Below are 72089 nucleotides of genomic sequence, written 5' to 3' on the forward strand. Positions count from 1 at the left end.
AGTTAATTTCCCCACCTCAACACAAAAGATTTTCTAATTACAAGTGAGAGCTCAAATAGCTTGCTGCATAGAAGTATTACCGTTCCAGCAAAGAGATTTAGTCCCCTTTACTCTTTTCTAATTCACTTAAAGGCAAACTAAAATAATCTCTCTTAATGGTCCATCCAAAAATGTAACATAGTAAGGAAATAAATTATAAGGTCTATGGATACTTTATCACTTTCCATGTGTCATTCATACATGTTAAGTGTTGTTGACTCAAAATTCAACTTAATCCATCCTTGTTTACTTACTTCCACGTGGAAGAAAGTGTCCCACTCAGCACTTGCTCTTTAATTTTATTTAATTCTTTATCTCCGCTACAATCCAACATTAATCCAATTATACACATAATTAATCTCATGATCTCAATTCACTTAAATAATACTCATCTTTAACATACCTCATATACTTCTTATCATGCTCATTTGATATAACACTAATCCATAGCCTCTTTTGGCACGCACAAAATATTATTCTCAATCACCGTCGTCACACCTGTTAAATCCTAAATTATTTCGGGACTTCATTCCTTGTATACACCGAGTTCTTGATTTTCACGCTTGAATATGACCAAATCCTTCGGGCTCGGGTAAATTTGCTCATGTTGGATGGTTCAATTTCCTAGTCCTATGGGATATTATAGCTTGGACCGTATTTCATTCAAATAAATTTTGAACCTCGACGAAACTTATTTTCTCAGATTTGTTTAACTTCTAATCCTTACGATACATCTGTACCATCACTCTAACAACCCATACGCTTGGGAGATAACCTCTTTTTCGTTACTAATGTCATATAACTCACACGCTTTCTAATGCATGAAAACACAGGATGTTACACTAATCTTAACTCTCTAAATGATGTGAATGAACATATTGTTGAAGGGAGTATAAATGATAGCTTTTCCCTAAATGAGCTTAATGAATCTTCTCCTTATGATATGCCTAGTGCTATAATGACAATTGACAATGTAGTTGTTATAGGTGATCCAACACTAGTTGATCCTATTGATGACTATCTTGACTCTTCCTTTGAGTGCAAGTTGTGTCCACCTAGTGTTGATCCTCTTGATATGCGTGTTAGTACATTGTCATGTGAGATGGTAGGACACCCACTAGTTGATCCTAGCGATGACCGAATTGATTTTTCTAGCAAGATCGATTTGCGCCCAACTAGTGTGGTTACTTGTGTTGATCAATTTGTTTGCTATGAAAGTCCACTATTTAAGGAACCTTGTGATGTGCTTAATGACCCTCAATTTAGTGATGATGTTGATATAATTGATCATTTACCTAGTCGTGTACATGAAAGTATTGTGGGAAGTGACCTTTGTCTTTATGAGAGTGGAATTGCATGCTCTGAATCTTTGTTGTTCATAGATGCTCTCTTAAAAGATAATGTCCTATTCGATGATAACATGACTAGTGAGGGTGATATGCATAGTGGTTGGTATTGCAATGTTAAGCATATAGCCACCTTTGGAGGCTATAATGTGTATTGTAATCCACTATGGGATAATGACACTCTTCCCTACGATGGAGATCTTCCTTTAAGGAATTGTGATCAACTTATGGGGAGAGAAAGTGTTAAAAAGGAAGGTGATCTTGTCTAGAAATTGCAAATTCTTCCTTTCATGTTCAACTTCATAATATCCTATTGGATGATTTTATTCTTGAACCTAATAGTAAGGCTACATTGGAGGATGACATAGATGAGGAAGTTATCTTAAGTGATACCTTTCTTTATCACTTGTTTGCATATGATGACGCTCTTATTTATGTTAGGGGTGCGTTGGGGAAGTTACTTGTGGGGTAGTTGGTTGTGTTATTGACCCTAGTAGGTGGCTATACTTCCCATTTGACCCGGATGTTACCTTGTTTGATTTAGGGACACCTTGTTTGGAAAATGAGTTTCCATAGTGCTTCATGTCAAATAGAACCAATGTAGTATTACATACTTCGTATTTTACATCCATTGGTTTTATTACTTCATCCTTATGTCATGAACCTTGGAGGGATCAACTTCTTGATACCTCATGTGTTCCAATGTTATTCATGATTGTTATTGATGTGTGGTTGTACCACAAATTTGTCCATCCTTGTTATGTATGTATGGTTATTACTTTGTGTGCTAACCCTCAATCCTTGAGGAGTATGTTTTCGTATGTCTTCCCTTGGATTTTGCTAGGTTCGGATTCGAGGACAAATCCTTTTGAATAAGGGGAGGATGATACGATCCTACTTAGCACACTTCATTTCAAGACGTACATTCAAGGACGAGATATGAGACATCATGCTCTACAAGCTACATGGAAGATGAGGAAGTCGTTTGAGGCCTTTGGAGGCTCCTACAAGCCACACAAGATGACTTACAATGTATGGAAGGTAGCTTGGTCAAGAAAGAAGTCCAACACTCAAAAGTGGCTAGATGTGCAAAGGGATAGAAACGCAAAAGTGGTCAAACATGCAAAGAAGGGGCATAAATGCAAATGGTCGCAATTGCAAGCTTTGAGGATTGGATGATGGCTATTTGTGCAAGGGAGAGACATTTTGAATTCCAAGCCAACATCCCAACTAGCCAAACAAGGCCCTTACCTCATTAAGGGCAAATATGTAATAGCTAGTTTTCTTCTAATTTCTAGGAGTATAAGTATTAGACTTAGCCTTCATTTTTAGGGGGAGACTTTTGATGTATGATGAATTATGATACTCTAAGTTGAGTGATAGATTGTTAGGTTGATTCTAGGGCTATTTTAGTCAATATGATGGTGGAATCCATTGTTGGTCACCTTTTATGTTCATTGATATTCATGAAGAGATTGCTATTTGTGGATTCAAATTGAATCTCTTGCCTTGAGTGTCAAATAGTAGTGGTTCTTTTAGGATCAGATTCAATTGGAAGGGTCTAAGTTTAATATACTTAGTTTTGTCCATAAATTCGCCCTAATTGGGTCTTACTTTTATCCTCTATTCCTCATCCCCTTTTCTTCGTATCTTTAAATTCTGCGTTTTGGATTGAATTGGTTCTTCCTCAATTCGATTCTTATCATTCCTTCAATTTAGTCATATGATTGTCCACTAACTAGATCATAGGGATCTGAAAAAATCAGAGATTTTAGACTATACTAACAACTTTTTTGTGTTAAGACCAACATAAAAAGATGTTAAATATGATAACATGTCCAACTACATTGTTTAAATTAGGATTAAAATGATTAATTGACTACTTATCCACATTTATGTAGCTACCTCCTTCACTCGACGAACTTGTTGTCACGCAGTAGGTAGTGTATCATGCGCTAGTGTAGTTACAGTACTTTTAACCAAGTCACAAATCTTTTGTCACTACCCAACCCGCTATGACTGGCACCCACACTAACTCCTAGTGGGCGAACCAATACGTTTAACCCTCTACTCATTCAAAGTCCATTTTCACTTAGTCAATTCATTCAATTCGCAATAATTAAATGCAAGATTAAGTCAAAAGTGGTCATACCATAAAACAATAATGTAAATGTGGAAGTCCTAACTATTATAACCCCAAAATTCGAAAGTCACCGTACAAGGACTCTAATCCAAACATGTCTAAGGAATCCATACTGTCTGAAATAAATAAACATCAAATGTCTGGAATGGAAATAGACATTAAATGAAGGAACATCTTCGGGCGGCCTGGCACGGATTAAAGCTCACCCTCAATCTGTCAGCAAACGGCCTTAAGCTAGATATGAGGTTGAGTAGCAGTCTCTGGATCACAATCTGCACTCAAAAAGAATGCAGCAAGGTAGTATCAGTACAAACACTATGTACCGGTAGATATCATAGGCCGACTAAGATTAGTATCTTGCATAAATCATAAAATCAATAAAATAGGCAGACCAGTCAACAACACATAATCAGATAGCCAACACCAAGTCAACTAATGATATTAAAAATCAAGTCCACCAATGATATTAACAATCAAGTCCACCAATGATATTAACAATCAAGTCAACGGAAGCAAGCAATGGAATAAACCGTACAACAACATTCTCACTTACTCAGTCACTGATCACTCGTGCACATACATGCTAATTGGTGTCTTTGCCCAATAGTTATGACCTGCAGGGGACCCATGGTGCACATGTACCCTCGCTCCAGAATCTTACCTCGGATCACGAACCTTTAACTTAGGCCACATTCTCACCCCCTGTCAAATGTGCCCAAAATCTAGGTCACATCCTCACCCCCTTTCAAATGCGCCTTTTCATAGACATATATAAAAATATTGTCATATCACTTTTGATGAGCAATTATCAAGTAGTATATCATTTTCATCAAGAAGATCATATTAATTTCTCACCATAATTGTCATCAAATTACAGATCACCACACATCGAATAATGGCATTTAGCCCACATTATCACTCAATCAATAGCATATAGGAATTCCAGTCACACATTATGCCTGAAGACTAGACATGCTTTCTCCTATCAATCTCATAACGCATACAATCAACTAATCAAAGTCTAACTCAAGTAAATCGTAACCTACCTCGACTGCAGAGCTGGAAAATTGCGAATCACTCCGCTATAGCCTTTCTCTTCCGTAATGCCTCGGAACACTCAAAGTCTAGCAATTAAGATGCTAAATAAGTCACAACACTCTAGTTAACAATATCAATTCAATGAACACCCTTCCACTTTACCCCTTTCTAATGGGTAAATGCTTACTAAGTGTAAATCATCCTAACATTGGCCTTAGCAACCATAAACTATCAATTCATAAGGTTATTCATTCAAGTTAACTCTAACAAGCAGTTCCTATGGTCAAGCTACCATCTTTATGAAACCCTAAGTCTCAATTCACTTGGTTCATGTCTCTAACGGTTCAATTCTTGATTAGAAAGTGATAACCCAAGCCTTTAGATAATAATCACACAATATATTCATAACCCACCAACTATTAAAGGCCTATTAGGTTCTAGGGTTACTAATCCTCAATTCACCATTGTATACCCATTAGAATGATGATAATCTTAGAGATGAATGCGTAATGAAGAAAGGAAGGGTTGAGACTTACCTCTCACGAATATTCTTGCCCTAGCCTTAGAATTTCGCCTTAGGCTCTTGTTGGGAAGTGTTTTGGAGTTTTATGAATAAAGAATTCGAAACTAAGTGTTTAAAACATGGCTTACTGCCCCCATCGACCGCTACGGCGGTAGTTGTGTCCGCTGCGGCGATCTCGCTATAGCGGGCAAGGGCCCGCTGTAGCGGACATCCACTTAAAGCTCACTTCCGTTGTGGCGAGCACGGACCCGCCATAGCGCAAGCGGTACATAGGTCCAGTGTGATACAATCGAATTGGGGAAGAACCAATTCAATCCAAAAATGCAGAATTTAAAGACACGAAAAAAAGGGGATGAGAAAAGAGGATAAAAGCAATACCCAATTAGGGTGAATTTATGGGCAACCTTGGATATATTAAATCCAACACCTCCCAATCTAATTCAATCCTAAAAGAACCTATACTATTTGAAATCAAGGCAAGAGTGATTCAAATGAATCCTCAAATGAACAACTCTTCATGAAATCAATGGAATTAAAGGTTCAAAGACCAACAATGGAATCCACCATTAAATCTACTAAACTAAGCAAAACCCTAGCTAAACAAACTATGATAATCATATCATCACTCAAATATTCATCATCAAAATCTATGTAATGAAATGAAAGACAAGCTATATATGCAAGCTAAGTAAAGAAGACTAATAGGCAATTACAATGCTACCCTTAATGAAGTAAGGGCCTTGTTTGGCTAGTCTTCTTAAGCAGCTCTTCAATTCAAGAATTGGCCTTCAATGGCTAAACACGCCCCTCCTTGCATAGATAGCCCTCTAATCAACCTTGCATGCATGGACTTCTTGCAATCATAACCCTCCTTGCGCAAAGTAGCCACTTGCACAAATAGCCCTTTGCGCAAATAGCCATCTTCCGGCATTGAATCACCCAAGCTTGCAATTATAGCCACTTTAAGAGGCAAGCCTTGGGCCTTGGACTCTTGACCTCTTCTCCCATGCTATCTCCCATAGCTTGAAGGCCCTCCAATTACTCTATTTAAATGCTCCCAAAGCTTCATCCTCCATGATTCCGCTTCCAACACAAATCCTAGGAGAACTTTGAGTAGTTGAGTCATTTGTGCCATTTAGGATCATATCACAGTGTCTGCCATAGCAGACACCCCCCTTTCTCTTCCCCTCACGGCAGCGACCGATCCTTCGCTGGGACTCGCTGCAGCGGAACTTTTTCCACCGCAGCGACAACCCAAACCAGTGAGCTCGATTTTCTCACCAATTTTTCTCTCTACCGCACAACACTTCATCCGAGGCCTTACAAACACAAACAAAACATGCACATTAATGTAAAACACCATATGGACTCACCCGTGGCCTCGAAATCCCCAACGGAGGTCTAATTTCCTACGTCACCCCTCAATGGACTCAACACAACCAAACAATAATCACAAACAAGCCAAGTTTTCAATTCTTAGACTTCTACATTGTGTTTCTATCAGCTCGTTCTACCTTTGGAGAGGCTCTATTGGAAGGGTGATCCTAGATTTTCCATAACGACCGGGAAGTCATTACATCAGATACCAATTAAAACACCGTTCGTCCCCGAACGGACAAGGATAAGGAATCTAGGAAAAACGGTACCTGTCCCGGCGAAAAGTTGAGCATACTTGCTATGCATATCCGATTCTGTTTCCCAAGTAGCTTCCTCAATTGGGCGATTCTTCCACTGAAATTTCATGGAGGCTATTTCCTTCGACCTCAACTTGTGAACCTCTCTATCTAAGATAGCAATAGGCTCTTTCTCATATGTCATGTTCTTATTTAGTAAAATCGAATCCCAAAGGATTATGTACCAACCATCGCCATGATACTTCTTCAACATCCAAACGTGAAATACTAGATGAACACCTGATAAGCCCAGAGGTAAAGCTAACTCATAAGCTACCTCCCCCACACGCTTGAGAATCTAAAATGGCCTAATAAATCTTGGGCTAAGCTTGCCCCTCTTCCCAAACCTCATCACACCCTTCATGGGTGAATTTTTCAAATGAACTTGTTCTCCCTCCATAAACTCATGATCTGGGACCTTTTGATATGCATTCTCCTTTTGCCTACTCTGTGCTGCTAAAATCTTAGCTTGAATCACCTTCACCTTCTCTAATGACTCTCTCAGAAGGTCCGTACCCCAAGGTCTCACCTTAAACGCATCGAACCAACCAATAGGAGACCTACATCTCCTCCCATACAAAGCCTCAAATGGAGCCATGTCGATGCTCGAGTGGTAGCTATGTTATACGCTAACTCTGCAATGGTAAGAACTGATCCCAGTGACCACCAAAATCTATCACACAAGCCCGAAGCATATCCTCAAGAACCTGAATAGTCCGCTCGGACTACCCGTCAGTCTGAGGGTGAAACGTTGTGCTAAGGTCCAACCTAGTGCCCAACTCGTCCTGTAGAGTCCTCCAGAAGTTCGATGTAAAAGTAGTGCCCCTGTCAGAGATGATGGAAACCAGAACCCCATGCAATCGAACCACCTCCCTGATGTACAACTTGGCTAACTTCTCTGCATTATACGTTACCTGGATAGGAAAAAAAATGAGCAGACTTAGGCCTCATTTGTTTTCATTAAGATTAAGACGTCTGAATCTGAATGCACATCTGAATAATTAAGATGTTGTCTCTAGATCTGAACACTAAATCATTAAGACTGTTTGTTTTTGAACATCTAAATGTGCATAGTGCATTTATTTAAACATAATAAATATACAATTCAAATAAAAAGTAACTAAATATTAGAAAATAAATACAAATTTAATAAAATAAAAAATTTATTTGATAAAAAAATGAATCATTTATGTTTGCTAGTAATAATATTTGTAGTGGTGGTGGGTGGGGGTTTTTAGGGATAGGGTTTTGGGGGGGGGGGGAGGGTTGATAGGTGGGGGTGGATGGTGGTGGTGCGGTGGGTCTGAGGGTAGGTTGGGGGTGCTTGGGGGTTAAGGGAGGTGCGTGGGAGGGGTTAAGGGTGGGTGGTGGGAGGGGGTGGAGCTGGTGGTAAAAATTATCCGTACAAAATACCTCTTAATGATATTAAGACTTTGTTCTAGATCATAATGATTAATACCTATTCAGACCAAATAAGTGCTTAGATCTTAATGTCAACAAATGCACTTAATGACCTAAGGTCTGAACCATTCAGATTCAGACCTCCATTAAGTGCAAACAAATGAGGCCTTAGTCAACCTGTCGACAATAACCCATATAGAATCAAACTTCCCCAACGTCTTTGGAAGACCAACCACGAAATCCATTATTATTCTTTCCCACTTCCACTCAAGAATGGGCATCCTTTGAAGTGTACCCCCAAGTTTCTGATGTTCATACTTCACCTGTTGGCAGTTCAAACACTGAGCAATAAACTCCACTATGTCACGCTTCATCCTAGCCCACCAGTAATGTTGTCTCAGATCTCGATACATCTTAGTAGCGCTAGGATGAATGGAATACCTCAAATTGTAAGCCTCTGCTAGAATAGTCTTGATCAAATCACCGACACGTGGCATGCAAACTCGTCCCTTAATTCGCAACACCTCCTCTTTATCGATCAAGGCCTCTTTGGCCTCACCACACAACACCTTGTTACGAATTTTACACAACTTAGCATCCTCAAACTGTTTAGCCTTAATCTGCTCCAGAAACGCTCAACACAAGCTAACACTCTGCCCATGCTAGACATATCCAGTCTCATAAAACTGTTAGCTAGAGTCTGAACCTCTCTAGCTAATGGATGCTCCGAAGAGATCAAACGAGCCAGACTTCCCATACTATTTGACTTCCTACGCAACGCGTCGACCACCACATTCGCCTTACCAGGATGATATAGAATGGTAATGTCATAATCCTTCAGCAACTCCATCCATCTCCACTGCCTAGAGTTCAGATCCCTCTGAGTGAACACATGCTGTAAGCTGCGATGATCAGTGTACACCTCACAACGGACACCATACAAGTAGTGCCTCCAGATTTTCAGCGCAAACACCACTGCTGCTAATTCCAAGTCATGAGTAGGATAGTTCTTCTCATGCACTTTCAACTGTCTAGAAGCATAAGCAATCACCTTCTTTTCCTGCATCAAAATAGCACCCAAACCAGAGCGTGAAGCATCACAATAAACAACAAAATTCTTGCCCTCCACGGGCAATGCTAGAATAGGAGCTGTTGTCAACAGGGTCTTGAGCTTTTGAAAGCACTCCTCACACTCGTCAGACCACTAAAATAGTACCTCTTTCTAAGTCAGGCGGGTCAACTGAGAAGCAATAGAGGCAAACCCCTTCATAAACCGATGATAGTAACTAGCCAGACCCATAAAACTACGGATTTCGATCATTGAGGTGGGCCTAGACCAATCCCTGACTGCCTGAACCTTCTTCGGATCCACCATAATACCCTTCTTCGAAATTATATACCCCAAGAAGGACACAGAAGTCAACCAAAATTCACACTTGTAGAACTTAGCATACAATTTCTTTTCCCGCAATACTCCAAGAGCAATCCTCAAATGTTTCTCATGATCCTCCTCACTTCGACCATACACCAGGATATCATCAATGAACACTATCACAAAAGAATCTAAATATGGCTTAAAAACACTGTTCACCAAATCCATGAACACAGCTGGGGCATTAGTAAGCCCGAAAGACATAACCAAGAACTCATAGTGTCCATACCTGTTCCTGAAGGATATCTTAGGAACATCTTCTGCCCGAATCTTTAACTGGTGATACCCTGACCTTAAGTCAATTTTGGAGAACACAGAAACTCCCGGAAGCTGATCAATGTTTCAGATAATAACCTTATTCAGTTGATGATAATCAATACACATGCGCATAGACCCGTCCTTCTTTTTAACAAACAACACGGGAGCACCCCAAGGAGAGGCACTCGGGCAAATAAATCCCTTACCCAAGAGATCTTGCAACTGTTTTTTCAATTCCCTTAACTCTGCTGGCGCCATCCTATAGGGTGTAATAGAGATAGGACTAGTCCCTGGGTCTAAATCAATCCAGAAGTCAATGTCACGATGAGGTGGCATACCTGGTAATTCCACAGGAAACACATCCGCAAACTTGCGTACCACTGGAATTGAATCAATAGGTGGAGTATCTACACTGGTATCACGGATATGTGCCAAATAAGCTAAACAACCCCTCTCTACTAGCTTTTTAGCACGAATGAAGAATATAACTTTCTTAGGGAGGGGACTAAGCTTACCTTTCCACTCAAGTCTAGGTACCCCAGGCATAGCTAAGGTAACTATTTTAGAGTGACAATCTAGAATCGCATAATGCGGGGACAACCAACTCATGACCAAGATGACATCAACGTCTACCATATCTAGGATCATTAAATCCGTCCAAGTACTATACCCCATAAATATAAAAGCGCAAGAACGGTAAACTCTATCTACTACCACCGAATCCCCGACCAGAGTAGATACATGGATAGGCGCATCAAGTGTATTACAAATCACATCCAAACCCACAGCAAAATATGAAGACACGTATGAAAAGTTAGAACCCGGATCAAATAAAATAGAAGCCATCCGGTCATAGACTGAGATAGTACCTGTGATGACTGCATCGGAGGCCTCAGCCTCGGGTCTAGCTGGGTAGGCCTAAAAGTGACCGCGCCCTCCTTTAGCATATGAACCATTGCGATTACCCTATCCAGTCTGAGCCCCGCCCCTACTGGGCTGCTGTCCACCTCTGCCTGCCTGAGATTCACCTCAGTTAGGCTCAAAGCTACCCCTACCCGCGGGGTGGCCGCCCTGCCCTGCCTGTACACGGTCCTTGCCTCCTCTATCTGGTGCGAACGGAGCTCTGGGAGCCTGATACTGAGTCCCCTAACCACCCTGTCTGAGTCTGGGGCAAAACCTCTTAAAATGCCCTCGCTCACCACACTCGTAACAAGAACAGTCTAGCGTAGGCCGCTGAACAAAAGCTGATAAAGTGGTATAACCCCCATGCCCTGGGTAGCTAGGTTGTACACCCCCATGATGACCCGAAGAATAATGACTGGCCCCTGATGGGCTCCCAACAGACACCTGCATAGCGGACTGAACCGGACGCCCTGAATACACCTGAGAACTCTGCCCCCTAGAGAAGGAGCTGCTGAAATTTCCACCCCTTCGGGCCTTCTTCTCTGCCTGCTTTGAATGACTCTCCTGTCTAATCCCCTCATCAACACGGACATGTTCCACTACCTCCTGGAATGAAGCCCCAGCGGCTACAAGCTGAAGAGCTGATAGTTGAAGTGCAGTGTTCAATACTTTCACAAAACGTCTGATCCTTTCCTCCTCAGTAGGCAACAACTGAAGAGCATATCGGGACAAGAAATGAAAACGGGACTCATAAACAGCAACAGATGACTTCCCTTGATCAATATTACCAAACTTGTCCTTCTTCCTGTCCCTTAAAGTATGTGGAACATGCTTCTCCAGAAACACTGAATAGAAGCAACCCAAGTCAACGGAGGTGACCCAGCTGGCCTGCACTCCACATATGCCCTCCACCACAACTTGGCATTACCCAAAAACTGAAAAGTCACAAACTCAACACTATACTTATCAAAAGCCCCCATATTATGGAGCCTATCATGACAATCTATAATGAACTCGTACGCAAACTCTGACTCAGTACCATAGAAAACCAGAGGCTTCATCTTAGTGAACTTTCAAAATAAATCATGCTCCTCACCGGTCATTACCGGCCCTGTAACTGGTCTCGAAAATGCCTCGAAACTTGACACTTCATCCAAACGAGGAGCCACGACTATGGTGTCACGCCCCAACCTAGGGGTATGGCCTACACGCAACACCCGAAGGGCCGAGCAAACCAACTGTGATATCTGAACTCTGTAACATGAATCATAGGCCGACAAGGCCGCTGAATAACAATTGTAAGAAGTATATTACATCAACGTGCAAGGGGAAAAGGCCCAACAACACATATATGCATAACTAGGGCGGACAAGGCCGCAACCAAGAAAGACAACTAGTCATAAGGCTGGCAAGGCCAAACACAACACCTGTACACTGACAGATAGTCTGTAAGCCTCTAAGAGCACTAATATGCATTAACTGAATGGGACAGGGCCCCGACATACCCATAGGCATACTCATAATATATATACATGCATGCATTCCTACTCAAGACTCTGACCAACAACTCTAGAGAAATGGAGTGCAACAACCAACCACTGAACATCTGGTACCCCACCGGGAAATGTACACCAATCCATCTACCTATACCTATGGGTATGATCACGGGGCTGAAAGAGAAGAAAATCCTTCTATGAACCTTCTATAATAACCAGCCAAACCCAAGAAACTACGTATTTTTGTTGGTTTCGTGGGCTTTGGCCAATTCTTTACAGCTTCAATCTTTTGAGCATCCACTCTAATGCCTTCATCTGAAATAATATGACTAAAAAAAGCCACAGAGTTCAACCAGAACTCACACTTGGAGAACTTGGCATAAAACTCTCTGTCTCGAAGAACGCTAAGCACTGCTCGTAGATGTTCTGCATGTTCAGCCTCCGATGATGAATAAACCAAAATCTCATCTATAAACACAATCATGAATAGATCTAGGAAGGGCCTGAATACGCGCATCAAGTCCATGAACACAGCTGGAGTATTAGTTAAACCGAACGACATAACATGAAACTCATAGTGCCCATATCTAGTTCTAAATGCCATTTTCGGGATGTCTTCCTCCTTCACCCTAACCTAATCATACCCCGATCTCAAGTCTATCTTCGAGAAGTATTTCAGGATCTCAATCCTCGAAAGTGGATATGTATTCTTTATAGTCACCTTATTAAATTACCTATAATCAATACACATTCACATGGAGCCATCTTTATTTCTTACAAACAACACCGAAGCTCCCCACGACGATGTACTAGGTCTAATAAAGCCTTTCTCAAGTAGATCCTTCAATTGTTCCTTCAAATCCTTCAAATCTGCAGGTGCCATTCTATAAGGGGGAATAGACATGATACGATCCGGAATGGCTCAAGTGCTCAATTTTATCCAACAGCTTGTGCTAGAAGCGGAGACAAGGACTCTCAAGCTTTAGAAGCCATGTTTATGGAGAATGAAGCTATGGAAGCACTTAAAGGGAGTCATTGGAGGGCCTTCAAGCTATAGGAGATAGCATGGAGGAAGAATTCAAGAGACCAAGAGTCCAAGGCCCAAGGCTTACCTCTTAAAGTGGCTACAATTGCAAGCTTGGGTGATTCAAGGCTGGAAGATGGCCATTTGCGCAAAGGGCTATTTGTGCAAGAGGCTACTTTGTGCAAGAAGGGTTATGCTTGCAAGAATGCCATGAATGCAAGGTTTATTAGAGGGCCATCTATGTAAGGAGGGACGTGTTTGGCCATTGAAGGTCAATTTGACTAAGCTGACTCAGAAATCAGTAAAGTTTCAGTGGACGGATGCTTGTGAGCGGGGCTTTCAGATATTGAAGGACAAGTTGACCTCAGCACCCGTTTTGACTCTTCCAGAGGGGACAGATGGCTACGTGATTTATTGTGATGCTTCAAGTATTGGGTTGGGCTGTGTTTTGATGCAGCACGGTAAGGTTGTTGCTTATGCTTCTAGACAGCTGAGGAAGCACGAGAAGAATTATCCAACCTATGATCTTGAGTTAGCTGCAGTGATCCATGCTTTGAAAATGTGGAGACATTATTTATATGGTGTCTGATACAAGCCGAGTTGCCTCAAAGATGTTTTCATGGGCCGTCCCGGGAAGTCCAAGAGTGGATGATAGCATAGGAGGACGGATTGGAGATGGATGCACATTGAAGGGGCCAAATGAGTAAGGAAGGCTGTGTTTGCAAGAGGCCACATTCGCAAATTTAAGATTTCCATCTCCACAAGACTAGCCAAACAAGGCCCTTGCCTCATTAATAGCATTTATGTAATAATAGGGTCTTCTATTATTTAGTTAGTATAAATAGCTAGTCTTTTATTTCATTAGGGAGCTTTTGATGAATAGATGAATATTTTGAGTGTTTTAGGGTTATCTCTAGAGAGAGAAACTTATGAGAGGCCTTTGGTAGGCTCTTGTTGATTTGAGATTTAGTGAGAGATTGGTTGCAAGGGAATCTAATTCCCTTGAGGGATTCCTAAGAGTTTGGTGCTTGTTAATGTTAATTAATTGAGGTCTTTAGGTTTAATATACCTTTAGGTTGCTTTTAATTCCATTTTCTTGTGTCAATCTATCTATCCTTTACTTTCCTTGTTATTTTATTGCTTCCGCGTATCCGTTATTATATCAATTGATTGATATAATAATAAAAAGGAAAGACAAGAAATAGACAAGAAATTAAGGATAGAATAGATTGACACAATTGAATAAGGCTAAAAGACAACCCTAACCATAAAAGATTAAGACCTTCAATTAGATTACTCAAAAATACCAAACTCTTGAGGAGACCAAAAGGGATTGATTTCCCAATCAACCACCTTCTCAACAATTCAAACAACCAAAAGCTTCAACAAGCTCTCAAACACTCAATTCTAGAGTTTTACAAGTTTTCAATATCTCATCAAAATAATCTAAGTCTTCCATGAAGAAGAAGAGAACTATTTATACTATGCTAGAAATAAAAGTTAGCAAAAGGGCATAAACACCCTTAATGAGAAAAGGGCCTTGTTTGGCTATTCTTCTTTCTTCAAATTCTTGAAATCTCCTTTGCAAGAATAGCCAACTCTTTCTCTTTTAGCCATTGTGGTGACTTCCCATTTCCTCTTCTTCTATACAAGCAATCTTCATCAACAAATGGACTTGGGATCCAAGGTGCTCATCAAAAGTATACTCAAGAGCCTCTCGCTTCATGAATAGGCTTTGCAAGTGTTGTAGTTCCAGGACATGGCTCCTTGTGAATGGCCTTGAGGCAAGTGGGCTTGCATCATTCTCCCCATCTTGAAGAGAATTTGTCCTCAAATTTGATGGCTCATCACTTTCAATCACCATGGGAGATAAGTCACAAATGTTAAAGGTGTTGTGAACTTGATATTTCGGAGGGAGATCAATTTTGTAGGCATTATCATTAAGCCTTTCAAGAACTTCAAAGGGACCATCTCCACGTGGCATTAACTTTGTCTTCCTCTTGTTTGGGAACCTTTCTTTTCGGAAGTGCACCCATACCCAATCTCCCGGTTCAAGTACCACCCTTTTTCTTCCTTTGTTTGCCCTCTTCGCCACCTCTTGATTCTTCTTTTCAAGTCGGAGCCTTGCTTTTTCATGGAGCTTCTTCATAGCTTCGGCTCTCTTGTTACCATCTATACTCAATACCACATCTTGAGACAAACGCGTTAGATCCAAGAGGGTTAGGGGGTTAAAACCATACAATACCTCAAAGGGTGACATGCCAATAGTGCTATGAATAACCCTATTATATGCAAATTCTACTAAATGCAATTGGTCTTCCCAAGAGGCTAACTTCCCTTTTACCAAGGCCCGAAGCATAGAACCTAAAGTCCTATTGACAATTTCGATTTGGCCATCGGTTTGTGGGTGGCAAGAGGTGGAAAGCAACAACTTCGTTCCAAGCCTACCCTACAATTCTTTCCAAAAGTGGCTAAGGAATTTGGGATCCCTATCGCTCACAATTGTCTTGGGAATGCCATGAAATTTAACCACATTTTCAACAAACAAGGAAGCAATATGAGGAGCATCATCAATCTTATGGCAAGCAATGAAATTGGCCATTTTCGAAAAATGATCAACAACAACAAAGATGCTATCTTCCCCCCTTTTTGTCCTAGGAAATCCCATCACAAAGTCCATGGAAATGTCAAACCAAGGTTGTTGAGGGATGGGGCGGGGAGTGTACAAGCCATGGGGTTGGAGCTTAGATTTAGCCTTTCGGCATTCAAGGCATTGGCCACAAATTCGAGCTACATCCCACCGCATGTGAGGCCAATAGAATTGCTCCTCAAGAATTCCCATTGTCTTGTCCATCCCAAAGTGTCCCGTCAATCCCAAAGTGTCCCATCAATCCCCCATTGTGTGCCTCTCTCACAAATAACTCCCTCCAAGAGCTAATGGGCACACATAGTCGCTTGTTCTTGAACAAGAAACCATCAAACTTAGAATAGGTAGTACAAGATCTATCCCTAAGCCACCTTTCCCTTTCCCATTCTTCGCATTCTAGAAAGATTTTTGTAAAGACGGGGTCCTCGGGATACAATGTCTTCACCTTTAATTTTGAGAATTTGAAGACATTGTATCCCGAGGACCCCGTCTTTGCAAAAATCTTTCTAGAATGTAAAGAATGGGAAAGGGAAAGGTGGCTTAGGGATAGATCTTCTACTCCTATTCTAAGTTTGATGGTTTATTCAAGAACAAGCAATATGTGTGCCCATGAGAATCTTAGGGAGTTAATTGTGAGGGAAGCACACAATGGGGGATTGATGGGACACTTTGGGATTGATAAGACAATGGGGATTCTTGAGAAGCAATTCTATTGGCCTCACATGCGGCGAGATGTGGCTCGAATTTGTGGCCAATGCCTTGAATGCCGAAAGGCTAAATCTAGGCTTCAACCCTATGGCTTGTACACTCCCCTTATCCCTCAACAACCTTGGTTTGACATTTCCCTGGACTTTGTGATGGGATTGCCTAGGACAAAAAGGGGGAAAGATAACATCTTTGTTGTTATTGATTGTTTTTCGAAAATGGCCCATTTCATTGCTTGTCATAAGATTGATGATGCTCCTCATATTGTTTCCTTGTTTGTTGAAAATGTGATTAAATTGCATGGCATTCCCAAGACAATTGTGAGCGATAGGGATCCCAAATTCCTTAGCCACTTTTGGAAAGAATTGTGAGGTAGGCTTGGAACGAAGTTGTTATTTTCCACCTCTTGCCACCCACAAACCGATGGCCAAACCGAAGTTGTCAATAGGACTTTAGGTTCTATGCTTCGGGCCATAGTAAAAGGGAAGTTAGCCTCTTGGGAAGACCAATTGCCTTTAGTAGAATTTGCATATAATAGGGTTATTCATAGCACTATTGGCATGTCACCCTTTGAGGTGTTGTACGGTTTTAACCCCCTAACCCCCTTGGATCTAACACCTTTGTCTCAAGATGTGGTATTGAGTATAGATGGTAACAAGAGAGCTGAAGCTATGAAGAAGCTCCATGAAAAAGCAAGGCTCCGACTTGAAAAGAAGAATCAAGAGGTGGCGAAGAGGGCAAACAAAGGAAGAAAAAGGGTGGTACTTGAATTGGGAGATTGGGTATGGGTGCACTTCCGAAAAGAAAGGTTCCCAAATAAGAGGAAGACAAAGTTAATGCCACATGGAGATGGTCCCTTTGAAGTTCTTGAAAGGGTTAATGATAATGCCTACAAAATTGATCTCCTTCCGGAATATTAAGTTCACAACACCTTCAACATTTGTGACTTACGAAGCCAAGTCAATTCAAAGGCGGAAAAATTAAAGGATACGAAGAAAAGGGGATGAGAAAAGAGGATAAATACTTAACCCGAATGGGGGAAATCCTATAGACAAATCTAGGTATATGAAACCTAAACCCTTCTAATTTGAATTCAACAACCCAAAAGAACGAAAACAATATGAATTCAAGGCAAGATATTCGGATGAAATCCACAAATGAACAATCTTCATGAAATCATTGGAAATAAACGGTTCAAAGACCAACAATCGAATCCACCATTAAATCTGCTAAACTAAGCTAAACCTAGCTAAACAAACTATGATAATCTTATCATCACTCTCCCGATATTCATCATCAAAATCTAAGTAATGAAATGAAAGACAAGCTATATATACAAGATAAGTAAAGAAGACTAATAGGCAATTACAATGCTACCCTTGATGAAGTAAGGGTCTTGTTTGGCTAGTCTTCTTAGTGGTCTTCAATTCAAGAATTGGCCTTCAATGGCCAAACACGCCCCTCCTTGCGTAGATGGCCCTCTAATTAACCTTGCATGCATGGCCTTCTTGCAAGCATAACCTTCCTTGCACAAATAGCCAACTCCCGATCTTGTCCAAGTTAGCAAGTGTAGCCAATTTGCAGAAATGTCCCTATTTGCACGTTTGGCCATTTTGCGCATTTGGTCCCCTTTCTAGTAGCTTCTTCTTCAATTAACTCCCAAGACACCTCCCACACATCATAGGCCTCATTGTGGGTCTTGTATGGGCCTCCAAAGGCCTTCAACTCCATCCTTATCATCCATGCCGCTTGCAGAACTTGAAGTTCCATATCTAGGCCTTGGATGTAAGTCTTGAAATGAGGTGTGCCAAGTAGGATCATATCATCCTCCCCTTCTTCAAAAGGATTCATCCTTGAATCCGAACCTAGAAAAATCCAAGAGAAGACATACGAAAACATACTCCTCAAAGATTGAGGGTTAGCACACAAAACCATAATCACATATTCATGCCAAGGATGAAAAAAAATTTGGTATAACCACACATCAATGACAATCATGGATAACAATCGCACACATGAGGTATCAAGATGTTGATCCCTCCAAGGTTCATGACATGAAGATAGAGTAATAAAATCAATGAACGCAAAATACGAAGCATGTAATACTACATAGGTTCTATTTGACAAGAAGCACCATAGGAACTCATTTTCCAAACAAGGTGTTCCTAAATCCAACAAGGTAACACCCGGGTCAAATGGGAAGTATAGCCACCTATTAAGGTCAATAAAACAACCAACTACCCCACAAGTACGTTCCCCAACATAAGATGCACCCCCAACACAAATAAGAGCTTTATCATCTTCAAACCTTCAAGGTGAAGAAGAAGACTGAAAAGGTACTTTGATCTAAAAATTGACACAAGAAAATGGTATTAAAAGCAACCCAAAGGTATATTAAACCTAAAGACCTCAATTAATTAACCTTAACAAGTACCAAACTCTTAGGAAGACCTCAAGGGAATTAGATTCCCTTGCAACCAACCTCTCAACAAATCTCAAATCAACAAGAGCCTACCAAAGGCCTCTCACAAGTTTCTCTCTCTAGAGATAACCCTAAAACACTCAAAATATTCATCTATTCATCAAAAGCTCCCTAACGAAATAAAATACTAGCTATTTATACTAACTAAATAATAGAAGACCCTATTATTACATAAATGTCATTAATAAGGCAAGGGCCTTGTTTGGCTAGTCTTGTGGAGATGGAAATCTTGAATTTGCGAAAGTGGCCTCTTGCAAACATAGCCTTCCTTGCTCGTTTGGCCCCTTCAATGTGCATCCATCTCCAATCCATCCTCCCATGCTATTATCCACACTTGGAATTCTCGGGATGGCCCGTGATAACATCTTTGAGGCTACTCGGCTTGTATCATTCTCCCCTTCTTGAAAGGATTCGTCCTCGAATCTAAACTTTGAAAAATCATAAAAGAGACAAACAACAACCAAGACCTCCAAGGATGAGGGTTAGTGTTAGGGTGGGTAAGTCTACCACCATGCCAAGTAAGCACAAATTTGTGATATAGCCAAGTATCAACAATGTTCAAGAAGAATAAGCTCTCAAGTAGAGCACTAAGGACTTGGCTATCCCAAAGATCAAGAAATGAGGATATGTTAAAGGGACCAATGGTGTCAAGAAACCAAGTTGGTACAAGACACAAATGATCCTCAATGGCAACATGATACCATTCACATAAAGGCAAGGTTTCACCGGGGTCAAAAGGGAAAGATACCCACATATTAGGCTCAAGGGAACAACTAAGTACCCCAAGAGGACCCCGCCCAACATCAAATGAACTCCCAACAATTACATGAATGTCATCATATGCAAAAAAATAGTAAAGAAAAGTGTCACACAGAACAACTTCATCTAGGGTGTCCTCAAATATAGTTTAACTATTAAACTCAAGAGTATGGTCAATCATACTACTACTATTCGGAACACCCAAGGAAGGATTATCAATTTGCAGACAACTTGGTAGTGATAACCATTTTTTAAGGAGACTAGTGTAGAGAGCTGGGCTCTAGGTTGGAATGACCTTACTTTACATCTTACACTTAGTCAAATTGAGGATAGAACTTGCTTGGGGAATGAGGAATTAATATGCTTTATCTCTTTGAGGACCAATGTGGTATCTTTTGTTCCCTATTCTAATAGCATTAGTTCCTTCATATTACCCTTACTTCTTGAATTTTGGGGAAATCACCCGGTTGAAATCCCATGTATGCACTTGCTATACATGATCACTATTGATGTGTGGTTGTACCACAAATTTATTTATCCTTGGCATGATTATGTGGTTATTATTGTGTGTGCTAACCCTCAATCCTTGAGGAGTATGTCTTCCATCTTCCTTTGGCTTTTGCAAGGTTCAGATTCGAGGATGAATCCTTTTCAAGAAGGGGAGGATGATATGACCCTACTAGGCACACGTCACTTGAAGGCTCACATTAATGACCAAGGAATGGGACTCCAATCCATTCAAGCTAAAAGGATGATCAAAGGAGCATTGGAGACACATGGAGAGGCATACAAGCCCCATAAGAAGGCTTATGAAGTATGGAAAGTATCTTGGAGAGGAATGGAAGAATAAGCTACAAGAAAGAAGGCCAACACTCAAAGTGGCTAGAGGTGCAAAGGGCTATATAGTAATGCAAATGTGGCTAGACATGCAAAAGAAGGGGAATAGATGCAAATGGTCATAATTGCAAGCTTTGAGGATTGGATGATGGCTATATGTATAAGAAGGAGCCATTTCGAATTTCAAGCCAACATCCAACTAGCCAAACAAGGCCCTTGCCTCATTAAGGGAAATAATGTAATAGCTAGGTGTATTCTTATTTCCTAATAGTATAAGTAGGAGGTTTGACCTCATTTACAATTAGACTTTGTTGAATGATGAAACTCTTATGAGAGATTGTTTAGTGATAGCTTTAGTTTAATATAGATTGTTTGGTTGGATAACCAAGTGTTGCTTCCTAGTTGTGAAGTGAATTGCTTTCCATCGAATTCAATGTTGCTCATTTGTGGATTCATTTGAGTCGTTTGTTGATTCGAATTACTTAGGTTCTAGGGTTTGATAATCCGATTGGAAGGGTTAGGGTTTAACATACCCTTTCTTGTCCATAGATTTTTACATCCTGGGACAAGTATCTATCCATCTACCCTTCTCCCATCTCTATTCCTCATCCATCCTTTATTTTGTTTTTGATTTTTCTTGTTCTTCAAGTTTTCTAGAGTTTCTTAGGTTGAATCTTATCATTCTATGAACCTCTATTTAGTGATGAAGTTATTCGAGTTGATCGTGATAGAGAATGTGAATATGACACACCACCATTGTTTGATACCTATGGAGATGAGCCTCATGAACTTATTTTGTTGACATTTGATGAGACTCAAGATGTTGAAGGTGTCGTGTGTTATGACGATAGTCATGAAAGTGAAAATGCTTTGAAAGATGACATTTATCTTTGTGAGAATGTAATTGCATGTTTTGATTCCTCATTGTTCATGGATTACTCTTTCATTAAAGATAATGTCTTATTTGATGATAACATGACTAATGGAAGTGAATGCCTAGTGGAATGTATTGTAATGTTGAAAGTGTAGCCACTTTTGGGGGCTACATGGTATTTGAAAATCCACTATGGAATGATAACTCTCTTCCCTATGATGGAGATCTTCCCTTAGGGAATGATGATACATTTAGGGGGAAGGAGCATTTGGAAAAGGAAGGTGATACTTGTTTAGAAATTGCTACTTCTTCTTTGTGTGTTCAAAATTATAGTACCATGCTAGATCTAGTTCTTAAACCTACTAGTAAGGCTACATTTGAGGACACCATAGATGAGGTTGTTTTGCGTGACACCTTTCTTTATTATCTTTTTGCATATGATGACATTCATGATCTTTTTGGGAGTGCATCTTATATGAGGCGGGGTCCTATTGGGGTACTTAGTTGTTGCCTTGACCGTGACATGTGGGTATCTTTCCCTTTTGACCCGGTGAGGTTTTTAATTTGGGTGATTGGTTTGGTTTGGAATTAGAGGATCATTTGTACTTCATGTTTCCTAGAACCAATGTGACCTTGTCAACTTGGTATCTTGAAACCATTGGCTCTTTTAGAATATCCTCATTTCTTGACCTTTGGGATAGCCAATTGGTTAGTGCTCTATGTGAGAGCTTGTTCTTCATAAACGTGGTCGATACTTGGCTATATCACAAATTTGTGCTTACTTGGAATGGTGGTAGGTTGGTCCACCCTAACACTAACCCTCATCCTTTGAGGACTTGGTTTTTGTTTGTCTTCTTTATGGCTTTGCAAGATATAGATTCGAGGATGAATCCTTTTTAAGAATGGGAGAATAATGCAAGCCGAGTTGCCTCAAGGACATTTCGAGGATCGTCCCGTGGAGTCAAAGTGTGGATGATAGCATGGGAGGACGGATTTGTTACACCTCGCACTTTCAGAGCATGAGCATGCCACATACTTTATTGAATTAATGGAGTATCGGAGACGCCCCATGAAGTTTTGGAAGGTACAAGCCATGGGAAGTGCGTAACAATGAGGTAAATGATGAATTACGATCTCGTACGTCGTAACCGGGAAGGACAACCTTGGAACCAAAGGACATGACCATTACCAAGTATGATTAATGATAAATATTGGCAGAATTTTGGACGGAATATTGTGGCAACTTTGGAGGGGTATATCTCCGGGTATATTAGGAGTTTTAAGGTGTTTCAAAATTCAAAAATGAAGTTCGTCGAGTCTAGTTTCCAACGCAACAAACCGTTCATCCATATGACATCGGGGTAGAGAGATATTCACGTTTTCGAGAGACTACGCAGTCAGCCTCGCTGGGACCCACTATGGCGGTGGGCGACGTTCTTGCATATTAAACACGATTTAAAAGTCCATTTTAAGTCATTTTCACTTGAAACGTTTTTCATAAGAATCTAAGACCCTCCCAAGTCAGATCATAAAGACCCCAAGCCAAAAAAATAGGGTTTCACCCAAGTTCTGTCTCAAAAGTTCCAAGAGAGCAAGAAGAAGCACTCTTAAGGTGTTGGATGCAAGTTGAAGCTTGAGTTCTTGTTGTTGTTGCCGGGTTTAGAGGATTCTTAGAGGTTAATCAAGCTCAGCAAAGGTAAGAATATTTCTCTCCTCCATGTATTTGAGCCTATAGAATTCGTGACTAACTTGTACGGTTGAAAACTTGTGAAATAAAGCTCGAAAATCATAGTTGTGATGTTGTTAGTTGCTGAACTGTTTTGAAGTTGTTCTTGTGGTATTTTATGGCTGGAAATTGACGGAATAACTTGGATATTCTATTGTTGATGTTGTTCTTATTGTTTTGGTGTTGGTTTGAATTGGAAAGAGGTAAAACATATAGGGGAAGTGTTGCCGGATTTTCTGAAAATCATAGGTATGTTGTTCTTATGTTGTTGGACTGTTTTGAAGTATTACGTACATGTTATTGTGGCTGGAAATCAGAGTAGATAATATGAATATGGTGAACTTGATGTTGTGGTACATGTCCATGTGTTTATATGAGAAATTGATGGAAAAATTGGAAGTAAACTCGAAATAGAATTTATAGAATAAGATGTTGTGCACATGGGCTGCTTTGGAAGAATCTATCAGATGGCTTTTGATTTAACTTAGTATGGCAACGTGAATATGCATTATGATTGATGTGGTGTTGTTGTATTGGATTGAGTTGAGTTGAGTGGAAGTGAATTCCGGTAGATTTTAAGAGGATTTAATTTAAAGACTTAAGATAGGCATACGACAATAAGTCTAACAGTAGTATGATTTCTCTTGAATGTAGAATTACGAGCTCGGGAGAATAAGCTTTAAGTAGTAGGGGATCAATCAGGTATGTTAAGGCGAGTCCCTTTCTTTCAAAAGGCATGATTCCTATGTTATGATTCCATATATGTTTCCATAACCTTCTTACTTCCAAAAGTTAGAAGTTCATGATGCTTAAAAGTGTCACACCCCGACTTTACCAGGGTGTGATGGGCACCCGACCCCATATTCGGAGCCGAGCGAACCCGCTGACTCTTATTACATATGTAAACTCGTGAATCAATTAAGAATACGATACGTGGTATACTCTCCTTTTTTTTTTTTTCATAAGTAAAGACTATCATCATATGGGGCCGTGACCAAAACATAATAACATATTATTTGGCAAAGCCATCTACAAAGCTGACACTCTATACCCACGACTCTGTCTGCAAAGTCTCTAACTCGAACATGACATCATAGCATAGGACTCTTGACCCGGCAACCCTCAGAGCAAATGGAGATGCCAACTCCGCTGGAACATCGTCTATAATAGCGTCTGATCATCTGGGTGTACCTGCGCGGCATGAAACGCAGCCCCCGAAGAAGAGGGGGTCAGTACGAGCAATGTACTGAGTATGTAAGGTGTGAATAGTAACATAGTAAGAAATGAACATATGAATATCAACTGTATGGAAATATAGGGCATATCATAAGATCAAAAGGTAACCTGTACATGTGAATGCCTCTGGAGGCGGATACCATACATGCTTGTTTGTTTCTTTTTTCTTTTTAGAAAAAGAGAACATTTCTTTTCATAGACATAGAAAATAGAATTGTGTCATATCATGTTACAGCATATCATAGTGTATCATAGTATCATAGCGTGTCATAGTATATCATAGTATCATAGCATGTCGTAGTGTATCATAGTATCATAGCATGTCATAGTGTATCATAGCACCGAACAGCGTCGGCTCGCCCACATTGCGCCGAAATACTCCGGCTCGCCCATAAATCCCGCGTCCGGGCATCCCGCGTCCGGGATGATAAGCCAGCTGACCAGGTGGCAATGAAACATAGTTCCCTTCCCATTTTCCATGTATCCCTACCCCCCCCCCCATGTACGTATACATTTTTCATATCCATAGGTTATATAAGCATGCGGGGAGAGCCCAAGAAAATCATGTATCCACCGGGTGACGTAAGGTCGGGAACCTCCGATTTTATTATAGAATAATTAAGGGCGCTTGTCTCACCTTGAAGGGATGATTAATATAAGGCGAGACTATTAGTGGAGAGTAATATCATGAGAAAATATAAAACAGGACCATAAGGCATCGTTTCATATACTTAGAATCTCTAAAGAAAACATTATTCATGAGTAGAGTTGAGAATTCAAGAAATAGCTTAACGTTCTCATCTCGTCACTGGAATCATAGACTTGGAACCTTTAATCATAGAATCATCATGGTCATAGTTATCATGTAAACATTTTCTCTAGACATCCTCCACGTTATTGCATGACATATTCATAGTTATATTCATGGTAGGTACATATTCTTAACATATGCGTCATAGCCATTTCCTCATATCTAGCATCCTCATAGTCATCATAAAGATGTCTTCGTTAGCATGGTTATAGTACTTGTCATTTGATGACGGAATGAGGATTAAAAGTTTCCATCGGGTTACGCGAAGATAAGTCAAATGGTACAATAAGGAAAATCCGGGAACAATGGGCCCACCTCGGGTCAAATGAGGCGGCGTATCAAATTTACGTATACTACGATTTATGGCGTCACTTGTGAGGATCTCAGGGTAATCGGGGCTTATTTGTGTAAGTTCTGGATGTTTAGGAAGTTTTTCCGACATTTCACGCAAGTTCTAATTCAATTCTACTGAATGAATAGTAGTTAATTTCAATCTCGGATTTACGGGAAAGGAATTGTCCCCAAGGCCCGTGTCCAAACCTATTACATCTAAGACATGCCAAGAAAGAAAAGTGAAGCCTTACATACCTCTTTCCGCTCCTTCGCTACCCCAAATCCAAGTTGCAAATCCGCCGAATCTACAATTTGGTCATGTTCACCAAACATTGATTAGAGCTTTTAGGGATCCAATCTTGAATGCACATTTATCTACAAAAATTTCGGCGAGCACTTCCCCTGTAAATGCGCCATCCCGAGAATATGGCTCGGCCCCGATTCATCCATTAACAACAATCCGAGAATTCAACTCGGCCAAACCAACAACAATAACATCAACAATTGAATTAAAACGCATTCTAGCATGAATAGTATTTCTTTCTTCATAATACAATAACTTCCATTCTAACTTCACACTTTCAATCCAATATCGACGTTTTCATATTTGTCTACTAATTCACGGCCATTCATATACGATTCGGACACATTTCTCATTATTCTACAAAATATACAAAATTTCCATCAAACCATAATTCATCCAAAACTTCCAATTTTCAATATAAGCCTTCTTAACACATTTTTGTCTTCCATTTTCATTAACAACAACCATACTTCGCATCGTAATGACTTCATTCTTATATTTACATAAACTACTACAAAGTTGCATATTTTCCTACAACAACCTTACAACGTATTTTCCATGACAACAAGGACCATTAACCTTCCATTCACTTCATAATACCATAACAACACAATTAGCATACCAAACAAATTCAATAACATCTTCCCCACATAGGGCACTACACGGCCATAGCACACACACACACACACACCACACGGCCATGCATGCACACACCATAATTTCATGATTTCCCTTCAATTTTATTCACTCTAGCATCCACAAATCTTCTATAACATGAAAGAAAACATGAAATCCTTACCTTTTCCAACAAGTTCTCCTTGCCACCAAAGTCCCTTTCTTGACAAAATAATTATACCACTTCGTAGAGAATCTTGAACTTAGTAGGAATACGAGAGAATTATAATTTTTGAATCAAGGTTGAAGGCTTGGAAAAAAAAAATTCTTTTTTTCTTTTTCTTTCTCTCTTGGCCGAATGGCCATGTAGTTTCTCCTCTTTCTTTTTTTTTGTTTTCTTGTGTCTTGAATGAGAAGATGAACATATATATATATATATATAACATAGGCACATGGTGGTCACATGCCACTTAGTCTTCCACCAATTTTCTCTATTTCTCTAGATTATTCCTTTCTTTTCTTGAATTAGTCAAAGAAGACTAATCTTCTTCTTAGGCAACCTTTAGTCCCTATGTTTTCTTTTAATTTACACTTAACCCCCACTCATTCCTTGCTAGAATTTTTCTTTCTTTTTCTAGAATTTTTCATCCTTTGTAAAGATGACTATTTTAGTCATCCTTTTCATTCTTTTCCATCACATGGCCAATATGGCCCCTTTTTAGAACTCTCTTGAATCCTCATGAAACGACCATTTTACCCCTCGTCTTCCGTATTATTTCCACGGCCCATTTTGTGAATTTCTCGTTTCGTCCTTAGCCTCTCACAATAATTCCATACTAATAATAGTCGTAAATAATATCCATAACGACTCGTACATTAAAATAATTTTTGGGAATGGTCTTGCCCTTAACTTTCCACGTCGACTTTGAGATTTCCAAACGTACAAAATACGGGCTATAACAAAAAGATTCTTATGATGTTAAAGATGAGATGTTTTCTATGATGAACATGATGATGATGATTCCATTTCTAGAAATGCCAAAGCTTATGATTTTAATGCTATTATGAGATTATTGAGCTTATTTCATGATTTTCTCGATTTTATTCATTGTTGTTGATCTCACCTTATGATAATTGTTCCTTCAAGGTGAGATAATGATGATGATTGTTCCATAATATAATCGAAGGTTACCGACCTTACGTCACTCCGATAGAGTTGTAACTTTTAATTGGGTTCTCATGCATGCTTATTTTTATGTATGATTACACCGGGCCTAGTTGGCCGGGCAGACACCACTACGGTGGGTGTAGTGGGCAGCTTATGATTACACCGTGCCTAGTTGGCCGGGCAGACACCACTAGTGGGCGGCGTAAGATGATTACCCCAAACGCGGGAGGCCCGGACGCGGGAGGCCCGGATGCGGGCTAATGATTATGCTATATATGTATGAGAAATATTTTTTTTAAAAGAAAGCTAATCATGCATGATATCCTCCTTATGAGGTAATCAGATGTACATGTTATCTCTTTATCTCATGTTATGTTCCATACTTCTTGTTATGTAGTTATTCATGGCTTACATACTCAGTACACTATTCGTACTGATGTCCTTTCTTATGGACGCTGCGTTCATACTGCGGAGTTCGGGTAGTCGACGGACGATCCGGACCGAGTGGGACCTCCCTCGGCCCGCGGTCGATGCACTTCATTTGGTTCGGAGCTGCAGCCCTTTTTGGTATGCTATCTTGATATGCAAATATGTGGGTATAACAGGGCCTTGTCCTGTCTTTTCTACAGTTTATATTCCATAGAGTTCTTTAGACAGTTGTATATAGTTGGAACGTCGTGTAGTTCTGTCATCTATTATTTTGTGTACAACACATGTAGCAGCCAAGTTGGCTTGCGTTGTTATCCTTAGCACATAGGCTTGTATATCTATGTGCATGGTTTATGAGTTTCGATGTAAAGTTTGTTGTATTAATTTTACAGAAGTTGGCATAGCTCAGATATAAGTAAAAATGGGCCACCAGGTTACTCAGTATAGTGCAAGTACGAGTTTAAGGGTGCTTGGTCGGTAGTGGTCAGGCACTCGTCACGGCTCATCGGCTTAGGTCGTGACAAAAGTGGTATCAGTGCAGTTCGTCCTAGGGTTGTCTACAGACCGTGTCCAGTAGAGTCTTATTTATGAGTGTGAAGCGCGCCACACATATAAACAGGAGGCTGCGGGGCATTTAAAAATCATTGACCTTTTTTTTTTTTTTCTTAGATCGTGCGATAGAGCCAGAGTCTAGGAAAGATCATTTCTGACCCTCTTTCCCTATAGGTAAGTGTAGATTGATAGAGATAAAGAGATTGGCTTCAGACAGTGGGGGTGTAAGGAAGGCCCCCAGGGTGGATTCGGGACTACAGACCCCAGGACCGAGTAGGAGGAGTCCTAGCTATTCTATTGAGACAGATCCTTCCGAGGACATTGAGACGATCCCCCAGAGTTCATGACTTCCATGGAGGAAGATCCATCGGAAGATAGTTACGAGACGGACCCGTCTGAGGGTTCGTATGAGACACCGATGGAGCAGGAGGCTCCCGAGGCTGCACCAGAGTTGACCCCTCTAGCTTCTCCTATGATAGAGCATTATGTTAGGCAGCCACGAGTGTGAGTGTTACCGAGTATTCTAGCCCTCTATCTTGGCCTTCGGTAAATCAAGAGCTGCCAGAATATTCGTATCCCTCGAACTCAGATGGGGGAGAGTAGAAGGGCCAGACCAGTAGATGGTCGGAGGACAATGAGAAGGATACTTCATTTTACAGCCCTCCAGACCAAGATCAGGACAGGCCGGCTACAGATATATGGATCTTTTACTAAAATTTCTTATGTGTGTAAAATTATTGTAGGATGGCATTTAATAGTTGACGGATGGGAATTCTAAAGGAACCGATAACCAAAGTATTTATAGGTAACTGCGACTAAGATGTTTTTACCACCACTAGGAATCTTGGAATTAGGAATGGAAAAGCAGTCGTGTGCGTTGATTGATGGTTATTATTGGGAGTTCCAAAGGTTAAGATAGTATTTGCCTAGCTAGGAGAGTAAGGAACTTTTCCAACCTGGAGGGAGATGCATTACAGAATTTTACTTGGGATCCATTAGAACTTCAAATTGTTTTTTTTTTCTAGGTTATGTGATAAAAAGGCCACGCAGCAAGACACATGCGATTCTTATAAGTAGGGGCACCTTGAATTATTAGACAAAGGTGATAAAGGTTATTTGGCAAAAAAAAAAAAAGAGAGAGTGATGTCGGCTTATGAATAAAAAGGAAAGGAGAGTAGGTGTTCGAGTGGAGATCGATTATTAAGCCTATATTGCCAGAAATTCATAATCAAGGACTTAGGAAATGTGTTAAGAAGTCCTACAGACTTAGACATATGAGAAGTATGAGGAACTAAAATAGCCCAAGGGAAATTAGAAGCATGTGAGACTTGCGGTTGGAAATTTTAAATGATTGTGAGTTGTAAGACGGGCTAGCTTGGCAAAGAAAGAGAAGATGTGTTAAAACCACAGATTTAGGACAATTTTAAATAACATTGGGGGTACTTCGTAAGTAAGGTGTTCGTAAACGATATACATGATAACTCATGTGTGATCACGTTAACCAATATGTGTGCCCTGATAACCAATGTTACGATATGTTAAAGGTATTGATTGGACGGGGTATTGAAGTTCAAGTAGCAAGTGCTACAGGGCAGGTTGACATTGTTTCCTCTAAAGGTTAAAGTTGGATAATCATGATGCAAGAATATCAGGGAAGAGAAGGAAGAAGTGAGTAGACAAGAGTAAGAAGGTTATGATGTCTTGAGAAGAGAAGAAGTGTGAACAAGGGAAGTATGTTGCTAACGAGGGTCAAGCAAAGCTTCCGAGAGAGAGTTTAGGACGACAGCAGAGGCAAAGGACCATTCGGGTGAATCACAAAAGTAAGTATACGGAAAGAATAGAGTATGGTAGTATAGAACAAAAGACCAATGCACAGGGTTTGAAAACAGATGTTGATAAGAGGGATTGAAGGGCAGTAACAATGAATAGGAATGTGAAGTGGGAAAGAATAAGAAAGTTTTGCGAAAATGTTAAGGGGTTTCTGACTCTTGAGGGGTATCCGACGAGATGAATACGCAGTTATACTGAGATGGCACGACTACCACGAAAACGGACCCTCCCAAAAGAAGACTTTAGAAATAGAACAGATTTGTACATCTAATAAGATATTCTACGAACTTCAGGGTCAATACTATAAAATGGCAAGTGAAGAAAAGCACTTATGAACAAAGGGAATCAAGAAAGGCCCTGAAAGCGAAAGTAAGAAAGGTACACTAATGGATTGGTTAAGGAAAGTCGGGCAATCACCAAGGACAGGAGAGAGGATAATAAATTAACAAATCTAGCCAAGAGGCAAAACATCAGTAACACGGGATAAGAATCTTGATAAAGAGTACATAGATTCAATTATAAAAGAAATAGAATGATGTATGGGGGATATGCATGAATACAAGCCAGCCGTAGAGTCAGAAAGGAAGGTGACAACTCAACGAAGTAAGAAAGAAAAGGGTGTATTTCGTGAGGATTTTATGGTAAGGACGGGAGCCAGTAGAAAATCAAAAGGGCTATGATGCCTAGCTGTGATGCAAACAAGTAGTTAAGAAGAATTACGGGACAAAATGAGCTAAGCTAATGAAAGGACAAGTCGTGGGAATGGATAGTGTAGAATATCAACTTTTAATGGTGTAGTACAGACATAAATCGAAATTGGAAACCCAGAGCAAGAAGAATTTCAAGGATATTAAGAAGATAGTCACGGAGAAAGACTAGGATAAAAAGAGCATGGTATAATCGGACACTCCGTAAAGGGCCTAATGAATTCTGATGTCCCCATTAATTCATTAGCCTCGGGAACTACTAGCCATGAAAGGTAGAAGTGAAAAGACAATAAAGAAGGCATCTGAATTGGATCTGATATGTATGAGCATTTTGATTTGATACAAGACCTCAACTAGCAGAAAGGAAAATAAGTTAAACAATGCGATGAAAGGAACTCCGGCATTATCAGGAACGGAGGAGTGAAGGATCGTTAAGGTCGGCCAGATGATTATCAAAAACGATTAACACTCGAAGGTTACTGGTATATGAGAACATCCTCTAAAGGGAGGAAGAACAAATTCAGTTCTAAGATGAGCTACAATATTTCTAAGCTCAAAAGAAGGAAATATATTGGATTGAAGGAGTCAAATTTTGAGTTGAACCGATATGTCAGGAATGTGCTAAAGAAAAGTGAGAATGGATTAAATGAAGGTATATTATGAGACAAATATGGGAAGGAGAATAAGTTTCGCCAATGCGATATGTTGCATTCCAGACTACGACTCGAATCACTCGCGCCCAAGAAATTTTAGGTACATTTAGATATGCAGTAAAGTACTCCAAGGGGTAGCAGAAGGAGTGAGGAAGGTCGCATGTGACTAGGGATAAGTACAACGGACAATCAGGATTACTAAAAAAAAAAAAAGAACTTGTAGCACTAGAAGAGATGAAAGCTTTATAAGAGGCATATTTATAGGAAGTTCAATAATTTTCAAAGGAAAGGAAGATAGTGTGCCTATGGATAGCAAGACAGCAGTACTGCCTGAGATTAGGAAGTACCTCGTAAGTCGTGAAATTCCAAGCTGCTAGTTATATCAATTGTGAGAGTGTATGACATAGAACCATATAAACAATCGTTATGATGAAATGGCTAACAGAATGGTGCAAGGATGACAATAAGGAGCCGAAGAAGAATGGAGGTTAGTTTAAGTCTCAATTAGTCACCGGTATAGGAGAGCCAAGGACTCAAGGAGGGAAGCATACTCGTATTAAGAGGAAATTGTGGTTAAGTAGGATTTTATCTTAGTTCCATGTTCATGAGTTTATTTTATAATTATGCAGAAACTAAGGAGAGGAAATTAGAGAAAAAGTTCAAATATGAATATGATGATATTGTAAGGAGTAAAGGGGGGTTCGACCAAGGAATTAAAAGATGGTGATAGGGTATGTATATAGGGTCGACTGGTATAAAAAAGGATGATCTAAAATAGCACCAGAGAAGCAAACAAGGAAAAGCGCCATATCTGAACAAGAGAGGTTGTCTACTAGTAGAGAAATGAGGAGCAAGGCAAGAGTACAACAATTAAGAGTGCTCACGGATCGGCGAGGGAGCCGTAGCGATCATGATTTAAGACCATCTTAATGGCAACGGTTCCCGGGACGGTAGCTAGCTATCGATTGACCCACAGGTACATACATAAGAACATGAGGATATGGAACTAATGAATGAGTTCGACAAAAAAATTGAAGAATATGAAAGAAGACTAATGAGCCCATAGTACAAGAAAATAAGCATGGAGATCGGGGAACTAAAGGAGGACAATCATTTCAAGAAACTAATGATAGCATCGTAAGCTCGCAGGCTACAACATTCGAGGATGAATGTTTCTAAGGGGGGAAGGATGTCACACCTCACACTTTCAGAGCATGAGCATGACATAATTTTTCCGTATTAATGGAGTATCGGAGACTTCCCAAGAAATTTTGGAAGGTACAAGCCATGGAAAGTGAGTAACAATGAAGTAAAGGATGAATTACGATCTCATAAGTCGTAACCGGGAAGGACAACCTTGGAACCAAAGGACATGACCATTATTAAGTATGATTAATCATAAATATCATGTATGGAGAGTTTCGGAAGATTCCGGGACCAAGCAAATCGAAGAAAATAAGTTTGTCGAAAATTAGGAAAAATGTTGGCAGAATTTTGGACGGAATTTTGGGTCAACTTTGGAGGGGTATATCTCTGGGTATATTAGGAGTTTTAAGGTATTTCAAAATTCAAAAATGAAGTTCGTCAAGTCTAGTTTCCAACGCAATAAACTGTTTGTCCATACGACATTGGAGTAGAGAGATATTCGCGTTTTCGCAAGGCTGCGCAGTCAGCCTCGCTGGGACCCACTATGGCGGTGGGCGACCTTATTGCATATTAAAGACGTTTTAAAAGGCCATTTTAAGTCATTTTCACTTGAAACTTTTTGCATAAGATTCTAAGACCCTCCCAAGTCAGATCATAAAGACCCCAAGCCAAAAAAATAGGGTTTCACCCAAGTTCTGTCTCAAGAGTTCCAAGAGAGCAAGAAGAAGCACTCTTAAGGTGTTGGATGCATGTTGAAGCTTGAGTTCTTGTTGTTGTTGCCGGGTTTAGAGGATTCTTAGAGGTGAAACAATCTCAGCAAAGGTAATAATATTTCTCTCCTCCATGTATTTGAGCCTATAGAAGTCGTGACTAACTTGTACGGCTGAAAACTTGTGGAATAAAGCTCGAAAATCGTAGTTGTGATGTTGTTAGTTGCTGAACTATTTTGGAGTTGTTCTTGTGGTATTTTATGGCTGGAACTTGACTGAATAACTTGGATATTCTATTGTTGATGTTGTTCTTATTGTTTTGGTGTTGGTTTGAATTGGAAAGAGGTAAAAGATATAGGGGAAGTGTTGCCCAATTTTCTAAAAATCATAGGTATGTTGTTCTTGTGTTGTTGGACTGTTTTGAAGTATTACGTACATGTTATTGTGGCTGGAAATCAGAGTAGATAATATGAATATGGTGAACTTGATGTTGTGGTACATGTCCATGTGTTTATATGAGGATTTGATAGAAGAATTGGAAGTAAACTTGAAATAGAATTTATAGAATAAGATGTTGTGCACATGGGCTTCTTTGGAAGAATCTATCAGATGGCTTTTAATTTAACTTAGTATGGCAATGTGAATATACATTATGATTGATGTGGTGTTGTTGTATTGGATTGAGTTGAGTTGAGTGGAAGTGAATTCGGGATTTTAAGAGGATTTAATTCAAAGACTTAAGATAGGCATATGATAATAAGTCGAACAGTAGTATGATTTCTCTTGAATGTAGAATTATGAGCTCGGGAGAATAAGCATTAAGTAGTAGGGGATCAATCAGGTATGTTAAGGCGAGTCCCTTTCTTTCAAAAGGCATAATTCCTATGTTATGATTCCATATATATTTCCATAACCTTCTTACTTCCAAAAGGTAAAAGTTCATGAGGTATCGGGGGTTGGGAAATTGGAAATGAGGTATCGGGGGTTGACTCGGTCAAGGAGACCTCTTTTGAAAATTTCGGGGCCACGGGTGCGTTCGTAGCGTATTTTTATATGGATCTGTGTATGTGGTTTATGAGCAGATGGCCTCGGGAGTAGTTCGGGATTTTGATTGAGACTTAGAATATTTAGTTGGATTCTGGTTGTTATATCCCGTATTTTGTACAATGGGATATTCCGAGTAAGTTGCGGAAAGTTAAGGACAAGGTTATATTTCTTTTCGGTTTTGTTAAGAATGCATAAGTTGCATACTTATCTTTTATTGGTATGGATCATTAAGGGTAAACTTGGAATAAGGAAAAACTAGGGCTAGAAGTTGGAAAAAAAAATTCATGAAATGACCAAAAGGCCAAGGTGGCCGTGCATGTTGGAGTAGGCCCCACCCATGGTTGGCCAATTGTCTTGAGCCAAGAAATGATACATGTGCTCATTTCATATTTGTGGGAGCTATATATATATATATATGCATGGAGTGACTAAGCAAGACCACAAATTCATCTTTTGTAACTTAGGAAAACTCTAGAAAATTGGAGAAAAAAAAAGGGGGGAGCATGACCGGCCATGTGCATATATTTATATATATATATATATGTATAAATGGTGACAACACAAGGCACAACTCATCATTTTCAACTTTAGAAAATTCAATAAAGAGGGAGAAAGAGAGGAGGGGGATTTCGGCCATGGGCTGGCCGAACTTGGTCCATGGAAATTGAAAGAAAAAAAATTATTTTCTCCTTGTCTCTCTACTAATTGGAAGGTCCTCTACAACATGAAGTGGTTGTTGAAGCGAGCAAAGCGTTCGTCCTTCCGATTTTTCACACTGCTTGGGAGGAACTAGGTGGAAGAGGTGAGGTTCAATCTTCTTTTTCATATGTTATGCATGGTTTGTGTATGTTGTGGAGTGTGTAAATGAATGGAATTCATGAAGTTATGGTGTGGAAATTGTGGCCGTATGTATGGACCATTTGTGTAGTAAGGATGAATTGATGCCACTTGATATTTTGCTTGTTGTTGTTGTGAATTTTATGGCAAGAATAAGGGTTTAATGATTCAAGTTGGAGTCGTAATTGTTGTGGGCTGATTTAGAACATAATGTGATTTCAATATAGTTTCTTGTATTGATGAAAATGATGTTGCTAACATATGGAATTGTTGATATAGTTGATGAATTTGGAAGAAGGAAATGTATTGTTGTTGTCCCTATAGAAATTGGTGGTTTCGGGTTCTATGGTATGTTGGATGGATTGTGTTTTGAATATTGTGCGGATTGTTCGAAATGATTTTGAATCTTGTTTGAATGTTCTTGGGTTAGTCTTCGAATATGTGAGTGTGGATGTTGACTTGAATGTATGTAGTTGAATTGGATGTAAATGGAATACCGTCGAATTGTATAGAAAGGGTTACTAATGTTAGAATATGTTTTGAATCTATTGTTGATGTTGTTTACATGATTGTTGGTATTGTTGCTGAAGATTTAATGAGTTGAATTCTCGGGGATGTTGAGTTTATAGGGGAGATGCTGCCCAAATTTCTGTAAATAAGTGATGGCTTGGAATTGGATTCTTAAGTGTTTATGACTAATGGTTGATGCCTAATGACGTTGTTGTAGATTGTTGGAAGCCCGAGACTTAAGTTTGACTAGCGTAGGAAGCGAACGAGGTATGTAAAGCTCAACCTTTCTTTCTTTTGGCATGTCTTAGTTGAAAGTAAGTTATGACACGAGCCTCGAGGTAACTCTATTCTTGCGATCCGAGCATGTCTATGATTCGTATTTGCTTCTTGATACCCGTATTCTTAATGTAGTCGAATTATGGTTCTTATGTTTTTCTTGTATGACTAATTTTCAAAAGTTGCATAAAAGTTTTGTTTTCACAAGAGTTTTGTTCTTAAATGATTCCGGAACTACGAACGTAGTAACTTTCACAGAAGGGCTCGGATTGCTTCGATATGTTCGTAGAAAGTCCTAAAGTGAATAATGTCCGTAACCTTCCGAGGCGGACTCGGATCGGCTTGGTATATGACTATGACCCCTATGGTCCTTTGATATGCTCATGATGTTTGGTATGTTTTCGAATGACGTCCGAAAGACAGTTGATATGACTATTGTTCCGACTTTCATATGACCGTTCGTTTAGATCACTTCATTGAGTTTTTGAAAATGATTTGTATGCATATGGTTTCTCACTACTCTGCTCGTGCATGCCTCAATGTATCTTTCACTGCGTCCCGGGCTAGGGCATGTATTCGTGCAATTCCACTGCATTGTTCACCGCGTCCCTCACTAGAGGGGCCGGGCACGTATTTACCGCGTCCCTCATTGAGGGTCGGGCACGTTATATGATATGATGATATGGGGGAGGTGGCCAGGATGGCATATGATGACTTCATTCACCGAGTCCCTCACTAGAGGGCCGGGTACGGTATGTATATATATATATGATGGCATGATGATTTTATTTACCGCATCCCTCATTAGAGGGCCGGGGCACGTTATATGTACACTTTATGTATGCATATTATGATTTTACTCACCGAGTCCCTCACTAGAGGGCCGGGACACGCTATATGTTTATACGATGATTTTATGACATTGACATGCATGATATATGTTTTCAAAGGCAAGTCTTATGATTTTCTATACTCTTTACTCAAGACGATCCCGCTTCTTCGTATTTCATGCTTTACATGCTCGGTACATATTCCGTGCGACCCCCCCTTTCTTCGGGGTCGCACGTTTCATGCCACGCGGTACACCCGATGAGTCAAGATATCGCGTAGAAGATGTTCCGGCGGGATTGGCGAGCTCCATTTCTTCCTGAGTCGCCGAGTCGAGTATATTTGTTATGGTATCTTGAGTTATGTTAGAGACTTTGCGTGACGTTGTCATGTATGATATATGTCGCTCTTTGTAAGCGACCCCATAAGCCGATGTATCATTATGTATTACATTACGGATTCACACGATTATAGATTTTATTTGATTTGAGAAAGATGAAAAGCATGTCCGTTTCCGAAAAACTTTCATTATGTATTCTTGTATGATTTAAGGGCCCGGATGATTATGAGTGTGTCACGAGAGTCACGGGTTCGCTCGGCCTAGTGTAAGGGTCGGTGCCATCACACCATCGGATTAAGGGTGTGACAAATTGGTATCGTAGCGTTCGTCCTAGGGGTTGTAAGCAAAGTCGTGTCCATGGAGGAGTCTCGTTTATGGTGTGGCCACATTTATAAACGAGGTACGACGGGGCATCTAGGGTGGTTACTCCTCTTTCACCTCTTAGATCGTGCCATAGAGCCAAGTCATAGAAATGGGATTTCTTGTACTAACCTTCGATTTCAACGAGAAGAATGACATCGATCGGGGTTAAGAAAGGTGACGATATTAGAAGTTACCAAGCACGCAGTAAGCAAAGGTACGAAAGGTATATGTCGAGTACGGTATTGACACGATTGTAAAGTTGAAAACTGAAAGGGAAAGTAAACAAGAAAGTGTAACAGGTGCAGCTTGAGTTGGACGTACGAGGTAAGTTAATCATTTTCATGCTATTGTTGATACTGGGAGCCCTGTGTGGCCGTGATATGATATGATATATATATATATACATGTGATCGCCCTGTGAGGCATTGTTGGTATTTCCTGCGTGCAGGTTTTGAGATAGTAACAAATACAGAGGAAACTCTGTCGAAATTTTTCTGGAAATACTACGAGAATCAGATGTAAGTTTGGCATATGTTTGGGAAGGTCAAAAGCAATGTAACGATGGGATTTGACCGAGCCGTGAGTATGGTCGCCTAGAGGAATAAGTTAATTGCGGGATTGGTGATAATAGCAAATAGGAGGTCGATGGGGATATGGTAATAAGGAATTTGGAACGGACTAGTGATACTAAGAGATGATTTAGAAAGGGCTGGTAGGTCTGGTAGGTTTGGATGGAGTGTAGGCATCGACTGAGTCGATGAGTAGGAGAAAAATATGATGAGATTATAGTTAAAGGAAGTAATGGTACGATTAAGATAAGGGTACGGAGAAAAGAGAATTGTGACGAGTAGGAATGTACGGATAAAACAGCTGATGAGATGGATTGTGAGGGCGTTTTGGAATATGTTAAGATCTCAACTTACCCCAGATTGTGTGACGAGGGTCATGCGGTGAGGTGGACGCGATCGTACTAGCATAACGCATCGAACTTTATTAAGGTTTCAAGGTTAAGCGTGCTGGGGTGAGAGAAATTTTAGGATGGGTGACCCCCTGGGAAGTTTTCTGAAAGTCTTACAAATTCAGACGTAAGAGGCAAATGAGAAGCTAGATTAATCTAAAGAAAATTAGAATCTGCGGAGCGGGCAGAAACCATAAGGGATCGCGTAGGACGGGCGGATTAGGTCGGTGAAGGGAAAGAATTAACGGAAAGAAGGAACAAGGAGAAAGCGAAACAACAGTATAGTGATAGGTTATAACGGGTACGACGGAGGACACGAGCTCCATGAGTGACGGGACTGTGAAAGACCAATTATAGGGAGATGAGAAACAAGGTAGAATGAGTGCTAGAAGATGACTGGTACGATACAGATAGACGTGGGTGAACAGAATACGTTTTGAAAATGAGAGAAGGATTATGTAGGAGTGGTGTGTTCTGAATGACATAGAGATAGCGTAAGATTCCTCGTGTACAGAATAAGAGTTAGGCACAAATGGTAGAAATGATGAGGGGATACCAAAGGAAGCACCCGAGATAGGTTGGGATAAAGATAATATTCCGAGAGAACTTCGGATACTTATTGTCGAAGTAAGAGCATTGCCTAATTGAGATTGGAATTAAGGACATGGGGCAGGGTATAAACGGATAATGGTATAAGTACACCCCTAAAGGGGGGAAGCGGGTGAGAGAAATGCAAGGATGAGGTAGAAACAATTGACACGGTAATGTGTTTGATATGGATACCGAACTACAAATAAGACCCCTATCGAAATAAGCTAATAAGATCGGAAAACCAGCAATAAGTGGATAAAAGTCAGGATGGTATTGTCACGACCCAACCCCGTAGGCCGTGACTAGTGCCCGATCTGGGCACCCAAACACATCTATCAAACGCTATCTCAAATTATAACGGACGCATTCAAGTATATAGCGGAAGCCGACAAGGCTATGTTTCAAATTTAGATACTTTCCAAAAAAATTTCGGCAGATTTGTTTTACTGCACTATCCAAAATAACCTGCGTACGTAAAAATACCAACAAAGGCCACACGGGGCCAACAAAATATCATATACAAATGCGGACCGGCCGCGCGGCGGCGATCGCCCAAACACAACGTATACACACACAACTGAACAGAGGTAGGCACAACCCACAAAACATGTCCACAGACCTCTAAACATACAGACAGAATCATATAACGGGACAGGGCCCCCGCCGTACCCATGAACAATATATACAAATGCAACAGACGAATATATATACCAAAAGTATAAGCTCCGGAATGAGAGGAGCACTCCGGTAGCGAAGGGGTGTCCTAAACGGGTGGATCACCAGCCGAACGTCCGTACTGCGGCATGAAACGCAAACCCCGGAGAAGGGGGTCGGTACGAAATATACCGAGTATGCAAAGCGGAAAGTACGAGTAGATAAATCCTCAACAATAATCGAATCGAAGTATGGAAAATAATACATATCCAAAAATATCACAATGTTTATTTCCAAAGTATAAATTATGCATAGGGCACGGAAAATATGGTCGCCCGCACAGCCGATGGCGCCATAACACGGCATAACACCGAAAGTTTCAAATCTCCGAATCCCCGTCACACATCACAACACGAGATAACGCCAATCACAAAGATAACGCCAAACATAAGTGGAACCCCGCCCTCGAGCGAGGAGCACGGTGAACCATAAACACAAGATAACACCGGAATGTATCATAATGCGCACGACAGCCGAACCCGGCCGGAAGCCCCCGAACGATATCATAGGGCACGAGCGGAGTAGTGAGGAATCATATGCATAAAATCATTATCATAAATCCAAAAGATAAGTAAAATAGTCATATTTGAAATCGGAGTAGTAATTACAACATTTTCTTCCCAAAGTTACCGAAATTACATAAAGGGCGTCGCGGGACCCACGGACGGTATAGACCCGTGAGGCCCGCTTATGGAAAGCATATCATTATACATCATACAAACTCCTATAAAAATATTGGAGCAATCAGAGCCTTTACGCAAAAGATATGGCATTCAAAAATTATGGAATTCTCTACACGAACTTTTTGTGCAACATTTGGAAAACGTTTATTTCGAAAACATAATGGTTCATATTCTTATCAAATCAGGCATAAGAGTGCCAAGAATTATATAAGGATCATATCGTGCTCGGATTTCGAGTTTGGAATTCCCTTAAGGCTCTAACTTAGCCTATGTAAAACTAAAGCATGCCAAAAGAAGGAAGGTTGCTTTACATACCTTTAGCGTTTAGTCGTATTATAACTTGTACTTGCTGCCCAATAGCACTTATCCTATATCAAGATATCAAGAGCTACAATTAGTCTACAAAGGAATTTAATACGTATTTTGACGCTCACAATCCCTTTCTAACATTTAAACGACGTTTCGTTCGCATTCAAACCAACTAGTGCTACAAGCTAACATTGCTAATCATTCTTTCATATATCAATCCAAACTTGTTTAACATGACTTAGGGGACTTTGGACAGCTTGCACATCATTCAAATCAATCCCAAACTTACGGCCAAACAGCTCATACCACAATACCATTTTCACTTAGCAATTTTCCAACTCCAACCAAAACAACAACAACACGTTTAGCAACATTGTTTACATAACCGTAAGAAACTATATTAACAACATACTAATTTATACAAACAGCCCATAATGACTTTACTTCAATTTTTAACCATCAATATCCTCATTCTTATTTTAGAACCCATGACTACAACAATCAACATTCCAAATAAATTAGCTCATCCTTTTTACATAAAACGAGTCCACGGTTGGACTGTTTTTCCTACTTTACATATATTATATTTTTTTACATCTTAACTCACATATTTACAATGCAAACAATACACCACAATATCCATAACAATCAACAACTAAAGCCTCACATAAAACAGTCCATAATCTCTCCTAACCTAGCTCCTCCACGGCTTCAATGCCAAACATACAAACTTCCAAAATTTTCATTCCTTCCATACACACTACCACATTCAAACCATCTTCAATACATGTACAAGAAATTCAAACATTACTCACATAAGCCCTTCACACGGCTAACTTTAAATTTCAACAACAACATTCAATACCAACATGCACCATTTTATACATATTCACAATGCATCCAACTCATTCTAAATGTAAAAGAAATAACCAATTCTTACCTTGGATACTTGGCTCCAATTTGTGTCTTAAATCTTTATACTTATTCTTGCTTCTCCACCTCTATCTCCTTGTCTTCTCCTTAGTATTTTTACTACAACAAAACTGAATTTTTTTTTTAAAAACCCCAATCTAGCCGTGAGCGACCATGCGTATGCTTTCTTGTTCTTGAAAGTTGATATCCAACAAATGCATTGGAAAATGTCATTTGCACTATGCCTTATTCTATGTATATGGTTTCCCACCATGTTACACGTACACCCCCACTTGATGATTCAACATTGCACTTGTTTTGTAAATTTTCTGATTTTTGATTCTTTTATATATTTTATATATATTTTTTTTTTATTCGGGGCGGGGCCCACACGGCCCCTTAGGCTTAATTAATGAAGTGATTAAATTTTAATCCCACTTAATGATCTAATCATAGTTAATTTACCCCTAATCTCCAATAATATCTTCATACCACTAAAATTTATAAACAATTTATGTTTTTAACTAAAATTAAAAATTAACGATTTCTATTTCGTGTCCGAAAATAATTCCGCCTTTAACTTGATTCGACTTGCTTGCGAATAATTTGACGTATAAATATACGGGGTATAACATCCTCCCCCCCTTTAGAACATTCGTCCACGAATGTTGAATTAGTCTTATTGGATGTCACAAACATTTCGGGGGAGTTTCCTTTTGAGTAGCATATATCAATTTCTTACCAATCAATGTAACGGATTTAGAAATTCAAATCACCTGTAACCACACCTGGTGGCGCCTCCTGGTCCTGTTGGCTGGCCAATGCGTATATGCGGTTCGAAGGACCGCTAGAACCTGAAACACCGCCACGGCCTCGACCGCGACTCGCCTGTGCCGGCATACCTCGCCCGGCGGGCGCGCGTAGCCGAGGAGCAGCGTATGAACCCGCGCCGATCCCGTCGGCTGAACTGTACTACCAGAACCACTTTCCATCGGACAATCACGCATCATATGGCCCTGACGGCCGCAAACAAAGCATGCACCCGTAGCTCGGAAACACTCTCCCGGGTGTTGTCTCCCACAGTAGGAACACGGAGGGCTAGGTAGCCTCATCTGACTGCTGGAACCTCGTCCAACCGCGGAACTCGAAGCCCCCGGGAGCTCGGCCGGCCCTCGAATATCCCGGCACCCTCGTATTCTCCCCGGCCGAGAACCGTGGGGTGTACCCCATGACGACCGAGAAGGATATCTACTCGCCGTCGCCGCCGAGGCCGGTCGCCCGAATCCCTGCACACCCGACGATTTAGCCCTGGGTGGCCCCTATCATCAACTCTCGCGGCCGGCACCCCCCGCGTTCATCCTCCATGCCCCGGGTACGGGCTCGTATACGGCAATATCCATACCGTGCCGGGCAAGCATTGGCTGTGCAATCAAATCGAAGTACCGATCCCCACTATACCTGCAGATCCGTCACTATGGTGGCTACATATGGGCGCATATCGGGCCGTGAATCAAACTTCTAAGCCGTACTCCCGAATCGGTCGCCCCGTCGCTTCAACAACAGAATCGGTCTACCCTGGCGCGCCTCACCTCCGGGGGTAAAAAGTGGGCCATGAAGGCCTCTGTAAACTCACCCCATACAGCTGGAGGGGCACCCTCACCTCTGGACAAAGATCCAAGACTCGTACCAATTGGCTGCTACGTCGTGCAACCGGTATGACGCCAACTCTGCCGACTCGTATCGTAAGCACTAATCGCCGCGCAGGTCCGCCGCATCCGTCTCGGACAAACTCACGAGGTCCTCTCGCGGGCTTGGACCCGAAGAACTCCGTGGCCCACAAAGCAGAAAATCACGGCCCGTGACTATCGCGCGCACTCACGCGATCATCCCCTCGCTCCCATGTCTCGGGACCTCGTCCCGCTACCAACCGAGTCAATAATCGAACTCGCTCTCGCAGGTACCATCGTCCGCCGGGCCGGGGAACCTGAGGCACAGCATCGGCGCGCCGGAGCCGGCGGAGCGCCGTACTCCGGGCGCGTCGCCGTTCGACTCCCTCCGACACCGGTAGTGTAGCCGAACTAGCCGTCGGAGGCACCATATCCGACTCACTCTGGGCACGAGCCCTCGTAGTCACCCGACTCGCTCTCTCTCCGCCGCTATCGACTTGCCCTTCCGGCGGGCCGGGCCTTCCTCGGAGGCATCACCGAAAACGTAACATTTAGTCGAAGAGAGTCATCCCGATAACACAACTACTATCGCACGATCTAAGATCGAAGAAAAGACAACATCCTAAATGTCCCGTAGCCTCCCGTTTATAGATGCGGTGCACCACACACCGATAAACAAGACCCTACTAGACACGGTCTGGACACTCCGAGGACCAACCGCTCGATATACATGCCACGACCCAACCCCGTAGGCCGTGACTAGGTGCCCGATCCGGCACCCAAACACATCTATCAAACGCTATCTCAAATTATAACGGACGCATTCAAGTATATAGCGGAAGCCGACAAGGCTATGTTTCAAATTTAGATACTTTCCAAAAAAATTTCGGCAGAGTTTCCTTTGTTTTACAGACTATCCAAAATAACCCTGCGCACAGAAAATACCAACAAAGGCCACACAGGGCCAACAAAATATCATATACAAATGCGGACCGGCCGCCGCGGCGAGTGGGATCGCCCAAACACAACGTATACACACACAACTGAACAGAGGTAGGCACAACCCACAAAACAAGTCCACGTACCTCTAAACATACGTATTGCATCATATAACGGGACGGGGGCCCGCGTGCCCATGAACAATATATACAAATGCAACAGACGAATATATATACCAAAAGTATAAGCTCGGAATGAGAGCAGCACTCGTAGTTAAGGGGTGTCCTAAACGGGTGGATCACCAGGCGAACGTCTGTACTGCGGGCATGAAACGCGGCCCGGAGAAGGGGGGTCGATGCGAAATATGTGCGAGTATGCAAAGCGAGAAGGTACAGAGATAACCAACAATAATCGAATCGAAGTATGGAAAATAATACATATCCAAAAATATCACAATGTTTATTTCCAAAGTATAAATTATGCATAGGGCACGGAAAATATGGTCGCCCGCATCGATGGCGCCATAACACGGATAACACGCGAAAAGTTTCAAATCTCCGAATCCCCGTCACACATCACAACACAAAGATAACGCCAATCACGACGATAACGCCAAACATAAGTGGAACCCGGCCCTCGAGCGAGGAGCACGGTGAACCATAAACACAGCATAACACCGGAATGTATCATAATGCGCACGACAACCGAACCGGCCGGAAGCCGAACGATATCATAGGGCACGAGCGGGTAGTGAGGAATCATATGCATAAAATCATTATCATAAATCCAAAAGATAAGTAAAATAGTCATATTTGAAATCGGAGTAGTAATTACAACATTTTCTTCCCAAAGTTACCGAAATTACATAAAAGGGCGTCGCGGGACCCACGGACGAGTATAGACCCGAGCTGGGCCCGCTTATGGAAAACATACTCATTATACATCATACAAACTCCTATAAAAATATTGGAGCAATCCGAGCCTTTACGCAAAAGATATGGCATTCAAAAATTATGGAATTCTCTACACGAACTTTTTGTGCAACATTTGGAAAACGTTTATTTCGAAAACATAATGGTTCATATTCTTATCAAATCATGCATAAGAGTGCCAAGAATTATATAAGGATCATATCGTGCTCGGATTTCGAGTTTGGAATTCCCTTAAGGCTCTAACTTAGCCTATGTAAAACTAAAGCATGCCAAAAGAAGGAAGGTTGCTTTACATACCTTTAGCACTTAGTCGTATTATAACTTGTACTTGCTGCCCAAAAACACTTATCCTATATCAAGATATCAAGAGCTACAATTAGTCTACAAAGGAATTTAATACGTATTTTGACGCTCACAATCCCTTCCTAACATTTAAACGACGTTTCGTTCGCATTCAAACCAACTAGTGCTACAAGCTAACATTGCTAACCATTCTTTCATATATCAATCCAAACTTGTTTAACATGACCTAGGGGACTTTGGACAGCTTACACATCATTCAAATCAGCCCCAGCTCACGGCCAAACAGCACATACCACGATACCATTTTCACTTAGCAATTTTCCAGCTCCAACCAAAACAACAACAACACGTTTAGCAACATTGTTTACATAACCGTAAGAAACTATATTAACAACATACTAATTTATACAAACAGCCCATAATGACTTTACTTCAATTTTTAACCATCAATATCCTCATTCTTATTTTAGAACCCATGACTACAACAATCAACATTCCAAATAAATTAGCCCATCCTTTTTACATAAAACAGTCCACGGTTGGACTGTTTTTCCTACTTTACATATATTATATTTTTTTACATCTTAACTCACATATTTACAATGCAAACAATACACCACAATATCCATAACAATCAACAACTAAAGCCTCACATAAAACAGTCCATAATCTCTCCTAACCTAGCTCCTCCACGGCTTCAATGCCAAACATACAAACTTCCAAAATTTTCATTCCTTCCATACACACTACCACATTCAAACCATCTTCAATACATGTACAAGAAATTCAAACATTACTTCACATAAGCCCTTCACACGGCTAACTTTAAATTTCAACAACAACATTCAATACCAACATGCACCATTTTATACATATTCACAATGCATCCAACTCATTCTAAATGTAAAAGAAATAACCAATTCTTACCTTGGATACTTGGCTCCAATTTGTGTCTTAAATCTTTATACTTATTCTTGCTTCTCCACCTCTATCTCCTTGTCTTCTCCTTAGTATTTTTACTAAGCAACAAAACTGAATTTTTTTTTTTTAAAAAACCCCAATCTAGCCGTGAGCAGCCATGCGTATGCTTTCTTGTTCTTGAAAGTTGATATCCAACAAATGCATTGGAAAATGTCATTTGCACTATGCCTTATTCTATGTATATGGTTTCCCACCATGTTACACGTACACCCCCACTTGATGATTCAACATTGCACTTGTTTTGTAAATTTTCTGATTTTTGATTCTTTTATATATTTTATATATATTTTTTTTTATTCGGGTGGGGCCCACACGGCCCCTTAGGCTTAATTAATGAAGTGATTAAATTTTAATCCCACTTAATGATCTAATCATAGTTAATTTACCCCTAATCTCCAATAATATCTTCATACCACTAAAATTTATAAACAATTTATGTTTTTAACTAAAATTAAAAATTAACGATTTCTATTTCGTGTCCGAAAATAATTCCGCCTTTAACTTGATTCGACTTGCTTGCGAATAATTTGACGTATAAATATACGGGGTATAACAGGTATTTAAGGTAGAGCGAGAAGTTTTGCAGAGACTTTGAATGACATGACGCTAGGAAGTGGACGTGTATGAGAAAAGAGTAAAGACAAGAAGACGGTATTGAATAACTTAAGAAATAGTAGGAAGGATAGCGATGCTATGCTAGATTAAGGGCCAAGATGTTGGCTATAGAGGCGTCTCCAATGCTGTCGCAACTTGCCGATAAAGAAGAGGGAATAGAAAACCCTTTACGGTAGGAAGTGAGGGAGTCAAGAGCGATCAAAGGAAGGGAAAGAAATATGACAAAATAGGACGAGCGGGTTTTGGTATGAACAAGATATGTAGAGCAGGACGAGCCAGAGGATGAAAGGACCATGTCTAAGATTGAACGTACTTTATATAAGTTGTACAAGGACAAAGGATGCCACCTGTAAGTATTGGTATGCTAAGAATAAGACTAAGCAAGTATTTGATAAGAAGAGCGAAGGCTTAGCAAGGACAATGCAGTTGTGATATTTCGGGGACACTACGAAAAAATGTAACGATGGTTTAAGCCAATTACTAAAATAGAATTAGTGCTGAGGATGGACAAGGCATGGCGGTGGTTGAACTAAGGATCTGTCTCGGTACCAGAGGTAAGACAAGAAAAAGGGAATACTGTGGGACGATGGGTGGCTATGACATGATAAGTCAAGACTACAATAATGGAGACGGAAATTTGGGTAAGAGTGAGGCACTAGTGAGATTCCGGTCAAATACACGAAGACCAAGAAGTGGAAGAAGTGGGCCGCAGGCAATAAAGGAGTTGAGTAGGAATGAGAAGAGACTGACGTATGTTTTAAGGTAGGATTAAGCAACTGATAATCGAACCCTAAGGGGAGATAACTGTTCCCAAGGAGGAAAGGGTATTACACCCCGTAATTCCTGTACATTGGGATCTGTTGGAGGTATTGTCAATGAGACGCAAAGTCATAGGTACTTGTGTTACGATTATAAGGGTCCGAGTTCGTGTGGCGGAACAATAGCAGGGAGGAGACGACTTGAGAAGCTGAAGAGAAAATGAAGAAGGAATATAATCGATAAACGAGATTGCATGCCGTGGTGATAAAGAAAACCCCCCAAGATCCTTAGAAGACCTTACGAGACCAGTTGAACATTCAAGGACGAATGTTCCGAAGGGGGGAAGGATGTTATATCCCGTATTTTGTACAATGGGATATTCCGAGTAAGTTGCGGAAAGTTAAGGACAAGATTATATTTCTTTTCGGTTTTGTTAAGAATGCATAAGCTGCATACTTATCTTTTATTGGTATGGAGCATTAAGGGTAAACTTGGAATAAGGAAAAACTAGGGGCTAGAAGTTGGAAAAAAAAAATTCATGAAATGGCCAAAAGGCCAAGGTGGCCGTGCATGTTGGAGTAGGCCCCACCCATGGTTGGCCAATTATCTTGAGCCAAGAAATGGTACATGTGCTCATTTCATATATATATATATATATATATATATGCATGGAGTGACTAAGCAAGACCACAAATTCATCTTTTGTGACTTAGGAAAACTCTAAAAAATTGGAGAAAAAAAAAGGGGGAGCATGACCGGCCATGTGCATATATTTATATATATATATATGTATAAATGGTGACAACACAAGGCACAACTCATCATTTTCAACTCTAGAAAATTCAAGAAAGAGGGAGAAAGAGAGGAGGGGGAGTTCGGCCAGGGGCTGGCCGAACTTGGTCCATGGAAATTGAAAGAAAAAAATTATTTTCTCCTTGTCTCTCTACTAATTAGAAGGTTCTCTACAACATGGAGTGGTTGTTGAAGCGAGCAAAGCGTTCGTCCTTGCGATTTTTCACACTAGCCGAGGGAGGAACTAGGTGGAAGAGGTGAGGTTCAATCTTCTTTTTCATATGTTATGCATGGTTTGTGTATGTTGTGGAGTGTGGAAATGAATGGAATTCATGAAGTTATGGGGTGGAAATTGTGGCCGTGTGTATGGACCATTTGTGTAGTAAGGATGAATTGATGCCACTTGATATTTTGCTTGTTGTTGTTGTGAATTTTATGGCAAGAATAAGGGTTTAATGATTCAAGTTGGAGTCGTAATTGTTGTGGGCTGATTTAGAACATAATGTGATTTCAATATAGTTTCTTATATTGATGAAAATGATGTTGCTAACGTATGGAATTGTTGATATAGTTGATGAATTTGGAAGAAAGAAATGTATTGTTGTTGTCCCTATGGAAATTGGTGGTTTTGAGTTCTATGGTATGTTGGATGGATTGTGTTTTGAATATTATGCGGATTGTTTAGAATGATTTTGAATCTTGTTTGAATGTTCTTGGGTTAGTCTTCGAATATGTGAGCGTCGATGTTGACTTGAATGTATGTAGTTGAATTGGATGTAAATGGAATATCGTCGAATTGTATAGAAAGGGTTACTAATGTTAGAATGCGTTTTGAATCTATTGTTGATGTTGTTTACATGATTGTTGGTATTGTTGCTGAAGATTTAGCCGAGTTGAATTCTCGGGGATGTTGAGTTTATAGGGGAGATGCTGCCCAAATTTCTGTAAATAAGTGATGGCTTGGAATTGAGTTCTTAAGTGTTTATGACTAATGGTTGATGCCTAATGACGTTGTTGTAGATTGTTGGAAGCCCGAGACTTAAGTTTGACTAGCGTAGGAAGCGAACGAGGTATGTAAAGCTCAACCTTTCTTTCTTTTGGCATGTCTTAGTTGAAAGTAAGTTATGACACGAGCCTCGAGGTAACTCTATTCTTGCAATCCGAGCATGTCTATCATTCTTATTTGCTTCTTGATACCCGTATTCTTAATGTAGTCGAATTATGGTTCTTATGTTTTTCTTGTATGACTAAGTTTCAAAAGTTGCATAAAAGTTTTGTTTTCACAAGAGTTTTGTTCTTAAATGATTCCGGAACTACAAACGACCGTAACTTTCACGTAACTCGGATTGCTTCGATATGTTCGTAGAAAGTCCTAAAGTGAATAATGTCCGTAACTTTCCGAGGCGGACTCGGATCGGCTTGGTATATGACTATGACCCCTATGGTCCTTTGATATGCTCATGATGTTTGGTATGTTTTCGAATGACGTCCGAAAGACAGTTGATATGACTATTGTTCCGACTTTCATATGACCGTTCGTTTAGATCACTTCATTGAGTCTTTGAAAATGATTTGTATGCATATGGTTTCTCACTACTCTGCTCGTGCATGCCTCAATGTATCTTTCACTGCGTCCCGGGCTAGGGCATGTATTCGTGCAATTCCACTGCATTGTTCACCGCGTCCCTCACTAGAGGGCCGGGGCACGTTATTTACCACGTCACTCATTAGAGGGCCGGGGCACGTTATATGATATGATGATATGGGGGAGGTGGCCAGGATGGCATATGATGACTTCATTCACCGAGTCCCTCACTAGAGGGCCGGGTACGGTATATATATATATGATATATGATATATATATTACCGCGTATATTAGAGGGCCGGGCACGTTATATGTACACTTTATGTATGCATATTATGATTTTACTCACCGAATCCCTCACTAGAGGGCCGGGACACGCTATATGTTTATACGATGATTTTATGACATTGACATGCATGATATATGTTTTCAAAGGCAAGTCTTATGATTTTCTATACTCTTTACTTCGCACGATCCCGCTACCGTATTTCATGCTTTACATGCTCGCACATATTCCGTACCGACCCCCTTTCTTCGGGGGCTCGCGTTTCATGCCACGCAGTACACCCGCATAAGCCGAAAATATTAGGTAGAAGATGTTCAGGCGGATTGAGAGCTCCATTTCTTCCCGAGTGCCGCCGAGTCAGAGTATATATTTGTTATGGTATCTTGAGTTATGTTAGAGACTTTGCAGACAGTGTCATGTATGATATGTCAGTCTTGTAAGCGACCCCATAAGCCGATGTATCATTATGTATTACATTACAGGCTTCATACGATTATAGATTTTATTTGATTTGAGAAAGATGAAAAGCATGTCCGTTTTCTGAAAAACTTTCATTATGTATTCCTGTATGATTTAAGGGCCCAGTATGATTATGAGTGTCACGAGAGTCAGCGGGTTCGCTCGGCCGTAGGTAAGGGTCGGGTGCCCATCACACCCTATCGGATTAAGGGTGTGACACTGGTACCTGGTGGCATTTGCGGCACCAGTGCCGTCCCAGCGGTACCGATGTTACGGCGGGGTGACCACTAGGGCAGCTAAGTATGATTTGGCCCAGACCGTCCCAGCGATCTGTTGGGCGCTGGTGCGGCGTCGCTGTTGCGGCCCCATGGCTGTAACTGGGCTGTTGTTTCATTAAGTGTGCACTAAATAAGCCCTTAGTCTATCATTTATTCCCACTTCGATATTTGAGCTCTTGGGGACTATTTTAGAAGATTATTGGAGAAAACTCTTGGTGGTAAGTCTTGCTATACTCTTTACTAATTCCTTGTTCCTAATAATTATAGATTCCTCTTCCCAAAGTAATTCCTTAGTAATAGAAGATAAAAGCGGAGTTAATGAATGTTCTATCTAGGCTTATTAATGGTGAAATTGATGGGGTTTATGCTAGATTTTGATGAATCTAAAGTTGTTAATCAATTATCTTCCATTATTAGTGTTGAATTCTTGAATCAAAGATTTAGGGTTTATACCTAAAATTGGGGGTTTTGCTTGGATTTCAAAATTGGATGAATCTTTGAGTGAATTTAGTAGTTGGTTGATGGGTTTTGATCACCTAGTGGTTAATTTGATATTTTACCCCCGAGTTTCCCATTTTGACCTTATGGGCCCCGTTTCTCCAAATTCTAGGGTTAAGGGCCCAGTATGATTATGAGTGTCACGAGAGTCAGCGGGTTCGCTCGGCCCTAGGTAAGGGTCGGGTGCCCATCACACCCTATCGGATTAAGGGTGTGACAATCACTGGTGGCATTTGCGGCACCAGTGCCGTCCCAGCGGTACCGATGTTATGGCGGGGTGACCACTAGGGCGGCTAAGTATGATTTGGCCCGGCAGTCGTCCCGATGCGTCGGGCGGTGCGCGTCGTCGTTGCGGCCCCATGGTCAGAATCGGGTCATTGTTTCATTAAGTGTGCACTAAATAAGCCCTTAGTCTATCATTTATTCCCACTTCGATATTTGAGCTCTTGGGGACTATTTTAGAAGATTATTGGAGAAAACTCTTGGTGGTAAGTCTTGCTATACTCTTTACTAATTCCTTGTTCCTAATAATTATAGATTCTCTTCCCAAAGTAATTCCTTAGTAATAGAAGATAAAAGCGGAGTTAATGAATGTTCTATCTAGGCTTATTAATGATGAAATTGATGGGGTTTATGCTAGATTTTGATGAATCTAAAGTTGTTAATCAATTATCTTCCATTATTAGTGTTGAATTCTTGAATCAAAGAGTTAGGGTTTATACCAAAAATTGGAGGTTTTGCTTGGATTTCGAAATTGGATGAATCTTTGAGTCAATTTAGCAATTGGTTGATAGGTTTTGATCACCTAGTGGTTAATTTGATATTTTACCCCCGAGTTTCCCATTTTGACCTTATGGGCCCCGTTTCTCCAAATTCTAGGGTTGGATTTGACCTAATTTGAATCATAGCAATATTAGTATCGTTCTTCATAATTTCTAATCTAGATTTCGAATATGCCTAGACTTCTTTGATATTGAGGCTCAGCGGAAGGGCAAGGCTATAGAGTGATTGTTGGTGTTGTTGTTCGGCCATCCAGGTAGGTTATGGCTTACCCTTGGTGAGACTTCGTGTAGCGAAGCATATATTTAGATGATATTATTGGAGAAAGCATGTAAACCTTCGGGTATGAAGTTGGGTTGGATATTGTCTTAGGTTTGGCCCTGTTACGTGATTGGGGCTAGCCACCCCTTTGTGTTGTGGCTTGACTGTTCTATTGTGTTGGCTTGATGCCACGTGTTGTGAGTAGATACTGGAATTTGTTGTTCCATCTTGATTGTGATATTATAGTATTTTACGGGTTGACATTGATACGAGGATAGAGTTCTATATGACTTGTGTAGTCTTTTATGATATTGTTGGCTTACCCATTGTTGGTAATTGTGATATTGAGCTGATTCTTGATGTTGACATATGCATTGCACTCATTCTCATTCGTCATGATATACTGTTGATATAATGTTGATACATTGTTGACACTTGCTAAAACACTGTGGTGAGCTGAGCTCAGTTTGCATGAGAGTGATGTGAGTAGTCCGATGTCCCATAGTTGTTCCAGAATTGTGGATTGTGTGCAAGTGATGTGAGTAGGCCGATGTCCGATAGTTGTTCTGGCATCGTGGATTTTGTGCAAGTGATGTGAGTAGGCCGATGTCCGATGGTTGTTCCAGAATCGTAGATTGTGTGAAAGAGAAATGAGAGTCCATGATCCGAGGTCATGTACCAGAGCGGAATGAGTATGATAAGAGATTTCGTTGTTGTCATCTGTATGCTCGAATCATACATTGAGCACTCATCTTGCATTATATATATATATATATAAAACACATTTGCATGGCGGTGACGATGTGGCCTATGTTTTTTTGAAATACTTAGGAGGTTTTATACTAATTGCGCGACCATTCTATGCTGTGTGATACGGGATGGTCGGCAGGCGTGAAGGGTGGAAAGGTCGTCTCTATGCTTTATGATACGGAACCACATAGTACATGGACTTCGCGGGTCCCCCAAGGTGGTACCGGTGAGAACACCCCTTAGGAAAAGGGTTACACCCCGTAGTTTTGTATGTTGAGATTCGAGCCACCCTTCAGGAGGCATATGAGATTATACGTGTTTGCCTTACGATTATGAGAGTTTAAGTTCATATAATAAGCTATGGAAGGATCGAAGGGCAAGTGAACCAAGGAAAGTAAGTTTATTGGAACTTTGGAGGAAATGTGAAGGGCAATTTTGGCTCAACTTAGAGGAAGAATATCTTTTAGTATACGAGGAGTTTTAAGGCAAAGCAAAAGCCTAAAGTGAAGTTCACGAAATCTAGTTTCCAACGCAACAGACCACTCATCGATACGGCATCGGAGTAAGGAGATATGGGTGTTACAAGTTGGGCTGGCAGGCCAGGAAAATTGGTCTGCGCGAACACGCCAGGGAGTGGCGCGAACGCGCAGAGGATCAAGAGCCAACTCAGCGCGAACGGGCCACTAGGGGACGCGAACGCGCTGAGCAATTTTTAGGTCGGTGCAACCCGAGCCTCAGACGTTATAAAAAAGGGCTACCCCTTTATTTTCTCATCCAAAACATCCTCTAAGCCATCCCAAACCTCTGGAAACTTCCACCAACTTCCACCTATCAAGTTTTCACGTAAATCGAGTATAATTTCTGGTTCTGGCACAGACAACATATAATTGTGATTATAAAATCGTATAGCGACGAGTCTTGGCTCAAGTCCAAGGAGGAAAGTGAAGATATTGCCATAATAGAGGGAGTAAGGTATGAATCTCTCCTTATTAATAATTGTTTCAGTTTATTTACGGCAGTAAAACTATTAAACAGTCGTATAATGAGTTGGTCAGAGAAAGAATTTGGAAATCATCGTGTGAGACGTTTTATGACGTATATTGGTATTGGTAATGATGTTATTGATGTTGGTATTGTTGTTGTTATTGTTGGTTGTTGAATTGTGATTTCGGGCTAGGCATGTAAATAGGGGAGATGGGAGACGCCAATTTTAGCAGATTCTAAAGGAGATTCATTTAAAGACTTGAGATAGGCATATGGCGATAAGTCTAACGGTAGTATAAATTCTTTCGAATGTAGATTTACGAGCTCGGAAGAATAAGCGTTAAGTTGAGTAGTAGAAGATTAATCAGGTATGTTAAGGCTAGTCCCTTTCTTTCAAAAGGCATGATTCTTATGTTACGATTCCATACATGTTTCCATACTCTTCTTATTCCCAAAAGTTAGAAGTTCATGATTCTCACAAGCTTCCTATGATACCAAAGATGAGATGTTTTTCCATAATGTCCTTATACTCAAAAGTTAGAGATTTATGATTCCAAGAGTTTTCTTATGACGCTAAAGATGAGTATGCTTATGAAGATAATGATGATGATGATTCTATTTCTAGAAGTTCCAAAGCTGTGGTTTTAATGCAATTATGAGAGTATCGAGTTTATTTCATGATTTTCTTGAACTGCACATTGTTCTTGATCGCACCTTATGAATTGTTCCTTCGAGGTGAGATATAGCGATGATGATTATTTTATAATATAAATTAGAGGTTACCGACCTTACGTCACTCCGATAGAATTGTAGCTTTTACTTGGGCTCTCATGCATGCTTGATAAAATGTATGTATTTTAATAACACCGTGCCTACATGGCCGGGCAGTATAACACCGCGCCGCCCAATAGGCGGCCGGGCAGACACACCACTGCAGTGGGCAGCATACGCCCCGGACGCGGGCTAATGATGATAACACCGTGCCTCAATGGCCGGGCAGCTTAACACCGTACCTATATAGTCGGGCAGTTTACTTGTATATATTTATAATGTGGTTTTAAAAAGTTAAAGCTAACATGCATGATATCCACCTTATGAGGCAATCAGATGTGCAGGTTATCTCTTTATCTCATGTTATGTCCCATACTTCTTGTTATGATATTATTCATGCCTTACATACTCAGTACATTGTTTGTACTGATGTCCTTTCTTGTGGACGGCTTTGCGTTCATGCCCGCGGGATCGGGTAGCCGGCCGACGATCCGGACCCAGAGTGCGGATTTTTCTCCGGCGCGATTAGCGCGCTCCATTGATCCGGAGCTGCAGCCCTTTTGGTATGCTATTTTGCTATGTAGAGATATGGGTACGATAGGGCCTTGTCCTATCTGTTCTCCAGTTTATATTCCATAGAGGTCTGTAGACAGTGTATATATGGTAGGAGTGTCGTGTAGCTATGTCAGCTATTATTTTGTTGTACAGCTTATGCAGTGGCCTAGTCGGCCTATACTGTTATCCTTGGCAAGTATGATTGTTTCCATGGATGCACGGGTTATGAGCGCTCGGTGCAAAGTTTGTCATGTTAACTTTACGGTATACGATCTGGTTTAATTCTAAGTTATGTATGGGCCCAGGGTAATCAGCGAGAAGTAAATACAAGTACAGGAGTGTTGGTCAGTAGTGGTCGGGCACTCGTCATGGCCCCTTGGTTTGGGTCATGACAAAAGTGGTATCAGAGCAGTTCGTCCTAGGGTTATCTACAGACCGTGTCCGGTAGAGTCCTGTTTATAGGTGTGAAGCCGGCCACACTTATAAACAAGAGGCTGCGGGGTATTTAGGAATCATTGACCTTTCCTTCTATCTTAGATCGTGTGATAGAGTCAAAGTCTAGAAAAGATCATTTCTGACCCTTTTTCCCTGTAAGTAGGAGCGGTTGATGAGATATGAAGAGATTGGCTTTATATAGTGGGGGTGCCAAGAAGGCCCTCGGGATGGATTCGGGACCCCAGATTCCAAGATCGAGCGGGAGGAGTCCTAGCTATTCTATTGAGACAGATCCTTCCGAGGACCCCGAGATGATCCCTCTTAGAGTTCCTGACTTCCATGGAGGAGGACCCGTCGGAAGATAAATATGAGACAGACCCGTCTGAGGGTTCGTATGAGATGCCGGTGGAAGAGGCTCCCGAGGCTGTACCAGAGTTGACCCCTCTAGCTTCTCCTATGGTGGAGCATTATGTTAGGGCAGCTACGCCTGTGAGTGTTACCGATTATTCCAGCCCTTTATCTTGGCCCTCGGTAAAGCAGGAGTTGCCAGGATATTCATACCCCACGGATTCGGATGGGGGAGATGAGGAGGGAGCCGGACAGGTAGATGGCGGCGAGGACGGTGAGGAGGATACTTCACTTTACGCCTCCGGACCAAGAACGGGACGGTGCGGCTACGGATATGAATCTTTTATTGAAATTTCTTATGTGCGTACAATTATTGCAGGATATCATTAATAGTTGACAGATGGGAGTTTTAAAGGAACCAATAACCAAAGTACTTATGGATAACTGCGACTAAGATGTTTGGCCACCACTAGGAATCTTAAATTTAGGAATGGAAGATAGTCGTGTGTGTTGATTGGTGATTGTTATTAGGAGTTCCAAAGGCTAAGCTAGCATTTGCTCAGTCAGGAGAGTGAGGTAACTTTCAGTCCGGAGGGAGATGTAGTACGGGAATTTTATTAGGACCCGTTATAACTTCAATTTATTTTAGGTCATGTGATAAAGGCCATGCAGCAGGATAGATGTGATCATTCCAGCACTAACGCACCAGATTCCATCAGAACTCCAAAGTTAAGCGTGCTTGGGCGAGAGTAGTACTAGGATGGGTGACCCTCCTAGGAAGTGTGCTAAGAAGTCCTACAGATCTAGACATAAGAGAAGGAGGAGGAACTAGAATAGCTTGAGGGAAATTAGAAGCGGGTGAAACTCACGGTTGGAGACTCTAAATGATTGCGAGAGATAAGGTGGATCGGCTTGGCCAAGAGAGAGAAGACGTATTACAGCTACAGAATTAGGACGAATTTTAGTAGCATTAGGGATACTTTGTAAGTAAGATGTTAAGAAAAGGTGTGCCCCAATAATCAACGTTGCGATATGTTAAAGGTACTGATTAAACAGGGTATTGAAGTTCAAGTGGCAAGTGCTACAGGGCAAGTTGACATTATTTTCTCTAAGGGATAGAGTTGGATAAGCTTGACACAATAACATCAGGGAAAGGAAGAAAGTGAGTATATAAGAGTAAGAAGATTAGGATGCCCTGAAGAAAGGAGAAGAGGGAGCAGGGAGAGTTTAGGACGATGGTGGAGGTAGAGAACCATTCGGACGAATTTCAAAAGTAAGAATACGGACAGAATAGAGTATTATAGTGTGTGATGAAAGGACGAGTGTGTAGGGCCCGAAAACAAATTTTGATAGGTAGGACTGAAGGGCAGTAGCAACAAATAGGAATGTAAAATTGGAAAAGAATAAGCAAGATTTGTGAAGATACTAAAAGGTTTCTGGCTTTTGAGAGGCCTCCGAGGAGGTGAATGCATAGTTAATAACATGCCACAAGTACTTTGGAAAAGGAGAAGCCCTTCCAAAAGATGACTTAGAGATAAAACGGATTTGCACTTCTGAAAGGATATTCTACGAACCCCAGGGCCAAGGTTATAGAATGGCAAGTGGAGAATAGCACTTATGAGTAAAAGAACTCAAAACCCCTAAGGATGGAAGTAAGAAGGGTACACTAACGGATTGTTGAAAGAAGTCGAGCAATCACCTAGGATAAGAGAGAGGATAACAAGTTAGCAAAGCTGACTAGGAGGCAATATATTAGTGACATGGGATCAGAATCTCTGTAAAGAGTATAGAGGTTCGACCTTAAATGAAATAATGATACATGGGGAATATTTACAAACATGAACTAGCCGTAGTGGCAAAAAGAAAGATGAAGACTTGACTAAAAGAAGAAGGGAAAAAGCGTACTTTGTAAGAATTTCATGATAAGAACAAGAAGCGACAAGACACTGGAAGGACTATGACGTGTAGTTGTGATGCACATAAGTAGTTAAGGAGAATTGCGGGCAAATGAACTAAGCGGATGAAGGGATGAATCGTGGGAATGGACGGTGTGGAATATTAACCTTAATGGTATAATAGACATGTAAATCGGAACTGGGAATCTAGAGCAAGAAGAATTTTAAGGGTGTTAAGGAGCGCGGTACAATCGGATATCCCCTAAAGAGCCTAATGAGTTCTGTTGTCCCCATTAATCCATTAATCCAGGGAATTACTAGTTATAAAACGTAGAAGTGGAAAGATAATAAAGGAGGCACCTGCTTTGGATCGGACATGCATGAGCATTTGATTTGATACCAGACTTCGACTAGCAGAAAGGAAAATAAATCCAACCATACGATGAAGGAATTCCAGCATTATAAGCAACTGAGGAGTTGAAGGATCGTTAAGGTAGACCAGGTTATCATCAACGATGATTACTATTCAAAGGTTACTGGTATGTGAGAACATCCTTAAAAAGGGGGAAGAGCAGATTTAGTCCTGAAATGAATTATGACATTCCCAAAATTTTGAAGAAAGAAATGTAATAGCTTGGAGAAGCCAAAAATTTGAGATGTACTGATATATCAAGAATGTATCAGCAGAAAGCAGAAACGGATTGGAAATGAGTATATTATGGGCAGGTACGGAAAAAAAATATACGATAGGAAAGTAAGGGGATTAACGAGTCAAAAAGAATGATTCTCATTGATGTGAGATATGATGTTTCTAGACCGTGGTTCAAATCGCTCGTACCGGAGAAATTGGACCGCATCTAAATACGCAGTGACATATTCCAAAGGGTAACAAAGAGATAAGAAAGGTTTGCAAGTCATCCAGAAAAAGAAGAAGAATGAAATGAATACCAAGGACAATTGAGTTATAGCGAAAGAGAATCTTAACACCAGAAGAAGTGGGAATCTTAACAAAAAAAGGATAATTATAGGCAGTCCGTTGATCCCCAAAGAGGAGAAAGGTAGTGTGCTTATGAGTAGCAAGATAGCAGTATTCCCAGGGATTAGAAAGTATCTCACAAGTCACCAGCTATGTCGAATATGGAAGCAAGTATGATAGAACTATATGAACAATCATTGCAAAGAAATGGCCAATAAAAATGATATAAGGACAATAATAGAAAGCCAACAAAGAATGAAGGCTTATTGAATGATCACTGGTATATGAAACTCAAGAATAAGGTACTCGTGTTGGAAGGAAGTGGTCGTAAAGTGAGAGTTTGCTTTAGTTCTAGGCTGGTAAGTACATTGCAAGATTTGTGGAGAAGAAATTAAAGGAAAATTTTTAATATGAGTTCGAAGATATTTGGAGTTATGAATTAGTTTGAACTATGAGTATTAGTTTATCATCAGTGTCACCCTACTGCGAGAAATATTGGGTGTGTGCGTATTTAAGAGACTGTGTGAGAGCATGGTTATAGTTAATCTTGGAAAGGGATTGGAAGGGATAGTTAAGGTAAGCAACCGTTAACGGTAGGGATTCATCAGCAATAAAAATACTATTGTGGAAGTAACTGTGATGAGATGGTGAGGAATTAAGGGGTCTGATCAATGGACTATAAGGAGATAATGTGGTGCGTATGCGAGATCGATAAGTATGAAAAGGGATGGCCCAAATTAGTACCAAAGAAGTAAGCAAAGGAAGGAACCATAATTGAATAGGGGCGCTGTCTACCAGCAAGTAAGAAAAGGTACTTACAACTCAACGGGCAGCCATAGAAGTTGCGGATCAAGACCACCTTAATGGAAAGAGAATGATAACCAAGTATTAGTTGATTCCGGATTTCATACATAAGGACAGAAGGCTATAGAATTTAGTGGAATAGTGAAATAAAGAGTTAAGAGGAAATGAGGTTGACCTACTAATAGTATAAAGATAAGACGACAGGAGTCTAGGAGAAGGGCAATCACTTCACGAAATCAATGAAACGTTGTGGATTGGCGACTACAACATTCGAGGACGAATGTTTTTTAAAGGTAGGAGGGGGGGGGGAGAGAATGTTAAACCCCGTAGTTTTGTATGTTGAGATTCGAGCCACCCTTCAGGAGGCATATGAGATTATACGTGTTTACCTTACGATTATGAGGGTTTAAGTTCATATAATAAGCTATGGAAGGATCATAAGGCAAGTGAACCAAGGAAAGTAAGTTTATTAGAACTTTGGACGAAATGTGAAGGGCAATTTTCGCCCAACATGGAGGAAGAATATCTTTTAGTATACGAGGAGTTTTGACGCAAAGAAAAAGCCTAAAGTGAAGTTCACGAATTCTAGTTTCTAACGCAACAGACCGTTGATCGATACGGTATCGGAGTAAGGAGATATGGGTGTTACAAGTCGGGCTGGCGGGCCAGGAAAAATGGTCTGCGTGAATACGCTAGGGAGTGGTGCGAACGCACAGAGGACCAAGGGCCAACTCAGCACGAACGCGCCACTACGGGATGCGGACGCGCTGAGCAATTTTTAGGTCGGTGCAACCCGAGCCTCAGACGTTATAAAAAAGGGTTACCTGCTTATTTTCTCATCCAAAACATCCTCTAAGCCATCCCAAACCTCTGGAAACTTCCACCAACTTCCACCTATCAAGTTTTCACATAAATCGAGTATAATTCCCAATTCTAGCACAGACAACGTATAATTGCGATTATGAAATCGTATAGCGACGAGTCTTGGCTCAAGTTCAAGGAGGAAAGTGAAGATATTGCCATAATAGAGGGAGTAAGGTATGAATTTCTCCTTATTAATAATTGTTTCGGTTTATTTACGGAGGTAAACTATTAAACAGTCATATAATGAGTTGGTTAGTTGAAGAATTTGGAAAACATCGTGTGAGACATTTTATGACGCATATTAGTGTTGTTAATGATGTTGTTGATGTTGGTATTGTTGTTGTTGTTGTTGGTTGTTGAATTGTGATTTCGGGCTAGGCATGTATGTAAGGAATGTCGTCAATTTTGGCAAATTCTAAAGGAGTTTGATTTAAAGACTTGAGATAAGCATATGGCGATAAGTCTAACGGTAGTATAACTTCTTTTGAATGTAGATTTACGAGCTCGGAAGAATAAGCGTTAAGTTGAGTAGTAGAAGATTAATCAGGTATGTTAAGGCTAGTCCCTTTCTTTCAAAAGGCATGATTCTTATGTTATGATTCCATAAATGTTTCCATACTCTTCTTACTCCCAAAAGTTAGAAGTACATGATTCTCACAAGCTTCCTATGATACCAAAGATGAGATGTTTTCCCATAATATCCTTATCCTTAAATTTAGAGATTCATGATTCCAAGAGTTTCTTATGACGCTAAAGATGAGTGTGCTTATGAAGATAATGATGATGATGATTCTATTTCTAGAAGTTCCAAAGCTGTGGTTTTAATGCTATTATGAGAGTATCGAGTTTATTTCATGATTTTCTTGAACTGCACATTGTTGTTGATCTCATCTTATGAATTTTTCACCTTATGAATTGTTCCTTCGAGGTGAGATATAGCGATGATAATTATTCCATAATATACATCGGAGGTTACCGACCTTACGTCACTCCGATAGAATTGTAGCTTTTACTTGGGCTCTCATGCATGTTTTATAAAGTGTATGTATTTTAATAACACCGTGCCTACATGGCTGGGCAGTATAACACCGCACCGCCCAATAGGCCGGGTAGATTAACACCGTATCTATATGGTCGGGCAGTTTACTTGTATATATTTATAATGTGGTTTTATAAAGTTAAAGCTAGCATGCATGATATCCGCCTTATGAGGCAATCAGATGTGCAGGTTATCTCTTTATCTCATGTTATGTCCCATACTTCCTGTCATGATATTATTCATGCTTTACATACTCAGTACACTGTTCGTATTGACGTCCTTTCTTGTGGACGCTGCGTTCACGCCCGCAGGATCTAGTAGCCAGCCAGACGATCCAGCCCAGTAGGATTTTTCTCCAGCCGCAGTCAGAGCGCTCTATTGATTCGGAGCTGCAGCCCTTTTGGTATGCTATTTTGCTATGTAGAGATATAGGTACGACAGGGCCTTGTCCTGTCTTTTCTACAGTTTATATTCCATAGAGGTCTGTAGATAGTGTATATGGTAGGCGTGTCGTGCAGCTATGTTAGCTATTATTTTGTTGTACAGATTATGTAGTGGCCTAGTCGGCCTACACTGTTATCCTTGGCACGTATGATTGTTTCCATGGACGCACGGGTTATGAGCGTTCGGTGCAAAGTTTGTCATGTTAACTTTATGGCATATGATCTGGTTTAATTCTGAGTTATGTATAGGCCCAGGGTAATCAGTGAGAAGTAAATACAAGTACAGGAGTGCTTGGTCAGTAGTGGTCAGGCACTCATTATGGCCCCTTGGTTTGGGTCGTGACATAAAGATCCAGGGTCTCGTTTGTCTATTAGGCAAAGATCCGGGACGAGTGGCACTTTGACTTCGCGAGTCACCTTGGGTTGTGCTACCGAGACGTCGATATTTTCGTCCGGAGTGTATGTGTACACAGAATTTGCATAGCATTCACACACTATTGCATTGCATTGCATTATGGTTTATATTGAGATGATTTGGTGTTTTACTTGTGATGTTGGTTTCGGATTTGATATATTGAGACTTGGCACATTTGGGATTAGATGCTCTACTTAGGCGATGACGTGTTCTTGGCTTAGATTATGTTTGACTTATACTTGTTGATTTATCTTCCTATCCTGCTTATTGTATGAAATATGTTAGCTATGCTTAGTCGACCGATGATACCTACCGCATCGTGGTTTTGTGCCGACTCGCACTTGCGCATTCCTTTATGAATGCAGAGTTCCGTGCTCGTCCGGCTCATCTCTCTCGGGCCGATAGTCACCATCAGCATAGCATCGAGTTTCTAGGGTGAACACGAGTCATTCGCTGCCTTGAAGACTCCTCTTATTATAATGTCTTACTTTCTACTCTGAGACATAGATAGATTGATGTATTATTGATATTCCAGACTTGTAGATTTTAGTTTGTATGACCTGACCAGATACTGGGGAGGATTTTATTTACTTCCGCAGATTCGTATTTATATTATAACTGTGAGAATTCCGCTATTTTACTTCTTTCGCTACTTTCTATTATTGTGAATGTTGAGTTACGGATTCGCCTACCGAGGTAGGAAAGGTAGGTGCCCGCACGACTTAGCGAAATTGGTTCGTGACAACTATCCTTTGTCTGCATGTGACTAAAGAACTGGCATAAAGCGTTTACATCACCTCCTAGCATTTGCAACCTCCCTTGTTGTTCAATATAATTTCTACAGTCTTTTAGGGTACAACCCATATTTTCTGGCCCACCAGATTGAACCTCTAAAAGTCTCACGCTCTTGCAAGGTCTTAAGCCAGCTCTGTCATTAGCTTCAAGCATCCTCTTCACAGATTTATTAATATATCTGTGTCCAACCATCTGCCATGACAGGCTAGAGTCCAATTTATGATTATGGTCTCTGCACACCTTAATGACCATCCATGAACCATCTCGCTTCATAGCGGCATTAACTCTTGCCTCGCATCCAATCCTCTTAGTGTGTTTTTGATTAGTTAGTTTTCTAGAGTTGTCACAAACAAAAAGAGCATAATTCTTAGAAAGTGTTCTTTTCAACACACAAAATCCTCTCATTTTCGCATGCCTTTTATAGAACCGAAACACCGATTCAACAGATTTGAAAAACATAACTGTCATTGGACCTGCTAATATTTGCTCATCAGAGTACACTTCCTCCGATTCTCCACTATAAGCAGAAGTGTCTTCAGCTTGTCCATCCACGTGTGTATCTTCCCCGCCATTGTGACTGCCAACTGAACCATTGAACTCACTATGTTCATTCATCAAGCTGTTTTCCGACATCAACCCTAGAGACTCGCGGTCCTAATATGATCATCGTTGAGGTTCATTTTTTAAGTAAGAACACAAACTTAATTACAATAGATAGATTATATGGCGGCTGAGTTTGTGTGATAAAGTGAGGAGATCTATATGTCAAGTGAATAAATGGAGGGAAAATTATAATCTAATATAGAGTATAAAATACATATATTGACAAGTATATTGGGAAGAAAAATGAATGTATAATACATGTATAGGGAAAATAAAACATTAATAAGTACGTACAGGAAAAATAAAAAATAAAAATTAAATCAACAAGTCAACCTCGATCAGTGCACTTTGCGGCGTGCTTAAGAAGCTTAGTTAAGCTTAACAGCTGTTTGCTTATTTAAGTGTAACCACGTTTGGTTAATTAAGTTTTGGCTGTTAAGGGCGTCTCGGTCATTTCACATTTTCTGATTACAGTTTTCTGTCCAAAGAGCATCGTCCATATCTATTTACACGCAGTTATATTTCAAATATGCCTTGATTCATATGGAAATTTCTAGGTTATTATGTTGTCGTGGTTTTCCAATACAAGTATTCTGTCATTCCATAGAGTAATAAAATTAAATAATTAGATGCATTTCATAATGAATCGTGGTGTACATAAATAACTGGATTCATTAACATAAACTTGGTTGTTGTCATGGACATAACAACACCATAGTGCTTAATTATGTCAACAAAAACAACCACAAGTACTCAAATAGTAAAACGCCATCAAGTATATTTCAGAACATATAAATAGCCATCAGTTGACGATGTGGGTGAACCAACCACCACGTTCAAGGAGCTTGACGCCATCATTTTGCACGCAGGTGCTCCAAACATGAGGGTATATGTGGGGTCGGAAGCCGACTCCGAACTCAAAGGTAAACACATTTCCTTTTTGAAAGATAACATAATGCTTGGTCCATGATGATATAACATGTATAGATCCGAAGGTCACAACTCATATGCTGAACATCGACTCCTTCTATCGACTGATAAACAAAAGTTACGTCCATTATATGGGATCAAATATGAAGCTGAAAAGAGGAGGTAGGTAAACTCCTGAAAGTTGGATCAATACAAGAAATCTCAAAAGAAAAATAAAAATTAAAAGAGAAAGAGAAACTAGAAAACAAACCTCAACTTGTTGTCGATGATGGATGAACTTCTAGGTGTAGTGATGAATGATTTGTGAAATTGAGGGTGTTTTTAGAGAGAAGGGGGAGGGAAGAATAAAGTTTAAGAGAGAGAAGCTTATTTTTGGTGGGAGATTTTCAAGTTCCTTTTAATCAACTTTTTCAAAAAAGTAAAAAAAAATCAAAATTTCCCCCCAAAATACAAAGGCACACCGCGTGGGCTAGCTAGGGCCCACGACATGTCCCTATATTTTGCCAGAATTTTAGATTCTCGTGCTTTGGACAAAAATGCAAGGGCACGGCGTGTGGGCTAGCTAGGGCCCATGCTGTGTGCTTGTTATTTTCTGTCCATCCCATTTTTTCGAAGTTTTTCAATTACTCTCTTATTTCCAGATCTCATATAGTTTTTTTCCAGATTGTTTCCATGTCGTATGTGCTCCTAAAGCATACAAAAACAACAAAGAAGCTATACCCTAATCTAAAAACTAAGAAAAATTAAGAAGCTACACTGCAAAAGCAAGGAAAATTGGGTTGCCTCCCAACAAGCACTTGATTAAATGCCGCGACACATCACAAATGGTTAAAGCTTTGAGATTGACTTCACTCCTCCCTCAGACAGATGATTTTTATCAACATCCTTTATCCTCTCCTTTTCATCGCTCATTACATCATGTCGCTCATCAACTATGCTCTCATGCTCACGATAGACTCTCATTTTTACCCCTCTCCACACTCATTAGCACTCAATTTTACCTCGTGCCCACCACATTTCTCACTCAATTTTTCCTCCTCCTCACAACTTTCGTACTTACCACTCTCAACTATATCTACCTTAAATACGTTCTCGGCAGGAGCTTGAAGCTTTTGAGCTTTATAGACATTGAAGTTAGCTTCTTCATCTTCTACTCTCATCTTCAACTTGCCCGTTGAATGCCTATTACTGCACTTCCAGCAGCCAAGAATGGACGCCCCAATATCATCGGGCTCCTCTCATCCGCAATAAAATCTGGCACAATAAAGTCCGCAGGGAGTATGAACTTCCCTATCTTAACTAATACATCTTCACACACTCCGTCGGGATACACAATGGACCTGTCCGCAACCTACAACACTATCACGGTTGGCTTTGGAGCTCCCAGCCTAAGCTTTTGGTACACGGACAACGGCATGAGATTTATGCTAGCCCCCAAGTCACAGAGAGCATTTTCAACATCTCTATCCCCAATAGAGATAGGGATAGTGAAGCTTCCCGATTCCTTAAGCTTTTGTGGAAGCTTGTTTTGGACCCTCGATGTGCACTCCTGAGCGTAACTGTTTCAAAATCCTCCCACTTCTTCTTGTTGGACACCACGTCCCGAATAAACTTCCCATACTTAGGGACCTCTCTCAAGACATCAAGCAAAGGGATATTCACAGTTAGCCCTCTCATCACCTCAAAGAACTTAGCAAGGCCCGAATTATCTTCCTTCCGAACTAACCTTTGTAGAAATGGCAGGGGAGGTGGTGGCATATTGTCCCAATATGTTACCTCATGATCCTCTCAAGGTTTGTATTCTAGTAGTTCTGGGTGAGTTGCAAACCGTGGCTTCTCAACATTAAGCACCCTCTTGAAGTCAACTCTGGCTCATGGGCTACCTTATGTGTGCCCATTCAATTTTTCTACCACTTCGCAAACCGATAGCCTTGGTGGTACCCTTCGAATTAGGCTTCACATCGCCCGGTAACTCACCTTTTTATCTAGTTTTTTGTGCCCCAGCTAACTGTACCATCTGCACTTCCATGTTCTGTATGATCTTAGCCTGTGACTGACTCTACTCCATAAGCTTCTCGAACATATGATTGATGCTTGTCTCCCTCTGTGGTTAAGGCTGCTGCTGATAGTTTTCCTGAGGTCTATTTCTACCTTGGTTACCACCCCAACCGAAATTAGGTTGATTTCTCCATTGCGGGTTGTACGTATTACCATATGGAGCGTCTGGGTTTACCCTCTGGTTCTGTTGCCCCACAAAACACTGACTCTGGATTGAGTTGGTATACGTCACTCGTGTGACCATCTCCATAAACCTCACAAGTCATAGTCACCTGCTGTGTAGGTGGTGCAAGAAAAGGCTTTGCAGTTGTAAGCATCTTACTAACTTGATTAGTCAATGAAGATACCTCAGACTTAAGTGCGGTCATAGCATCCACTTCAAACATGTCTTCTTTCTTAGAAGCTGCAGTTCTACTTACATCGCCCTACCAATTCTGATTATTTGAAGTTAGTGTGTCGAGAAATTCTTTAATCTCATCATAATTCTCCTTCATACACTGCCCTTCACAAGTGAAATCAAGAAGAAACTTCGTCTCATCATGTAAAATCTCCACAAACATGTGGCCCAAGATCTGATTAGACTGCCCGAGATGGGGATAATCTTTGAGCAATTGCTTGAATCACTCCTAGGCTACATACAAAGTTTCCACTGCTTTCTGCTAAAAACCCACAATCGCGCTCCTTAATGTTTGTCTTCTTTGTAACACCTCGTGCCTTGGGGCTAAGGTTTGACTTTTAATATTAGGATATAATGGAATCAAGTGTAGGAAATGTTTTGAAACCTATAAAAGGTATAAGAAGAGTATTTGAACAAATTAAAGTTGTAACTACGGACCATATTTTCAAGTGAGTTTGCACAAGACCTCACGTCAAGCAAGTATTATAACCCCCTTACTAGTTGGAATCTAGGAAAACACCCTTGATGAAAGTTGTAGCCCTTTGAAGTAACTTTCCATCCATTTAAGGATCAGGTCAAACGGATCTCTGTACAAAAAGTTATGATTGTTTTACTGAAAGGTCACAGAGCAGTCCGCTGGGCAGATATGCGGTGCAAAATGCAAAATGCAATATGCGCCACAAAACGCATTATGCCCTCCGCATTTTGACCCAAGTTTCATAAATAATACACCATTGGAGAAAAGAGAGGCGTGCTGAATATTTAGTTTTTCAAAACATTGATCAAAGGAGTTAATTATTAGAAGGAGAGAGAAGACGAATAGAGAAGACAGAGAGAGAAGATGGCGTTAAGACGCCGTTATAACCCTTTTCATTAACGCCCAACTTCAGCGTGAGGGTATAATTGGGAGGAAAATGTAACAGCCCGTGTGAAATGACTTACATGCCCATTCTCAAAGACAAGATTTCTGTCTAACGATCATTTTCTAATAGATATTTACTTAAATCAATCAAAGTTAAACATTCATCGAGCATCTAATTAAATTAAACATAAAGCTTTCATATAAGAACCAAGTACGTTATCACATTATATTTCAAACCTGTGTACTTTAACATGACTACACATCGATTTACCGATCAATATTAATTTTGGCGGAGAACACACCAGACGGTGTCTGTCGAAAATAAGTTTTTGCACATTTTTGTGGGAAAATAACCGATTTTGTGCAAAAATAACCAACTGAAGTCCATCAATTTATTTTAAAAAATGGATGGACTTTCTGATATGCGGAATTAGTTTTCTTAACGGAAAATTATAACGTCGGGTTGTTTTTTCCGCTCGGAAAAGACCCTTTTTAAATAGAGATCATGGCTACTAAAATTTTGGTATGCACCGAATAAAAGTCATCAAATTCTGCCTAAAAATAAGGTTATATTTTTGTTCTAAGAAAATTACTCCCTTCGTCCCAATTTATGTGGCATTCACTTCTCCAAAGTCAATTTGACTAATTCTTTGAGCTAAATTGGATTAGATAAACTTAATTTCTTAAAACTAAAATTTATGTATTCAAAAAGTATATAAAAAGTACTATAAGTTGCAATTTTTCTCATATTAATATGACAAAAAAAATACACCCTCTGTCCCATGATAAATGTTACCTTAGCAATAATAAGCGTCACCTTAGCAAACCAAAACATAAATTGACAGGCTTTTTCCAGCTCTACCCTTAGACAAAAACTGACAAGTTAAAGTAACGTCTAAATGATGATTGGAAAAGCCACATAGTAACTTGGTATTATTGGATTCTCAATATCAAAAGGATTACTACTTGTGCAAGCTCCAATCAAGAGTAATTTATTTTTATAATATAGGGGTAATTTAGTAAATTTTACATTACATTATTGATTTCTTAATATGCGTATTTTTAGCTAAAATGTCATTTATTATGGAATGGAGAGAGTACATTATAAAATATCGGTCAAAGCCCACTAATTTGAATCTCGAAAAATTGAAAGTGCCACATAGACAGAGGGGGAGCACTTATTACAATGAACACGTAAAAATTATTTTTCATATTGAAGAAGTAAAAAGTAAAAGAAATACTCCATTTAGAAATTCTAGAATCGATTTCACACATCTCCCAAAACAAGAAGCGCCAAGAATTGATGAGTAGTCATCTTGTGGATGTTGAACAAGTGTCCACCGCCCTACCCCCTTCCCCTTTTAATTTTTTACTATATCTTCCTTCACGTATTCCTATAATTTTCAGGTCGAGAAATAGAAATCTCAAAAGAGAAGCTTAGTAGATTAGCACAGAGAGAGAGATGGATAAGTTAGGAAGCTTGAAGCACCTGTTTGTGACGGTGTTTATGTCGCAGTTGGCGACGTTCGTGGTAACTCCGGCGATGCCAGATGTAACTATGATGGTATTCTGTCCTGGTCAAGACCATTGTTCCCTCGCCATTTACCTCTCTGGTTTTCAACAAGCGGTCTGTCTCTCTGCTCTTTACATATATGCCTCCTTATTATACTATGATGCTCAAATCTTCCACTACTTGACCTATATATTTTTTAGCTTTTGTTACTGCTACTACTCATTAGATTACATGACTATTTTGGATGACTATTCACTCAAGTCTTAAGTTTCGTGAGCTACGTACTGAATTATAAATCGTGTTCCTGTTTCCTTTAAAAGTTTAATCCTTCATTACTTCATTTTTTTTCCCCCAAGTATGGAGCATCTGTTGGAGATAATTTGCTTTTGGGGTGGAGGGGCTTCAAAGCCAAGTTTATCCCACAAAGTAAAGGGCTATGGTTAAACATCGTGTTCTTTTTTCTTTTTAGGGAGTGCAGTATAATTTATTTTTATTTTTTGAGTAATAAAGATATACATATATATTAATATAAGCCTTCAGAATATTACAATACACAATATTGCCCCTAGGAGCAGTGTATTTTCAAAATTAGAAGAGTCATTCATATTCTTAAGATAGATGTCTTGCCGGACATTTTCATAGTCATGCGCCTACATAACTAGTTAGGACATTACGAGTATTTACATCTAGATATTTGGTAAAAAGTTTTCTACATAGTTAAATCGTTGTAGAATAAAGAATTTACGTGCCATACGTCCGTTCTCTGATCTAGTTTACTTGTTATGTTTTTCTTTTACACAATCTTGAGAAAATATTAACTAAAAAGATAATTGAACTAAATTACCTATATTTATTATTTAATTTAATATCATTATCTTTTTATTCATATTTATCTCTACCCACACTTATCCAGTATGGATAAGGGTGAAAATTACTTGTTAATTACTGTATCTTAATTTTATAAACAAATACTAATTATTTTGAACCAATTATTTTTATAAGCAGGACAGTTAAAATGGACCAGAGGGACTAATGCTTTTTTTTTTTTCGTTTTTAGGCGTTGGTGTTGGTTCTTTTTTCTTTCTTCGTAGAAGCGGTTAATTGTTTATTTCTACAACTAAATTCTAAACTTACACTCCCTCTTTTGGATTTTGAGAAAAAAAATTCCGTAATTTGATTTGGAATCTTAAAAAGTTTTGAGATGAATTTACATATTTAGAAACTATATAAAAAATATTATAGGTCATAATAATTAACAATTCAAAATATCTATAAGGCATATGAAAAATTATAGTCAACGAAAAATTCGTCTGACCCTTAATCGGGAAGATGCAACATTCCTCTGTTTC

General features: G+C 40.3%; 3 protein-coding genes across 4 annotated transcripts in view; 1 reads left to right on the forward strand and 2 right to left on the reverse strand.

Moving 5' to 3' along the window:
• Positions 1–7487: 7487 nt before the first annotated feature.
• On the reverse strand, positions 7488–11817 carry LOC132048921 (uncharacterized). The gene is made up of 7 exons (XM_059439602.1): positions 11685–11817; positions 11053–11601; positions 10016–10260; positions 9825–9925; positions 9455–9746; positions 8487–8783; positions 7488–7676 (listed from the first exon to the last, which is right to left on the reverse strand). The coding sequence occupies exons 1-7, from the start codon at positions 11815–11817 to the stop codon at positions 7488–7490; spliced, it is 1806 nt and encodes a 601-aa protein (XP_059295585.1).
• A 52510-nt stretch (positions 11818–64327) lies between these two features.
• LOC132048923 (protein FAR1-RELATED SEQUENCE 5-like) lies at positions 64328–65010 on the reverse strand. The gene is made up of 2 exons (XM_059439603.1): positions 64380–65010; positions 64328–64338 (listed from the first exon to the last, which is right to left on the reverse strand). The coding sequence occupies exons 1-2, from the start codon at positions 65008–65010 to the stop codon at positions 64328–64330; spliced, it is 642 nt and encodes a 213-aa protein (XP_059295586.1).
• Positions 65011–70468: 5458 nt separating this feature from the next.
• LOC132050284 (uncharacterized) overlaps positions 70469–72089 on the forward strand; it is a 9629-nt gene continuing 8008 nt past the window's right edge. For both annotated transcript variants that reach the window (XM_059441475.1, XM_059441476.1), the window contains exon 1: positions 70469–70854. In XM_059441475.1, the coding sequence (XP_059297458.1) occupies positions 70690–70854 (165 nt within the window). In that variant the 5' untranslated portion in view covers positions 70469–70689. The remainder of the gene's footprint in view (positions 70855–72089) is intronic.

The sequence above is a fragment of the Lycium ferocissimum genome, chromosome 3 (assembly GCF_029784015.1).
Source record: "Lycium ferocissimum isolate CSIRO_LF1 chromosome 3, AGI_CSIRO_Lferr_CH_V1, whole genome shotgun sequence".
Lineage (NCBI taxonomy): Eukaryota > Viridiplantae > Streptophyta > Magnoliopsida > Solanales > Solanaceae > Lycium > Lycium ferocissimum.

Coding starts and splice junctions, on each gene's coding strand:
- LOC132048921 (XM_059439602.1), bottom strand. CDS start 11,817: ATGAAGCCTCTGGTTTTCTATGGTACTGAGTCAGAGTTTGCGTACGAG. Junction 11,602..11,684: donor TGTGACTTTTCAGTTTTTGG/GTAATGCCAAGT, acceptor GCTTCTATTCAG/TGTTTCTGGAGAAGCATGTT. Junction 10,261..11,052: donor CTGTTCTTGTTACGAGTGTG/GTGAGCGAGGGC, acceptor ATACCAGTGTAG/ATACTCCACCTATTGATTCA.
- LOC132048923 (XM_059439603.1), bottom strand. CDS start 65,010: ATGTCGGAAAACAGCTTGATGAATGAACATAGTGAGTTCAATGGTTCA.